Genomic DNA, 58,265 nt, shown 5'->3' on the forward strand with positions numbered 1-58,265 from the left:
CTTGGCTGCCCGACTTCCATTCAGATAAATCCTCTGCCGGATCTGGGCGTTATTCTGTCTATAAATTATTGTTGTAAATTATTGTTGTTCTAATCTTGGTTGTGCGAGGAAGTACGGTGCGTCCACCTATTCCTCCATCTTGCCAGAAGTCCTCTGCTTAGTATTTCTTAAATAAATTCTTTTGTTTTTGATACTAGAATAGCCTTCTTCCTTTTCTTCTCTAGTTTTTTAAAAGATAACTGATTTATAAATATATTACATGCTTATACTAGAAAGTTCAAAAATATTAAAAACTAGGAGAAAAAAACTTTATTCATGATTCTGTTTCCTAGTCACTGTGTGTGGAGAACACTGAATCTGGCCACACCCTTCATGCATTAGAAAGCACCAAGCACAGTAATGGATCTAAAAAGTCTTGCAATAACTCACTTGTTTAACTTTTTAACCCATCACGAAATCCACTCTTATGCCTTTTGCCTACATGATAGATAATAATTTCCCCAAAATCAATGTTGCAGGGCAAAAGAGACCCAACATAACCGGTAACACATTTGCAAATCCTTGAGTAGGGTGGTTTTCTCTGTCTTACGTGGCCGAGCCCTGGTGTGAGAGGGCCGGTTCACCTAGAACTACTGGCCGAGGGGGTCGCCAGGGCCCGCGGTCACACAGTAAGCTGATGTTGGAGGCAGGTGCGATGAGAAATGAGAGGGCCTCCTCCAAGGCTGTAGCCACCTTTTGATCTGCCCACACATCTGTTGCCTCTGAAACCTGGATGTGTCACTTCTGTCTCCTCATAACCTGAAAGAGAGGTGAGCCAGGGTCGAGGGTTGTGAGGAATTCCTGATTCATCCAGCTAGTCAACCCCTCATGGGAAGATAAGAAAAGGTCATCTTACCTATTCTCTAATGCTAGGCAGAAGTGGTGTGGTCCCAGACGGGTGGGTGTCTCAGCTTCTTAGAAAGTTTTCAGAAAAAAAGGGACTTCAGAGGCTCCTGTAGACAACCAGTCCTATGTACATGTAAGTTTCTCCTGTTTCAGTTTTAACCCTCTTCTTACTTTTCTGTTATCAATGACCAGAGTTAATGAACTCTTTCTTGTGCTTGTAGCAAAAAACTAAAAATAAAAACCTGGCCAAAATGATGGGTCAAAGGGAAAAAAATCTCATGAAATAATGGAAAGCATAACCCTGAGCTTCTTGAAAGGCCTACTGGTCACCTGGGCTTATTGACACTGTCCCTAGCTCCCTCAGAGGGAATGGACTATAGCATCTCTTCTTAGGCAGCAGAGAGAGGCCATCCTTTTACCCACACAGGACACCTAGACTCCCTTATCTGCTCATCTGTGGCTAGTGTCATCTCCATCACTCACCAATGACCCAAAGCCTTGTCCCCCGTGGGGTAAACACCTTGGTTGTTATTATGCTTTGTGATGGTTCAGTGGAGGCTGTGTCAGTCACTTACCCCCAGGCACATTCTGCCTCTGCTCTCCCCACCTCCCCTCCCCCTGCCAAGAGGACCTCACAGGAAGCCCAGGCTCTAGGGTACAACAGAGGGCAGAGCAATGAGCCTTTTCCTAAGCAGCAGTCTGTTTCACATTCATCCTGCATGTCCCTGGTGCCAACGCCTGGGCTGAGCACAGGAGGAGCAGGGGAGGGAAGGATGAATCCAGAGGGACCTGTTGATCTGATGTGGGAAGTGGGACACACGTAGGACTCAGACGGAAAAGTAGATTGATGAAGTAGAACCCCACCTGGGGCATTTCTAAGAAAAGAATGGAAGGCAACCTACTGATAAATTGGAGAAAAAGAGACTGGATTAGATCAAAGAAAGATACTCCTGGGCTTATGTGGAATGAAGTTCTAGAATATGGTTTTTAATCTTAGATCAGAAGAGTCTTCCTCAGTCCTTCTTGGCCTTGTTTCTAATAGGTGGTCACACATTGATCCAGAATCAGAGACTCCAGTAAATATCCTGATCAGAGGTTCCTTGGATTGGATAAATATTCTTCTTCTGTTATGAAAGTACTCCCCCCCCCCCAAAAAAAAACACACCTTAGGAAAGACCATTTTCCTAAGCTTTCCCTTGCCATCACCCCAGGCCATCTTCTTTTAGCCTTCCCAGCAAGTAACCCCCCTACTCTTATTCCAGAAATGCTTTTCTAAAGAAACATTTCAGTCCTGGCCCAAAGTTACCCCCCAGCACTGGGACCAGGGCTCTCAGTGACCTTAGGTCTGTCACTGTGTCCTGCTTCCTCCAACAGATGGAGAGTTCCTCATGGATAGGCCAGAAGACTTGACTCTCCCATCTTCCTTCCAGTACTCAGGAGAGAGCCATCCTCATCCAGAAGCCTAAGGAAGCAGCAGGGGACAGGCTACTGAAGACTCTGGAATATTCATGCTCCTGAAGCTGAACCAGCCTGGATATTTGCTTCTCTGTACCTCTCTTTCCCCCCACACACCCAGAGAGACCAGACCCACTGGAAGCTTCCACGTGAGATCTTGGCAGTGATAACCCCAGTAATTGGAGGGCAGCAAGCCGAGATAAGGCAACCAAATTATTATAATGCAGGAGGTAAGCAAAACAAATTCAGGGTTCTGGGCCAGTTTATAGGAGACTTATGGGGAGTTCCGGGAGGAAGAGACAAAAATCTCAGAGAGAGGATGGTAATTTCCTAAATGAAGAACCTAAGAGGCCCCATGTGGCCTAAATGAAGTTTCAGAACTACAAATTAGACTGACTCCAGCCCACCAGGCCCACACTATTTAAGGGGTGAGCAAGAGCAGAAGGTCCAGCTGCCCTCTGCTCCCTCTCTGTCTCCTGCAACAGCGTGCATCCTTGCCACCATGAGCCGCCAGCTGCACCCTTTCCCTGGTGGGGAACGCCTGGGCTTCAGCGGCTGCTCAGCAGTCATCTCAGGCCGGGTCAGCAGCAGTTCCACCTCGTTCAGGGCTGGCATCAAGGGTACGGCTGCCTTTGGGAGCAGAAGCCTCTTGAGTTTAGGTGGTGGCCGACGCCTGGCTCTGAGCGCCTCAGCCGGGCGAGGAGGTGCCTTTGCTCTGGGCCACTACACGGGCACCGGTGGCCGTATGGGGGGCTTCGTGGGCACTGTCTTTGGCAACACTGGGCTGGGGCCTGTATGTCCATCTGTGTGCCCACCAGGTGGCATCCCTCAGGTCACCGTCAACAAGAGCCTCCTGGCCCCACTCAATGTGGAACTGGACCCCGAGATCCAGAAAGTGCGTGCCCAGGAGCGGGAGCAGATCAAGGCGCTGAACAACAAGTTCGCCTCCTTCATTGACAAGGTGGGTATGCAGCATGTCCCTGCATTGGTAACCACTGTCCACAGGGACTCTTGCTCTGCTGCTAACAGCTGTGTGGGAATTTGGGGGAGTTAGTTATCCCTCTGAGCCTCTCTTTCTTTGTCTGTGAAATGGGCACAAGAGTGGCTCTTACCCCGTAGGCTTGTAATGAGGATAAGTTGGATGTGTATACAGTGTTTAGAACAGTGCCAGGCACATACTCCCCATGAATCAAAGCTTCATTCCTTCTTTGCAAGAGAAGCCCTGGGAAGGGGTTGGTGTCTGGGGCAGGATATGCATGTGATGGCCCCTCTGAGGGCTCTCAATGTCAGACTAGGAGGTAGGGACACACATCCAGGGCAGGGGCACCAGTGGGACCTAGGCCAGTGGGTGTCACAGGACATGATGCTTGGTGAATAGGGAAGAACTTGGAAGGAAAGAAGTAGGATAAAATTGTAAGCCAAGACAGTTTCTAGAGAAGGCGTTTGAAAAGGCCCAGAAAATTGGAAGGTGAGCCTGAAGGGAAAAGATTCAGAAGGAGGACATGTCAAGTTACATGTGTGTATGTGTTGTTGTGTATATGTGTGGAGAGTACCTACAAATTGGGGTAGCAAGGAAGATATCTCTGGAGATTTTGAGAAAGTGACTCCAATGAATGGGGAGGAAATAAGAAATGGGCTTCTCTTTTCTCCACCTGGAGCATAAGGTCTAGCTCATGAGTGATAGGGAACATAATATAACAATAGCTGACATTCCTCAGTGGCTGGAGCTGTCCCAAGTGCTCCTCATTTATCAACATGCAACCCATGATTCTGTTATCATTCTGCCATACAGATGAGGAAACTAAGACAGAAAGAGGCTAAGAAATGTGCCCCAGTTGAAAGAGTAGGTCAGAGCCTACCTCTGGGTCCCTCACTGCTATGCTTGGGAAGAAGAAAGGAGGGGTTGGAGGGGAGAAGACAGGAGTAGAAGAAACAGAGCTACTGTCCCAGAGGACAGGCATCATTCTCTTCCTCTACTTAAGTCTGTTCTTCCCTAGCATATTTCCTTCTCGTCCTCAAGCTAAAGGGATTAGTGAGAAGGGGAATGTTGTGAGTAGCAGAGTGTCTGGGTTTATTTAGTTCAAAATTGTGAAACCTTTGGTCAAGTAGGAAGGAACCTTATAAAGATGTGACAACCCACTTTGAAAACCAAAGAAACAAACCAACCAAGAGCCATATAGATTTAGACCACCGTGAGAAAGAACATGTTAACCACCAGAGTGACTTTCCAATGCCATTCCCCCATCATTGTTTCTCCCCTGCTTCCCATTTCCCTTCACTCTGAAAACACCAGCATTCATAGCACAAGAAGCTCCCTCAATCACATGATAACTCCTGGTGACAGCTATAGCATTGCTTAAGCCCACTTCCTGATTTCCTTTAGACTGGATCTTATTTCTTTTCCTGGAGACCCAAATAGGCATGTTCCCTTGGCTGAATCTACTCTCTATTGAGTCTTGCTCTTTCCTGCCCCACCCCCCACCTCAGGATGACTGCATCTGATTTCTGGGGCCCTCTCCCCACTCTTTAGAGGTAACAGCATGGGAATTCTGGGTTATGACTGCCTTTGGGTTCCAGGTGCGGTTCCTGGAGCAGCAGAACCAGGTGCTGGAGACCAAGTGGAGCCTCCTGCAGCAGTTGGATGTGAACAATTGCAAGAACAACCTGGAGCCCATGTACGAGGGCTACATCAGCACCCTGCGGAAGCAGCTGGAGACGCTGTCCGGGGACAGGGTGAGGCTGGACTCGGAGCTGAGGAACATGCAGGATTTGGTGGAGGACTACAAGAAGAGGTGAGTGGAGGGACAGAGAATATGCCCCCGGAAGGTCTTGATTACAGATAAGGTTTTGATTTGGAGCCAGCGTTTTTGCCGTCTTTGATCTTTTGCTGATCCCATTGCAATTTCCTTTCCCAGAGTGGAGGGAGAAAGATTCATATAGGATGAGGCTTAGGATAAGAAAAAAGCTACCCAAGAATGGTGCTTCAAATTGCCTAGGAAATGGTATGCACAATTAAAAAAGATTTTTAAAATTTTCACTCCAGGATATGTTGATTGATTTGAGAGAGAGAGGAAGGGGAGATGGGGGGGGGAGAGAGAGAGAGAAACATCAATGTGAGAGAAGCATTGATCAGTTGCCTCCTGAACAACCTAGGTATGTGCCCTGACTAGGGATTGAACCTTTTGGTGTACGAGACAATACTCCAACCAACTGAGCCACCCAGCGAGGGCAGTATGCTCAATTCTTAACATTGGAAATGGAGGGATGGGAGGAAGAAAATTGTCTCAAAACCAGATGGATAACTCAAGTGGATTTATAGCTCCTCCTGAGTGAGGTTTTCCATGGGAGAACATGAGTCACCCCACCAATCTTAGAATAAATCTTAAAGCTAAGCACGAATGAGTTTTTAAAACATTTTTCATGATGAAGCATATCTGTGCTGCTGAATCCCACCATTAAAGAGAATAATTGGGAATGTACTTGGAACCAGAGATCATTCCTACCGCCCTCCACCTGCCCAAGTTGAGACAATGAGGAGAGAGTGACACATCTGGGCTCAGTGTGAACTGATATTTGGGCAGTTTGCTCCCAGGTGCCAGGATTTCTGGAGATAGATGACTCTGCCACAATCCAAAGGTGGAGATGGTCTCTTGTTCCAGTTTGATTGGCCTGCTCATCCCTATTCTGAAGGCACAGGGCAGAACTCTGGCCTGAGCCCTGCATGGAGATCCTGACAGAGGAGGTGACATGGTCCCTCACCTCCGAAAGCATATAGATTGTGAGGACAGGCTTAAAGAACAACTTCAGGTGGCTCCCAGTCAGTGGAAATGAATTCAGTGTGAATTGAGATTGAGTGAAAGTAAGATGGGAATATTGGAGCCCTATGGAGGTTTGAGCAGGATTCTGGGAAGACGACAGTGTTGCCTGGCACAGCCCAGATGTCCAGGTAGGTCAGAGGCCTCAAGGGACTGCTCTCTGTGAGCCTTTCTGAGTGGAAAGGCCAGGGTTCCAGAATTACCACTCTCTAGTTGAGTGACCATGGGTGGGTCCCTTGATCCTCTGTGAACTTCAGTTTTAATACTTATGCAAATCAGATACAGATACATGCCTTACCACCTACAAGAGCAGTTGAGAAGGAACAGCCAGATGGTATGGTATTAACAGTCCTCAAAAGAACCCAAGAGCTGGACAAACTCAAAATGGATAAAGGACTTACATATATCCAAGTGATGATACCATAAAAGTTCTAATGGAAAACATAGTGAAATTTCAGACACCCCAGATGGCGACATTTTTGCCAATATATCTCCTAGGGCCAGGGAAATATACGAAAGCCTTTTTTAACTAGTGATGGGCACTTGGGCTGTTTCCAGATCATTCTGGGTTGAGTTATCCAAACAACACAATGTATTACTAATTTTCTTAAATAAACACTAAACATAAAAATGTAAAACATAATTTTTATATGAATTGAATGGGAGAGATATTTTCCCCAAGTGGTTTACCTATTTATATATGAATATTGAATTGGACAGGATTCTAGTCCTATATTTTTTAAATTCTTATCTAAGTACTAGGAAACTTTGTTCACTCAAGTAGATTTTAATGGAAGGAGTTTTGCAAGAGCAGTGTTACTCAGTTCTTCGAGTACCTTTGCAGTTTTTCTACTTTTCCCCTCTTCCGTTGTACTTAACATTTTCTAACATACTGTGTAATTTACTCCTTTGTTATATTTATTGTTTCTCTCTCTCTTTCCCATGAAGTCAGGGTATTGGTTTTGTTCACTGAGTTGTCCTCGGTCCCTGAAAAGCTGCCCACATTCAGTGACTGTGTGTCAGAATCCCACTAGGACTCCTTACTAGAGAGCTCCTCTTTAACACGCTGTCAGATGGCGATTCAGTTCCTTCTTGATCTTTGCTGAGAACAAAAATTGAAAAACACCTGGCTTGCAAAAACAGTTTGTTTCCTAGTCAGTAAAGTAAGCTACCTTCCAAATTTCTGGGAAGTTTTTCAATATCACAGTTTCTCTGAGACAGATCCAATGACTGCTGTTTATAATACAACACTTTCTGTCCCTTAGGGCATCACTTCTAATCCAATAGATTAGAAAGGACTGGGAACGTAAAAACATTGTTAGTGTTCATACACCTTGGCCAATTTTTTAAATTAAAAATAGTGTTTTAATCCACTTTTTATATATGTGTACACATACATACACACATTCCCCAAACTTCAGAGCTGCAGATTCAGCTTGTTCAGTTTACAGAAAACATCTACCATCTAGCTTAATGGGAAAACCAGATTTCTTTGTCAAACCCGAGAGTTGTTTTCTGTCAGAAAACATCTGATTTAATTTCCAAATTCAAATAAAAATGTAAGTGCACATTTTGGGAACTAGTATAAAATCCACTTGGCAAACAGCTAAGAAATACATCTTGTAAGTAGATTATTGAGAACATTCACAATTAAAATGATGTAGATTAATGTTTTATTGTTATTTTATTAAATAATCATCTATGTTCTAAAATAAGTCAATAGGTACTTTCTCATCGTTGAACTTTTAATTATGCATTATAATGTATTTTTAAAATTCTAAGTTATTTTATAAAGTCAATAATACTACAAAATTCATTGTTTTTCTTTGTGTGTATATGTGCATTGAACTCCAGTGTTCAATTTCTACAAGTAAATAATGAAAAATTATTTATAAAAAATGAATGCCTTTAATTTTGGTAGTCATGATGACCAAAATTTTTCTATGCATTTTATGAGTTAGGAAGGTGTAAACTCCTGAGAACTAAGTGGCCTACCACTAAATTCATATGCTTTTATTTCTATTAATAGGAGGAAGATAAGATGGAATGTTTTTAAAGATAATGAGATAAAGATTGAATGTAGTAGAAACAACTGTTTCTTAATATAATTTGATAAAAAGAAGTTTTCAATTACCTTTTGAATAACACACATGGAAGCTGAGATCAATCATATAATCTGTTTTCTGTATTTTATCCAGTGTTAACTAGAGAAATCTGGTAGTTTTCAGAAAATGTTTTGGTCTCATTCACTAACAGGTGCTACTTCAGCCATCTAACAAGGATTTTTGCTCACTTGGCAGTCAGTGACATACATGCCTTAGGAAGGAGTCGAAGCCGAAAGACTTGTTCACGTTAAAGTGTGTGGGGAAAAGACCATTTTCTGGCTTTTATTTCTTTCCAATGTTCTGTTTTGTTTGTCCTCACAAATGTCTGGTGATACATTCTTTGACAATAGTAGGGATGAGATAGTGAGATCTGTCAGTGAACTGGCCGATACTCTTACCTCCCCAGTTCACAACATGTTTTTGTTAATAGCATCACACCCCACCCAAACACCTGTGTCCAAGACCTTGCTCATACATGTGTATAGGAAACAGGTATATACAGCTCAAAGCTGGGATAGTGGTCTGCCTGGTGGCTGCGAGGATTTGCACGCTGGGCTAATGCACAGTGCTGAGATGACCGATGGAGGAGGGGTGCATCTCTCTGCTGTCTCAGGGACCGGGACGTTGTCAAAGGGAGGTGGGAGAGTGGAACCGGTGTGGTGTCTCCCTCGCAGATGAATTCCCAGGCTGGTCCATTTCAGGACAGTCTGCATATGACCTAAGGAGCTGGAAATGGATCGCTTTAAATCTGTTCTTTTCACATTCCCTTGAGGAAGGCTATGAATGCCCCAGGGGTACACGAACCCCAGTTTGTAGACCCCTGCTGTTGGCACAGAGGAGATCGCTAACTGCTTGGTGAGCATCTGCAGAACCGAATGACCCCAATGGCTGTGTTCTCTGCTTTCTCTTGCCCCACCAGGTACGAGGTGGAGATTAACAGACGCACAGCTGCTGAGAATGAGTTTGTGGTGCTCAAGAAGGTAAGGGAAGCAGGAAGGGCTGGAGGAACCCTGGAGGTTCCCTGAGTACTTGGCTGAGGAAATGGGCCCTCAGTCCCTTGGATAGGGGTGCCTGGGATTCTAATTTTCCAGCTTGTCTCTCCAAGTTCCTTGCATGATGCTCCCAGAATCTGTCAATTTAAAACCCAGGCATTTGCCACACTTCTAGTGCACCACTGCACTGCACACTCATTGGTTTGCTCTCAGGGATGGGGCCTTCTTGTGGAGCATGGGGCAAGGGGAGTGGAGACAATAGGGAACCTGAGACTCCTTGTGGTGGGGGTGGGGTGCAGAGGAAGGGAGGGCAGCTGGCCACTCTCTGTGTTTTCCAGGATGTGGATGCTGCCTACATGAACAAGGTTGAGCTCCAGGCCAAGGTGGACTCCTTGACAGATGAGATCAAATTCTTCAAGTGTCTCTATGAAGGAGTAAGAACCTCACTGACCTCCTTGTATGGTCTGCCCCTCTTACAAGTGGCTTCTGACCCTTGGCCCAGATGGTTGTATGGACCAAAGGCTGGCAGAGAAGCCTTTCAACCTTAGTGCATCTGAGGCCCTACTATGTGCTGAGTGATGAGGTGGGCTTTGAGGAAACCTCGATGGAGAAAAAATGATTCCTATCCACCTGGAATTCAGTCTCAGAGATCTGAATTGTGTTAAAGTGTGAGGGGCCCAGGGAAGGGGAAGGTCATTAGCAACTCCCTAGAGGGCTCTGAGTGCCACATAAGTTTAGACTTGATTGTATGGGTGAAGGGTGGTCGTTGCAGAGTGTGGAGTAGGGGTGGGAACAGTCCTGAGTGCATGGTGGAGAGAGTGGTCCCACACGGACCGAAAGCCCAGTGTGTGTATCTCACACTCAGCAGGCGCTGGCCCTGTTGGGCCCTGCTAAGGAAGGGTAGAAAGGGACAGCGAGGGTTTTACCAGGGAGGGTCAGGAGATGGTCTCCCCTCATGGGGCACCTCTCACTGTCTCCACTCCCTGAACTGTCCCCCAGGAGATTGCTCAGATCCAGTCCCACATCAGTGACACATCTGTCATCCTGTCCATGGACAACAACCGGAACCTGGACCTGGACAGCATCATCGATGAGGTCCGTGCCCAGTACGAGGAGATCGCCCTGAAGAGCAAGGCTGAGGCCGAGGCCCTGTACCAGAGCAAGGTGAGCTGCGTGCCAGGTGAGCTGAGGCCCAGTGACCCTAGCTGCTGCTCTCCTGTCATGTGGGCATGTGTGCATGTATTTGCATGCATGTGTATACGGAGGGCCGGAGACCTCCTTCATTCTGGAGTTGGGCCTTGTGGAGATGCCTCCCTGTGGACCAGGGAGGCCGACCACAGTCTTGGCCTGCATCAGGGACATGTATGGAGCTTAGGCCTCCCCCTGCCACGGCCCTTGCTGACAGCAGAAGCCACACCAGCCACAGCTCCGACACCATTTCTATGGTTAATCCAGATGTGTTACCTTTTCTTTTTGCTCCTGATTTTGTCAAAATAAGGACAAGGAATTTGAGCATGCAAGGATTCTGCTGAACTAGGTCAGGGCTTTTCTATCCAGAAGGAAAGAGTAATTTTCCTCCTTTTCCCTCTCCTTCCCTCCTGCCACCTCTTTCCCCTCCTCTCTCCTTCAATGTCTATGCTACTTTGAAAATGAGAACAGCATGTGCCCCCCACTCCACATCAAACACCCCTGAGACGTGAATGCTCAGCTGTCCTGTGCTCCCCTTCTCTTACCCCTCAACCCCAGATCCAGGAGCTGCAGGTCACAGCGGGCCAGCATGGGGACGACCTCAAACTCACCAAGGCTGAGATTTCAGAGATCAACCGGCTGATCCAGAGGATCCGCTCAGAGATAGGGAGTGTGAAGAAGCAGGTGGGTTCTATGCAATCAGTCAGCCAGCAGGGTTTATTGAGCACTAACCTGCATAGGACCAACTATGGAAAAGGGTCCCTGCTTTGGGTGTTTATAATTCATCAGCAGAGAACTGTCTGAGCTGGTATGGAAGGGTGAATCATCCACCCAGTGTGCAGCATGCCCCCTAATTGCTGTGGGAGTCCTGAGGGGCTGGAGCTGCCTGCTGGAGGTGGGATTATACTGGGATGGGAGGCAGAAAGGAGAGGGAGAGGGGCCCGGTGAGGGAGCCAGCAGGAGCAGTGGGCACGTGCACAGCATGTGTGCAGGGAGGAGAGGCCTGGACCCTGAGCAGAAGGTTCGTATGGGTGTGGTGGCAGGGATCAGGACAGCCCTGGGTAGAAAGAGGTGGATTATAGGTGCTTCAATCCAGGCAGTGGGTTTTGACCCAATGCAGTAGGTAAAAGGGAAGTACTGGGATGTTTCACGTGATGACGCCGTGCTGGAGGAAGCAGGGTCAGGCAGTGGGTTTTAGAGAAGAGGGAAGAGCCTCCCACCCCTGCCTTGGTCTAGGGCTCTGCTCTCTGTTTGCCGGTCCCAGTTCCAAGGATGGGACATTGTTTTTTTCTGGTTGGGCAGCTGGGTCATAGGTGTCTCTGCTGAGACTGAGAGCCATTCACCCAAAAAGCTGTGGGTGTTTGCATGGCTGGGGACCTGCTTGACGGAGTGACACCAGCTGGACAACAGTCCAGAATTCCATGCGGCCTCAAGATCAGTTGCTCTCCTTGGGGTGAAGCAAATGTGACTCCAGAGGAAGGGGAAAGGGTCACACCAGAAAGAGAAGCTAGATCCACATTTCCCACCAAAACCTCAGCCAGGTGACCAGAACACACACGGCCCCTGCCGCCCCCTCCACCTGCCCCCAGCATTCACACAGATGGACGCCACCTGCAGTTCCCTCCTGCACATGACATTCCTGCTCCACAGCAGGCGTTCGTCAGCTTGTGAAACCTGTCTGTTATCTTTCGAGGTTGTTGCTGTGTAGCAAGATTGTGAAATTTTGGAGGTCATACTCTCAGTGTGACAGATTTATTGGACAGACATTTTATTAATAGGAACTTTAGTAGTCATCAATTTTTTTCCCCAGGATTTACAGGATCTCCCAAGAGGACCTTTACATTGTGAGGCAAAATTAAGATCAGCTACCCAGAGACTTTTTGGAGTGGTCATTAGAATCTTATAGCCCATGATATAGACCAGGAGGGAGACGGCAGGGCCATGTGCCCAGGTGCCCACCTTCTCTGTGCCCTTCCCCCTCCCTCTCTCCTGGTGAGAATGCTCCACCCTCACATGCCACAGCACTGGTTAGGGTGAACCATTCCTGAACTCCGGGGAAGGACAGGTTCTCCTCTAGTGACATCCAAAGGTGGAGAAACCAGGAGGACCTCGAAGCGTTTATTATCAGTCAGAACGAAGTGAGGGGAGGTCATCTGAAAGGGATCTCAGAACTGGGCTCTGACTCAGAATGCTCAATTTGTCTGGCCCCCAGTGCTCCAACCTGGAGACGGCCATCGCTGATGCCGAGCAGCGGGGTGACTGTGCCCTGAAGGATGCCCGGGCCAAGCTGGACGAACTGGAGGGCGCCCTGCACCAGGCCAAGGAGGAGCTGGGCCGGATGCTGAGGGAGTACCAGGAGCTCATGAGCCTGAAGCTGTCCCTGGACGTGGAGATCGCCACCTACCGCAAGCTGCTGGAGGGCGAGGAGTGCCGGTGAGGGCCAGACATCTTTTGTCTGGAGCAGTTATCTCTCTGCGTTAGTAGGAAGACTGAAAGCAAACAGTGTGGTTTAGTTCAAGCCTTACCGAGGTAAAACCTTATAGTAAAAGGCTTGACATGGTGCAGTGGGAGAGACCAAAGTTAGACAGCAAAAAGGACTGAGTTATAAAAAACATCCCAAAGAGGTGGCAGGAGAGGAAGTATTGCCACCAGCAATGTCTGGGAAACAGAGCATCATGTGGCCCTTTGTGAGGCTTTCTTCAGGAGGAGGGGCAGGATGGCCTCTGAGAGTCATGCACTTTCACGGTCGCTCTGGCAACGCTGAGGCCTGCTGAGGGTGTGAGCTCATTCCTCTGAATACTCTAAGACCAAGGGCATAACTAGAGGGAAGCGGAGGCACAATCAGCTCACACATCAGATAATCCCAGAGCCCCTTTGATGGAGAGCTGACTCCTTGTAGCAGGGTTTTCATCTTGGTTCTCCTTTTGTCAAGAGGAGCTGCTGGGGCATACGGGAGGAACAGAGGCCGGAATGGGGTGGAAGGTGGGGTGTTCTGAGAGAAGAGGCCCATTCACAGGAGACTCCCTGGATAGACAGGGTGATGGTTTACTGAAGGCTCACCTCTTTTTCCTCTCCCTCTTCAGGATGTCTGGTGAATATCCGAATTCCGTGAGCATCTGTAAGTACCTGCAGGACCAGCTCTGCCTTTGGTCACCTACCATGAGTCTAAGTTCCTTTAACTCCATGACACCGAAAGATGTCAGAATACTAGAGTGGGTTCAGGGCAGACTTCAGGGCACAAAAAGGGAGCTGGCTTTAGTCACCAGGGGGAAGCAGTGGCTGGAGAAAAATAATAATATCATGAAATACAAAGTATAATCTGTAGAAAATCAAATGATACTCAATAGTGTATCATCTAAACAGTCTATTGTATTGAATAACACTTAATGGCTACATTTTATTTCTACTGAGGCCACAGCCAAATAAAGGCCCTGAATCACAATAACAGGTTATTGAGGGAAACCTGAAAGGGAAACAGTACACACGATGGCTGAAATTCCCTTCTCCAGACCTAAAGGCTAAATAGTGTGCAGGGAGGTGCTGTCTTACGAGAGGCAGGGACGCTCTGGCAGCCTCTGTCTTCAGTGGCAGTGGCACCTGAAGGCCCCAAGATGCCTTTCTTCATGTGGCCCTACTCGTGGGGAGTCACTGATAGAGCCTGCAGAAGCTTGAAGTCATAAAGTGAGAGACTGGCACAGACTAATCGGAAAAGGTCGAACATGTGGGGCCAAGCCCATCAGAAATGACTGGTGCCCAGCAGAGAGAATCCATCTGGATGTGAAGCCACCGCAGGGGAGAAAACTAAGGGAGTGGCAGGAGTGACGGGGCTGGGGTCTTCTCTCACCCATTCCAGCTGTCATCAGCAACACCGGAGCTGGGGCAGGAGGGGCTGGTTTCAGCGTTGGCTTTGGAGCCTCCAGCAGTTACAGCTACAAACCCGCGGCAGACCTCAAAACCAAAGGCAGCTGTGGCAGCGAGTTCAAGGACCCCCTTACCAAATCCTCGGGCAGCTGCTGTGCGACCAAAAAGAAGGCCTCCAGATGAAGGGCGGAAGGCTGCAGACACACCCATCTCCTCTCCTCCCCAGGGCCCCTTCCCAAGTCAGGAGGTGCTGCCCCTGTAATCACACTCCCAGTCCCCTCCCCTCTCGCTGTTGTCCTCAGCCGGGTGACAGTCCTGTGCAGGATGTTCGGTCAAGGGCGTGCTTGGTGACCTCCTCCTGGACCACCTGTCACTGGGCCGCTGCCCCAAATGCAGAGATAAACCTCACGCTCAGCGTGGTTCCCTGCGGTCAGGCGCCAGCCCCTCTGTCCCCACATGCCTTTCTTGGGCCTTCGCTGCTAAGGGGCTCTCCTTGTCCTCTGGTTGGGGTCTTGGTCAGTTCTCTGCTTCCCCCGCAATAAACACTCAATACTATTTGTTTCTCAGTGTCAGTCTGTTCCCCGAAATGTCAACATCTGCCCCGTCTAACTTCTACTGGTCTCACTCTTGCTTTCCTGTGAGCCCCTGGCCTGACACAGATCTTTGCCGCCTGCTTCTGGCCGGATAGACACAGGGTGACAGCTGCTCCTGTAAATGGCTGGGATTTGTTACTGACATGCATCTGGGCAGACTCAGAGCTCCCGTGTCCCGGGCCCTTATTCCCCACACTGGCCCCGTGAGAGGGGCGGTGTCAGCCCTGCAACAGAGAGGATCACACCCCCAGGAGCAAGGGACCCAGTCATGCCAGGACTATCAGACGGCCCAGCTTTGGCCTGGCTTCTCAGTCCGGTTCTCAGAAGCTCCCAGTATCCCCCAGTAACTGCCTCTCATGGCTAGAGTGGTCAGTCCGTCTTTTTCTTCACTCCTTCACTCTCTTGCCAACCCACCTGCCAATTGGTCCTGCTCCCCCACAATGGCCCTGCTTTCTTCTTCTTTCTGCCAATTCCTTTCCACCCTAAAGTTTGAGGCCTGCAGGTAAATATACTATGGACGCATCTGTATCTGTTATGTACATACAGTAGTGGCCCACTGAACAAATCCTGGGCGAGCTGGGCATTGCTCAGGCACCGGGATACCGCAGTACACAAACGGGTACAGACCCTGTCCTCAGGGAATGTATAGTCTGGCGGGGAATGTAAAAATAAGCAGCCAACAAAGGAATAAATGATACGCTGTCAGTAGTGGTAACGGCTATGAAGGAAAGAAAGCTAAGTGAGATAAGAAGAGTGCTCTTTTAGTGTGTATGTTTCTGCAACGGTGTTTGTTTTCTCAGAATCAGCGCAGTTTACTTGACTAAGGTGCTAAGGAGCAGAGCCCCCAAGGGTGAGACACCTTCTAAGGATAAGGTGGCATTCAAGGTGCCCAGGACCCCTTCTCCTCCCTCGTCACCCCCTGTCATTATTCTCCAGTCTTTCTCCAAGCAGGTCAGGACTTTTTACACTCACAGAACTTTGCAAATGCGGTTTTTCAATTGCAGGAATCATGCCCCATTGATTGACAACCTGCTCATCCTTTGTGGCCCAGCTGAAGTGCCACCTCCCATGTTCATGCATTTTTCTGGTCCCTCCAGGTGGGCTCTATTAAGTCATCAGGCATTAAACGAGAAGGTGCATTAGAGCTGCTGGCCCAGCAGCTCTTCCAGGCCCTTCACGTTATGGGGAGCAAATGGAGTGGATAAGTGCTCTGCCCACATTCACAGCCCTTCCTACCCACAGCACCGTTCTCAACTGCATCACGATTGATGCTTTATTCTCCCGGTGTCATGTGAGCTGCACACATGTCTGTCCCCTCTTACCCCGTCTTAGCCCCTTGTTCTGGGGTCCTCAAGCCTGGTGCACAGTCAGCACTCAGTAATTCGTGGCCTAGTCTAGCTCACCTTCACTGGGGAGAGAGAGCTCAAGGTACACGCATGTCCTGATGATTTGGCAGGCAAGATAAAACACATTTGGGTTAAAAAATTTATGTTTTCTATGCACCTGCATGTAGGGAGTTTATATAATTTATCGGCCAAGCTGGAGTGCTTTTGTTCTGGACACATGCTGCACTGGATCCCAGACAACAGGCAAAGCCAGGACCACCTCAGGCGGGTGCCCTGGGCCTAGCATGCCGGCTGAGCAGTCTTCGCCTGGCTTCGAATCCCGGCTCTTCTAACGGCTTGATGTGGCCTAGTGCAGGATTCTGCCCTTGTAAAATACGACTGATACAAGCTGGTCCTTACTGAGTGCTTCCTGTGTGCCACATACTGTTCTCAGCACTCATTCTTCTTTGTGCCTGACAACCCAATCAACTCACCTAGTAACCTGATAGGGATTTTTGCTATTATAATAATGCACATGTCACTAATGAGGATACTGAGGCTCAGAGGGCTTAAGTGACCCACTCCATGTTATGTGGCTAGTGAATGGCACAACTGGAAGTTGAACCGCTGTCCAAATCCACAGTGCACACTTCCAGTCACTATACCTCATTACCTATCAAAGTTCTCACCTTAGAGGAGAGTTGAGAATGTGAAAAGGGATAATACAAAGAATACAGTGCCTGGAATACAGTTTGCAGCCAATAGATGTTAGTTGCTATTATAATACTTGTTATTAATGCTTGTTTGTGAAGCCTTCTGTGCTTGCTGGCCATGTGCTGGTTCATGATCAGTGGATCCACAGCAGGTCTGTGCCAAGAGACCCTGCTGAGATGGGCCAAGTGCAGGGCAGAGGGCACTGGGTCTGTTCCTTGAGGCACATTCCCATCTAGTCACCAACAGCTTATTTACAAGCAGGTAAAATAACTTCGAGGTGTGTGTATTTTGTGCATACACTGCCCTCTGCCATCAGATCCAGGTACTGCACCTTCTGTCTGTGTGACCCGGGAGACTTGCCCAAAATAAAGTGTGGGATGATCTTGGACAGGCTCTGTGCCCACCACAGAGCTGCCAGGTAGAGGAGAAGCTGTTTCACTTCCTAGCATGCCCAGGCTAGTCCCAGCCTTCGTGTTGCCCAGGACCTGGTTCCCGTCTCCTCTCCCTCTCCTCTCTAACCCCCCCTCTCCCAGGAGGTGGGTAGGGGTGGGGGTGCTGGTGTTGCTGCTATCTGAACCTCCTTGCCTCTAGTTAGAGAACTCAGGGACTTCAGAAAGCTCTTCCTTAATGCGCACCCAAGAATGTTGCTCTTGGTGTTGATCTGGAGGTCCTGGGAATGAGAGCCTCCATCCTTCATTAATACCTAACCCCCCAGCCACACCTGCACCATGTGGAAAACCCTGCCCTGGCTGTAATGGGGTAGGAGGGCTCTAGCACCCCTCTCTCTCTCTCTCTCTCTCTCTCTCTCTCTCTCCCTCTCCCTCTCCCTCTCCCTCTCCCTCTCTCTCCAGATAATCCAGGACTGGAGGTGCTGACAAGGCACAGCCAAAGGGTTACAGAGAAAGGAAGAGATCAGAACTGAACACTGACAATCTGGGAAGACTTCCTGGAGGAGGTGAAAGGGACATGAAGTCACCCTGTTTAAGGAAACACACTTTGCACTCAGCCAGTGAAGAGTCTGAATCCCATTGTTGGTTTGTTTCTTTTGTACATTATAGCCATGACTTGGGCACCCAGTCTCCTTGTTCCTGCATTTCCTCACTTGTAAAGTGGAAAAATGAGTATTTTCCTCGCTCAATTGGTGTGAGAAGCAGTGAGTTAAAATGTACAAAGCAAGCTCTCAACAAATGATCACTTCATGTCTACACCTGAGGCTTGACTTCGGGCTCGACTCCTACTCGATTCCAACCCCAGGCAAGCAGCTCTTCCCCCGTGGCATTCTCCTTGGCCCTCGCAGCCCATGTCCATTTCTGGAAGTTCTCCCCCACGTCTGCTGGTCCTTCGCAGCCCTCTTCTTTGGCTCTCTGTTATCACATGCAGTGCCTGCCCTTGCTCCATGCTGCCCCGCTGTCCCTTTTCCTTCCTTGTTCACCAGTGTGCCCAGTCCCCTGTGTCCACCAGCTCACACCTGCAGACTGCTTGTGTCCCAGTGTGCGTCACTCTCCCCCACTCTCTGATTCACAGCCAAGTCTTCTGAACTGACAGCTGCATGTCACACCTTGTAGCCTGGCCACAAAGTTCCACTGGCCTCAGTGGGAGCCCATGACACTGGAGATGGGGACTTGGTCTGCAGGCCTCCTTCTCTGCAGGAAAGGTGGACAGGACTTTTCAAAGGGGCTGGACTATGGACTCAGCTCCGGGTGGAGGAGCTTTCACTCTGACCCCAGCCTCAGGTGCCAGCACTGAGCATCACCGAAGCCCCAACGGCCCAAGCCCATTCATCCTTGGCAGGCTTGCGCCCTGAGGGTGGTGCTCAGGGCCCCTCGGCACAACAGTGAGGAGGTTCCTTGAAGTCAGTAGGTAGCTCATTCCTTCCCTCCACACAGGCTGGGGTGGGACTGTGGCAGAGTCAGGGCTCCACCCAGAGCCCCTCCCTCCAGCCCCTGGGTGGGCTCATCCTCCACCCTTTCTGCATTTTAGCCCTTCCCCTGGGGACAAACCCATCCCTCCTCACTGACCCAGTCTTTTCTAGTTCCTTTTTCCTAAAATACTTATTTTTTAAATATATCTTTCTCCATGTCCTACTTTACATTTTTCCTCCCTTTTTACATTTCCTTTTTACATTTACAGTTTTTGCCTTGCCTGTGGTGATCCAGGCCCTTTAGTGCTTCTGCCCTGCCTGGATGTGTAAGTCCCCCTACCTACTCTGTCCCCAGGGTCTAGCAGGCTCAGTTACAATGTGGGCACAGGAAAGAGTGACGGCTGTTCCCTCATACCTGAGGCAGGTGCTCCCCACCCCATCCCAGGCCCAGCCCACCTCTGCAGCAGCTTCTTCCTAGGGGACAGGTGTGGGTGGGAATGACCTCCCTCCTATTTGGACACGGCTGTGCATGGTGCAGCGATGGGAGATAGAGAACGTGTCATTAGTGATGACTGGCTTAATTACCACCCGCTGCGTGGCCCGCTTGTTTGCTTTGGAAATGGGTAAAGGAAGAGGTGGATCAAGCTTCAGACTTCACAGGCACAATCAAAAGATTAAGGCACTTCCCCCAGCCTCTCTGTTCTCTTTAAAAAAAAAAAAAAAAAAAAAAGAAAAGAAAAGAAAAGAAAGGAAGGAAGGAAGGAAAGAAAAGAATCATGCAACAAAGGGACTTGGGGGTCAGAAAATAGTTACCAACTTCTTCCAGAAGTGATTGGGGGTGGAGGGGTCTAAAATAAGGAGCTGGATGAAATAATACAGAAATGGGGACCTGGTGGTGGTATTTTGAAACCCGCAGATGGAAGAAAACATGTCCTTCCTAGAACAAGACTGCACTTGCCCTATATGCCTCTGTGTATTCAAGCTCAGTGGAAAGCTCCCTGTGATGACCAGGCAGGTGCTGGGGGTGGGGATTGGAAAGAGTCCAGAAAGCTTGTCTTTTAAAAAAGAGGAAAGGAGAGAACTAAAGACTGCTTGATGGACACTAAAGGACTAGGGGTCTGTTCAGTCATAAAGCCCGAGGATCCGGGGGTGGAGGGAGGAGAGAGAGAAAGGAGTAAGGAGGAGGTTAGTGAGGCCCAGGCCAGGATGTGCGGTGGGCAACAGGACACTGAGGCTGGGGAAAACGGAAGAGTCTGCAGGTCCCTAAGCCAGAGGGAAGCAGGGCAGGCAGTTAACAGTGGACAGAGCCCAGAGAGGACAGAGAGGGGAACTGGGGGACCACCATGTTCCCTGAGGGCTCAGAGAGGAAAAGACCCAGGGGACTAGAAGACAGAGCTCAGCCAGCCTGGAGGAGCAGGGGAGAATGCAGGCAGAAGCCAGAGGACTCTGATGATCGTCATCCCCTGGGGGCACAAGAATTTCGGCTAAACGCTTCAGCTCATCTGTATAACTTGAGCTTATCCTTGAGATTCAGGAAAGCCACTCCGGGCAGCCCTGAGGGCCTTGCGGGTTGTACCAGGTGCTAGGGCCTGGTGAGGGGCAGTGGGGCCTGAAATTCAGCTGTGCACTAGGTGATGGGCTGCGTCCTTCTAACAGCACAAAGGCACCCGAAGGGCCTGGCAGCCACTTGGTTAAAGTGCTGTGACATTTCTTTCCTGAGGCTGGAAGGGCAGGGACATGCCCCTCCTGAGCTGGGCTACCCCCGACAGAAGGAAGGAGATGCCAATGCTGAGGAGGGGATGGGGAAGGCCCTAGGCTCAGAGAGGGGTGTTTGGCAGAGATGCCAAGGAGTGCCGCTACAAAGCCCTACAGCTGGCTGTGCTGAGGGAACCACCGCCAGGTGTCACATCACTGAACACCCTCTGATAAGTTTTACTAGATGGAGGCTCTCTGCACCACGTCTTCTACACTGATGTGGCACCAGTCGGGATCTGGAGCACACCAACTGCCTGTCTGGGCTTTCACTGAGTGCAGTGCCTGCATTTGATAAAGGTGAAACTGAATTGAGATTGATGTGATTCAGCTACCTGTGCTCTTAATGATCAGGAGGATTTGTGTTAATACACGTGTGTAGGGGTAGGGCAGAGGGAAGAGGGACTAAGAGGCATGGAGAGAGACCAGTGAATTGCTTGAATATTTAAGTTTTACACACTTGGAGAGATATAACTTCAGTGATCCCTACAAACTGCTGGGGGATCTGGTGTTCGGAATCCTTCAATAAAATGGGTGATAGTAGGGTGTCCGACCATCCAGGTTTTCCAGAACTGACCAGGTTGTAGGACTGGACAAACAAACCACCAGTCATGGGAAACTGGGACAGTTGTTCAGTCTGGAGTCCAGACTGCCCCACGGGCTGCATGCATATCTATCTCATTTGCCGTGGGACTCGGTATGCCAGCACCCAGAGAATTCTGTGTCAGAAAGGTAAAGGGTGTTGGGAGGGGAAGGGGAGGAAGGGGAGAGAAGCAAATGAATCTATTGTTTGAGTCAGCCAACTTTGGACGAGGACGGAAAAACAGGCTCCTTTCAAACTGGTTCAGGCAGGCAAAAAGCATCAGGTTTCTACACTGGGCTCATTTTCAGAAAATCAGAGAACTGAAGTTCTTTTCAATTCTAAGGTGCTGTGGTTTGTCCCCAGATCTCATGCCCCCAAAGTTAGGTTAAAAACCCTTCAAGCTCCTTCCTCTTCTCACTAATGACGTTATCTACAGAATGCTGGTTTTCTCGACTGTGCCCAAGGGTAGTCAAGAAACCCATGGACTAGAGAAAAATGACCTTCAGGATCCATTCTCCAAACAAGCAGATGACTTGATATACATCCATTTGGGACTATTCATGGCACTGTTTTCTATTTACATCCAGTGTGGCATGCTCGGTGGAGTGGGACTTTTACCCTTCAGGAATATCCTTGACCTAGGTGGTAGGGGATTATGGCGGAACTGGACTCAGCTCCTTCAGGGCTCTCTGGGGTCCTGGTCTCTCCCATAATTCTCTTTGTGTAACATGGGAGCCTGTTCTTTAACCTAAAGCCTCATGACCCTCATATGATTCCACACTGTCTGCAGGGAGAAGGAAACTGTCTTAGCCACTATCTTTCTCCCATTAACCTCTGCTTCCCAAGTCAGGCCTTCCCCTCCGGTTCACCGGGGCTGCTCACGGCACTGTGCACAGGTCCAGTCTGGGCCACCTTCCAGTTCGACTCTCACCTCACAGAGCCCAATGTATTGTATTCTTATTTTTTTCAAAGAATCAGAATTTCAATAATAACTTACCTGAGCCACTCATTTAAGCACATAATTGAACACAGGCACGTGCAATTAATGACAGCAATACAATGTTCATGGGCTTATATTTTTGTCTCCTCCAGGTCAGTGTCAATTTCTTAGAGGGGAAGGAGAAGGTCTTAGAATATTTCTCTTTCTCAGTGTCCAGCACTGAGTGGTCCACACAGGAGGCCCTTGATTTTATACTTACTGAATAAACCAACCTGTTCAGGCCTTGGGACACTTATTAGTCCAGTGAACACAAGACTGGGGAGTGGAGTGTATGGCTAATTAAAGCCAATATGGTGAAAACTGGGACTGTCAGAGGCCTTACTGTGTAGGTCAAAGACAATTCCCTACAATTACAATCCCTAGGAATCAGTGGAGAGGGGCCGATGGGCACCTGCGTGTGGTCACAGTCATAGCACTGTTGTTTGGGAATCCCACTCTGCCTCCCCCTCTTCCTTCTTCACAGCTACCACTGCCACCATCATCATCACCACCATCACCACAACTAGACCCTTACTCACCAGCCCCTGGCACAGGGCCTGGCACAGAGAGGCACTTGTTGAGTGTGTGTAGAATGTACACAAAAAGGTGCTGGGACCCCAGCCCTAGTCCTGACTCTCCCCAACCAATCACTTTGGAATGTGGATGGGCTTGCTTCATTCTGCAGCATTTTCCCAGGCACCTGAAACTCTGCCTTTTCTTCACCCCAAATCTTCTCCAGCCTTGAAGATCTAGCTTTGCACCTTTCCTACGTTCTAAGTTTTCTTTTGTTAAGGTTCTTGGTAAGAGGTCTAGCTTTCCTAGGAGATAGGGCTCACACTTGGCCAGACAGTAGTGGGGCAAAGTGGACCCAGAAAGTTCAGGAGCCTCAGCTCACCCAAACCACGTGTGTTTCCCATTGAGAGCCCCTCAGGGAAGGCTACTGGGAGAGGGGTCTAGAGTGAAATAGCCCTACATGAAAGCGAGTCTTTTCCTCCCTCTGCGCATTCCCATTTTCACTGACCCCGTCTTTGAACCTTAGAGTGATGTCTAATCTGTAGCAACTGCCTAACATAAGCCAGTTGCCCCAGTTCAGGGGAAACCTCTCCTCCTGTCATCAACTCATCTCACCATAAAACAAAACAAAACAAAACAAAAATCCATCAACATGAGGAACTCAGAAGGTTATGGCTGTCATGCCTGTCTCATGTGTCAGAAAGTCTTTGCATCTTTGGCTCTTACTCATCTCTATGACATTATGTGGTGATGATGGTTAGGAACAGGGACTTTGAAACCAGGCACACTTGAATTCCAGTCCCAGCTCTGGCTTCCTAGCTGAGTGACCTGGGGCAAGTTCATGAATATCTCTAAGCTTCAGTTTCTTCAACTGCAAAGTGAAGTCAGTAACAGGAGGGTTAGATAAGAAATCCTGGGGAACTTCCGGCCAAGATGGAGGTATAGGTAGACACACTGTGCCTCCTTGCACAACCAAGATAGGAACAACAATAATTTAGAAACAGAATAACAACCAGAACTGACAGAAAATTGAACTGTATGGAAGTTGGACAACCAAGGAGTTAAAATAGACACGTTCATCCAGACCGGTAGGAGGGGCGGAGTCGGGCAGCTGGGCCGGAGAGGGGTTTCCACACAAAGAGTGGTGGGAATGGGTGCATAAGGCATCCTAGGTGCACAAGACTGCAGTGGGCAGACCCCAGGCATCCAGGCGGCGGCTGGCAGACCCCAGGTGCAGGGTGGCAAGGGGCAGATCCAGCAAAGCAGCGATTGTGAAGCAAGGCACTGTGTGCAACCCAGCATTTCAGCGCTGGGAAATAGAGCCTTGGGGCACTGATTGAAAATACCTGTGGGGGTTGAGGCACAGGGAGATACTTCCAGCCTCACAGGAGAGTTCATTGGAGAGACCCATGGGGTCCTAGAACGTGTACAAGCCCACCCACATGGGAATTAGCACCAGAAAGGCCCAGTTTGCTTGAGAGAAGTGGCAGAAGGGACTGAAGTCAGAGGGAGAGCCAACCAAGTGCCTATTGTTCCTTCTCGGACCCTGCCCCCACATACAGCATCACAACCCAGCAACTGGGTTGCCCTGCCCTGGTGAACACCTAAGGCTCTGTCCCTCATATGTAACAGGTGTGACAAGACAAATAAAAAAAAAGGCCTAAACAGAAGAACAGCTCAAAGCTCCACAGCAAATACAACTAAGTGACCAAGAGATAGCCAAACTATGAGATGCACAGTTCAAAGCACTGGTGATCAGGATGCTCACAGAATTGGCTGAATTTGGTTGCAAATTAGATGAAAAATTTAAGGCTATGCTAAATGAAATAAAGGAAAATGTACAGGGAACCAACAGTGACAGGAAGGAAACTGGGACTCAGATCAATGGTATGGACCAGAAGGAAGAAAGAAACAACCAAACAGAAAAGAATGAAGAAACAAGAATTCAAAAAAATGAGGAGAGGTTTAGGAACCTCCGGGACATCTTGAAATGTTCCAACATCCAAATTATAGGGGTACCAGAAGGGGAATAGAAAGAGCAAAAAGTGGAAAAGTTATATGAACAAATAATAAAGGAGAACTTCCCCAATCTGGCAAAAAAAAAAAAAGACTTTTCTAAGTTCAGGAAGCTCAGAGAGTCCCAAAGAAGTTGGACCCAAAGAGGAACACACCAAGGCACATCATAATTACATTAGCCAAGGTAAAAATGAAGGAGAGAATCCTAGAAACAGCAAGAGATAAGGAGACGGTAATCTACAAAGGAGTTCCCATCAGACTGTCAGCTGATTTCTCAAAAGAGACCTTGCAGACAAGAAAGGACTGGAAAGAAGTATTCCAAATCATGATAGGCAAGGACCTACATCCAAGATTGCTGTATTCAGCAAAGCTTTCATTTAGAATAGAAGGGCAGATAAAGTGCTTCTCAGATAAGGTCAAGTTCAAGGAGTTCATCATTATCAAGCCCTTATTGTATGAAATGTTAAAGGGACTTATCTAAGAAAAAAAAGATAAAAAACATATATAGTAAAATGACAGCAAACTCACAATTATTAACAACCACACCTAAAACAAAAACAAAAAGAAACTAAGCAAACAAGTAGAACAGGAACAGAACCACAGAAATGGAGATCACATGGAGGGTTAAGAACAGGGGAGTGGGAGGAGGAGAGAAAGGGAAAAGGTACAGAGAATAAGTAGCATAGATGGTAGGTAGAAAAAAGGGGGAGGGCAAGAATAGTATGGGAAAGGTAGAAGCTAAAGAACTTATGACACATGGACATGAACTAAAGGGGGGGATGTGGGTGGGAGAGGGTGTGCACGGTGGAGGGGACTATGGGGGTGGGGTAATGGGACAACTGTAATAACCTAATCAATAACATATAGTGAAAAAAAAAGAAACCCTTGCAGTGCCTGGTGCAATGTCTGGCCCATGCAAAGTGAACAGTCTGTGTTAACTCTTGTTGTTACTACTGTCGCTATGGCCTCCAACTGATTTTATTGCTGCTACCATTGCTCCTACTATTGCAAGTCATACTTCAATCCTGCTGCCTGGGAGTGCCTACTCTGAGACAGCCCCTGTGACGAGTGCTATTGGGAGCCTACATCTGGCCTTCTGGATACCCCTAAAACTCAAATCACAATAAGCCCCTCCTCCCCAGTGCACCTCTGATCCCTGTTCACAGTGGTCTTCTGTTATTCCAGAGCATTGGCCCTGATTAAGGTCTTTGTGTGGATTCCTCTCCTTGGTCTTCAGGCTCCCTGGGGGCTACATCCATACATTAGTCATCCCCAGTCATGGTCAGATGTCAGCACTCATACACAAGAACTCACTCCAGTTATGCCCTCTCCTGCCCTAGGGCTAAACTCTGCTAGGAAGGTTGGGAGGCAGGGTCCCTGCAGAAGGAGCTTCCACTGCTGCCTCTGGGCTGTGAGGAGAACACTGAAGGGAGAACCCTCAGAGACAGCATGCCCGGCCCACACTCACTTGCTGCTTAGCTCACTGTCTCTCCCTTTTCCTTCTCCAGCAGCCAGGGCAGTTGTCTACTACCCTCTGGATGATCCAAATGGGTCAAGGCACCCCAATTTAGTTACAGGAGTGGTCAGAGTCCTGCATTAGGGCAGCTATCAGGTGCCCGTTTTTGAAATATTTTTTAAACAATCCCCCACCCCCTTCCCAGTACTACATGAGCTATAAAGGGCTGGTCTCTTCTGTTCCAAGAATGAGTGGCTTCCAGAAGTGATCAAGAAATGCAGAACAGCCCACCTTGAACCTGGGGGTGAGCCTCAGGGTCTTCTGTACCTTGGTCACTGGGCATGGAGTGTTTCCCCAGGGATAGAGGAGCTAATGTCCCAGCTCCTGAGGCTGTTCCATGGCATGACCTCTTAGGATGGATCAGATCACCTTGTCCAGGAGAAAAAATTCAGCTGCAAGAACTGCCAGCTCCTGAAAAGGTTCACACTGTTGAAAAGGCAAAGTCAAGGTCACCACTCAGCAGGCCCTGCTCGGTACAGAAAGCCCCAGACAGTGCCACTCCTGGGAGGCCATGCAGACCCTTCCACTGTCTTCCTGGGGTCAGTTCCATTGCTGGACAGCTGTGGTTCTTAGGGTGACCCAGAGAGTGGCTCCTGGAACTTCTTTCTTGAGTCCAGATCTTTAAAGACATCCATCATGTCATTTTCAAGTCTCCTCTTCTCCAGCATGAACACCCCAGCTCCTCAATAAGACCAGGCAATAGGGAGATGGGGCCTCTGGGGGGACCCTGGGGTTTTTGGAGCCCTCTTGGATAAAGCCAGGCATTTCCCCTGCTCCTTTGTGGTAGATAAGCTAGAAGGAGTCAGCCCTGGAAAAACAAAGGTAGAAGATCTCTGAAGGGGATAACTTCCCAGGTCCCTAATTAGAAGCACAGAGAAACACCCGATTAGACCCCTCTAGTCTGCAAGGACAGCATATTCTGCTCGCTATCAGAGGTGCTTTGTTGCTGCAAAGGGCGTGGAGATATCTGTTCCGAAAATTGCCTTTGGCCCCTGGCCCTTTAGCAGGAGGAGAAGATAGAGTGGAGAGACACCCTTTTCCGGTGTCCAGGGCTTGACAGGATAAAAGGAGCCAGTGTGGTGGATGTCCCATCAGTGTTCTCTTTGTTGGAGACTGCTTTTCTCCAGCTCTGTCAACTCCCTCTTTCCCACCATGAGTCGGCAACTGAACATCAAGTCTGGTGGTGACAAGGGTGGTGACAAAGGTGGCTACAGTGGCTGCTCAGCAGTGGTGCTGAGGAGGGCCATGGGCAGTGTAGCTTCTCACCGTGGGGTTGGCAAAGGAGCTGGGGCTAGCTTCAGCAGTCGGAGCCTCTACAGTCTTGGAGGGAATCGGTGTGTTTCCCTCAATGTGGCTGCTGGTGGTGTTCGGACAGGAGGTTATGGCTTCTGGCCTGGTTCTGGGTATGGAAGAAGCTGGGCCCCTGGCTTTGCTGGCAGCATGTTTGGCAGTATTGCCCGGGGGCCTGTGTGCCCATCCATGTCTCTACCTGGGGGCATCCATCAGGTCACTGTCAACAAGAACCTCCTGGCCCCCCTCAATGTGGAGTTGGACCCCAGGATCCAGCAAGTGCGCACACAGGAGAGGGAGCAGATCAAGGTGCTGAACAACAAATTTGCCTCCTTCATTGACAAGGTGAGTCTCACAGGAGGAGGATAAGGCAGTCCAGTGAGATGTGAGTGATGTTGGCTGCCTGGGAGTGCACAGGGCATTGTGGATGGAAAGGCTGTTGGACCTCAAGAAGGTCTCTCTGATCATAATGCAGAGAACAGACCTGTAAGCTGGGCAGCAATAAGGAATAAATGAATGTGTTGCTCACTCTGGGTAACAGGGAAAGGTGGGAAATTGGGCAAAGATGAGTTATTCAGAAACTTTGAGAGAGAAGTGATGGGTTTCTAGAGGATGGTTGGATGAACATTCAGCCCTTTAAATGAGATGAGGGGTTAATAGAATTCACACTATTTACAGGGACAGGCTAATGGTACAGAAGAAACATGCACAGACACAAGGCAGAACATCTCCTGGGTGCTGAGTCAGGTGTCAGAGGAAAGCTGTGGACTCTTTATCAGTGATGGATTTTGCCTAGAAGGCTATGGAATGAGCACTTGCAAAGGATCTTATTTATATGGAATTCCATGAGGAGAGTCAAGACTTGAGTCAAATAAGTTTAGGACAAATCTATATAACCTGGGGAGTCAATGGTACATGTCTAGTAGACATGACAGCATCCATTGTGGTTCCAGGTGCGGTTCCTGGAGCAGCAGAACCAGGTGCTGGAGACCAAGTGGGAGCTGCTACAGCAGCTGGACCTGAACAACTGCAAGAACAGCCTGGAGCCTGTGTATGAGGGCTACATCAGCACCCTGCGGAAGCAGCTGGAGACACTGTCTGGGGACAGGGTGAGGCTGGACTCGGAGCTGAAGGGCATGCGGGACCTGGTGGAAGACTACAAGAAAAGGTGAGCAGGGACCACCAAACTTCATGGGTCATGTTCCCAGAGGCTCCTGAGCTCACCCAATTTATGAGCCACTTTAGGAGGGGTGGGAGCAAACACCAGGATCAGGGGCTCACATTTCTTTTCTGGTTGGGGGGGGGGAAACCTACTTTGTTTGATAACTTCCTATCTGGTTGATAGAAAGAAGTTCCTATGCTCATTAATCCACTGACTGCTTCACTGGCCAATTTGGGTAGCATAATAGACACCTGAATATTTTCCTATGATCCAGCAAGTAGAATGTAAATGATGTAACTCAGGGACATAGTAATGCTACCCCAAGTATCTGCAGTGCTCGCCTCTAGGAGATCTTGTGGGGACTCTGTATCCTGAGCACTTGTCTGATCAGAGGGAAGACAAGGTTACTTGGCTATTGGGACTGAGGCCTCTGCTGTCTTCTTTCCTGGTCCACAGGTATGAGATGGAGATTAATCAGCGTACAGCAGCTGAGAATGAGTTTGTGGTGCTCAAGAAGGTAAGGGAGAGAAAAGCCTAAGGACTCTGGTCTCTTGTGTACCCCCATCCTAACCAACTCTGCTCAGGACTTCTACTCAGGCCTTCTGAAGAAAGACTGCTGCCTGAATGGGGATGGACTCATAGTTCTGGCCTCCAGCAAGTAGAAGAGGCAGGGTATACACCCAGGAAACTGACAGGACAGATAGGAGGGAATTCTGGTCTGGCAATTGGGAAACTCTGGTTCAGCTCAGCCTTCCTGTGTGACTTGAGGAAACTCACTCTGCCTCTCTGAGCTTTGTTTTCTTTAGGTGTAACAGACAAAGAGCAGTCCACATTCTTTGTTCCCTATTCCCAAAGGTTCAGTGGGTCTGAGAGAAATGCAATGTTGAATAATTTTGTTCATCAATATGCTTCCCTTTGTGGGCAAAACAGAAAAGTCAGATGGCTTTGGGGCAATGACAGGACAGCTGACAGAATGAGGGTTGTATGGACCAACGGCTTTGAGTGTCTTGTGGCAGGATGCTGATGCAGCCTACGAGGTCAAGGTGGAGCTCCAGGCCAAAGTGGACTCTCTGGAGAAAGACATCAAGTTCCTCAAGTGTCTGTATGATGCGGTGAGGACACTCCTCCCCCTCCCCATCCCACCTCTTTCCAGCTGAGAACTTCACCTGGCTCTTCCAGGGAGATGCTGATAGGAGAGACTTGGGATAAAAAGTACAAAGGCTGTTTTGACATCAAGGTGCAAAACCCTGCACTGGGAGACCATGGAAGTGTAGGATCCTGGTCTCCAGAGACCATAGACACAGGAGACAATCTCATCTGAGCCACGCCAGTGACCTTGCTCATAGGCAGGAAAAAAAAGACCCCATGAAGTCCTACTAAAGCACAAATTCTTGAGGCTGTAAATTGTAGGAAATGCCTTCCACTGCCTATCGCCTGTGTGGGGTGTGTCTTGCTGCTGTGAGCCTTCTCCCTGGGCTCCAACAGACAGAACTCCAGTAAGCACTTCCTGCCTCCACTTTCACTCATTCTGCCTGTGGCTGCAGGCCCAGAAGATTGATGGGAACAGGAGGGAAGCTGGGAGACCCTGACTCAGTTCTCACTTCCCATCTCAGGAGATGGCCCAGATCCAGACTCACACCAGTGAGACCTCCGTCATCCTATCCATGGACAACAACCGGGACCTGAATTTGGACAGCATCATCACTGAGGTCCGCGCCCAGTATGAAAAGATTGCCCTGAAGAGCAAGGCTGAAGCTGAGGCCCTGTACCAGAGCAAGGTGGGCACTGGGGTGGGGGGTCCCCCTCCTCCACCAGTCCTTCCTCTTTTGGGAAGAGGACACCTCCACCAGTGAATGGGAGAGATACTTTTGTAGATGTGCTGAATGAAAAAGTGGTTATAATCAATGGTTTAATGATATTTTGCCCAAAAAGAATCCTCAGCAGAGGCCGTTATCAAAGATAAATCATAAAACTGGTATGAATGGGCATATCCAACAGAAAAGGACAGGCACACCTCTGGTGGGGTCAAAAAACATTAGGTGTTCTTGTTATAAAACAAAAGTATTTCCAGGGGTTGGAGCCATTGCCATGGGGCTGAAGGAGAGGAACAGACATGAAGGACAGTGGCGGTGGGTGAGCTGGTGCGGACCAAGGGTGAAGAAGAGGAAGCCAAGAACTCTTTTCTTTTTAAAATCACAAATAGGATTTTTATTTGTCATCATTAAAAGTATGTTGAAATAGATTCTTGGACTGGGGGCTCATACCTATCAGCTCATTCAGTTTTAGCCCCTGTCTCTTCCTCTCTTCCCCAATAGCTTTTCCATAACCGCTACCTTTACCACAAAGCTCCTTGAGTTTTCCCAATTCAAACCTGGGCTTCTAACAAGGACATCATGGAGCAGAAAAATAGACTGGCAAGCTTTTCTGTGTCTTTTCCAATGCTATCTGGAATCAATTTATTGACCACTTCTTTCAAGACTTTTGTCTGCACCTCTCAGATCATGATTTCCATCATCTTCTTCCAGGTTTGGCTCACCTGTTGAGGCTGAGCATAAGAGGTCTTCCTAATCTGATTGCTGCACTTTTTAGTAAAACCAATACAGAATAGATAAAGCAAATAACCCTCAGTAGTCTTGACATCAACATGTGCCTCAATCATGGGCTGCCATTTTTGACCATGGAGCACAGTTTGTCATGGGTAAGATCCATGCCATGGAAATTAGTCAGGCAGTTTTTGCCATGCATGTCCTCAATAATTAGCTTGAATTTTCTAAATGTGACTTCTTTACTTCAAAACCATGACCCTTGAGACCATCAGATGTAATTTTCATTCCTTGAGTTCTTGTGACTAATGTTTTTCCGATATTTCTTACATCGAACGTGGCTACTACTTTCACATTACACCCATCTTTCTTAGAAAATGGATCAAATACTTTCTTCTTGGCTTCCTTTTTGCCGCCTTTTGTAAGGCACTTGTCCTTGCCCATCACCATGGTGCTGCTCAGAGAGCCAAAAGGCCAGGACCTCTTTTGCAATCAGTGTGGGAGGACTTCCAAGAGGAGAAAGGAGAGTTCTAGGGGCCTTCTGGGTAAGACGAGTTATGCTTTGGAGTAAAAGTCTTTCGGGCTGTCATTGAGAAGACCCTTTACCTGGGCTCTCAGGACTCCACTCCTGCCAATTCTAGCACTTCTTTTCATAGTCACTAAAGCCCAAGGACAGCAAGGACACAGGTTCCTTGTCTCCATGTACAGCCATGTGAGCCCCTCTTCTCTGGAGGACTGGCAAAGGGGAGAGGGGAAGATTTGAGCTACAAGTCCTGAGCCCAGAATTCCACTACCCTGAGGATATGCGCCGCCCTCAGCTTCCTCTGCCCTCTGCCTGTTCATACGAAAGGGCTGCAAGACAATGTACATTTCACGGGGGCAGGAACCTCACCTATCCTGTTCACAGCTGTGTCCCCAGGACTGAACAGAACCTGGCCTTTAAAGGAAGCCCCTACAAAGAAGTACTAAATAAATGGAAAGGGTCAGAGCTCTTCTTCTATTTTGGAAGTGCTTCATAAATGCAAACTGTCTCTTTCCTTTATGCAACCCAGGAAAGAATAAGCAGAGTGGTGAGAAAAGAGGATAGGCCCAGCAAACAAGTTCTGCTTAGACAAGCAGGTAGATTTCTTGGTCAGAACGACCACCAAACAGCTGGAAGTATGCCCAGGTCCTGACTCCATCAACTTCTGCTCCAGAGCCACCTCCGCATTTCAGAGGTGGGAGAAGTGCTTGTTCAGGACACTTCCCTTACCTTGAAAGGGATTGGACAGTCCTATCTCATCACTGACTTCCTATCTCTGGGAAACCAGATCCAGGAGCTGCAGCTGGCAGCCAGCCGGCATGGTGATGACCTTAAGAAGACCAAGAGTGAGATGTCAGAGCTGAATCGGCTCATTCAGAGGATCCAGTGTGAGATTGCCAGTGTGAAGAAGCAGGTGAGCAGCGACTCCACAGACAGCACCAGGGTCAATTTCACCCTCTGTGGTGGAGAAATTGGAGCTCACTCTTTAGTAAAAAGCAAATCTCCCCCACCTGGGTTTGGGAGCCCCTCAGCCATCCATAGTTCCTTCTCCCCACCTTGCCTCAGTGCCCTCACCCTGCTTGGAATTGGGAGGGGCCTGGAGCTTATTTCACCTGACTCCACAGTCTAGATAAGGAAAGTGGGCTGGGGAAGGGAAGTGACTTGCCCAGTGTCCCTAGCTGGTTATTAACAGAACCAGGATTAAAGCCCAGGATTCCTTTTCCTTTTTCCTTCTTTCTCGGATTTTTTTGTGTGTGCAATGAACCGGCCCCATGTCCTCTTCAGGTGTGACCCTCTAAGGGCAGGCCCCATGCCTCCTCCTCCCACTGGGCACTCAGTACATGTGCAGTGTGTGTGTGCATCTAGGGCTCCTCAGGGTGATCGAGTGAGCATGACAGTAGGCAAAGCCCTCTGGGCACGCTGCCATGTGTTGCAGTACCATTTCTATTTTACGTGAGGGGTCCTGTCTTACCTGGACACAGCAAACTTTAAACACTGTGTCAGTGGGGAGATGATTTTAAGGGGTGGAGAATCCTCCCTTTGTTCTCCCCAAAGAAACAGGTCAATTCAGCCAGTGACAGCACTGCCAAACTGAAAGATCTGAGCCCACTCTCCTCCCTGCACCTTACAAGCTTCCACACAGCCAATGTTGGGAACATGGGGACAGCTTCCTGACTCTGCATGCAGACTGCTCATCCTCTGTCAGTGCCTGTCATCACAGGGCTGCTAGATGTTCATCAGAGCCCAGTTTCTGAAGCCATGGGTCTGATTTCTGGCCCATAACCCCCTGCTCTAAGGAAAGACTTGACCCATTCATGCCAGACTTGGAGACCATCTAGACAGACCATCCTCACAGAGTGCTGGAATAGTCCAGAAGCACTCACTCTTGGTGCTGTTGGGTAGGAAGAGTTCCTGCTGGGAGATGTCCTACAGGCAGAAATTCCATCACAGTAGCACTTGGCATGCTATCTGATCTTTAGGGGCTGGGGTCTCAGCATGATTCTTTTGGACCTGACATACTTGGAACCTACAGCCATTGATGGCTTCCAGATAGCTTTCAAACATCAAAGTTTCTTCTTGCACTCCTGAAATGCAACTGCCCAGACAGCTTTTCACAGCAGCTTTTAAGTATCCATCTGCAACAGAAAATAGAGGAGACCCAGGTTCTGGTGCTGGCCCTGTGGCTATTACCTGCTATCACCTTGAGTCTTATCTGTAAAGGGTGGGGGTTATGCTACCTAACCTTTAAGATCTAAAAATTATTTTGTGTTTTGATGATCTTCCTGTGCTTTGCCTTTTAGTGTATCAACCTGGAGACGGCCATTGCTGATGCTGAGCAGCGGGGAGACAATGCCCTGAAGGATGCCCAGGCCAAGCTGGACGAGATGGAGGCCGCCCTGCACCAGGCCAAGGAGGAGCTGGCCCGGATGCTGCGGGAGTACCAGGAGCTCATGAGCCTGAAGCTGGCCCTGGACATGGAGATCGCCACCTACCGCAAGCTGCTGGAAAGTGAGGAGTGCAGGTAAGAGGGTGGGGGTGGGGGAATGCCATGGTGTCAAGGGAAAAGGGGTTGTGGATGGCTCCCCACTGGGATGAGGAGCTATTTGGGAGCTTCCTGCAAGAGGCGGTCCGATGTGAGCCATGAAGCACAGATGATTGGTGGTGCTGTGGAAAGAGCCAGTGGGGCCAGACAAACCTGGGTTTAATACTGGCTTTGCCACATACTAGCTGTTTGGTTCTGGTAAATTATTTAATGTCCCTGTGTCTCTATTTTCTCATCTACAAAGTTAGGTTCATAAGCTCCATCTCATGGGTTTATAAGGATGAATTAAAACTATATACACATAAAAGCAGGAGCCCATCAAAGCTTAGCTGAATCTGAACACATTCCTGAGGTTTTCTCCCCTAACTTTCTGTTTTTCAGGATGTCTGGTGAGAATACATCCTCTGTGAGCATCTGTGAGTATCCCTGAGAGATAGGTTAGGTGGGGATTCTGGCAAGATGGGAAAGCTGGGGACCCCAGAATAAGGTGATGATGCTACCTCCATTCAATGCCTCCCCAGAGCTGGGAGTTTCTGGTACTGTTGTGAAGGTTCTCAGGTTTTGCAGGAAACCTAGTTCCCTTTTGTCCCATGGAAACAGTGACTGAAGCCCATACCAAGTCCTTTCTAGCTTTTTCCTGGGACATCATCATTGAGAAAAAGGATTGAGATTATGGCCTTGGGAGCCAAATGATCCTAGAATCTCCAGAAGGGAGCATGTTGGTCCTGTCCTATGTGGTCCTTACCTCACACAAAGCCAGGCTCACAATAGGGTCTCGGTTCATCTTTGTGCTGTTTCTCGATGCTGAGGGCTGCTGTGGGATTTAGGGGGTTGGCTCACTCTCTGACTGACCCCACTGCCCTCCTTCCCGGCTCTTGGTTCTTTCTCCTCAGCTGTTATTAGCAATGCAAGCAGCTACCACCCCAGCTTCTCCACCAGCAGCAACCTCGGTGCCAGCAGTGCAGAGGGAAGCTCCAGCAGCACTCGGAGTGAGGAGACAAGGACCAAAGGGGCACGAGGGGGAGACCCCAAGGACTCCCAAGGAAAGAGCATCCCAGTCAATGCCCCAGCCAAGAAAGCCACCCGATAAGTCCCATGACCCCACTCACTTCAGCATCGCAGAGAAGAGAAGCCCTGGCTGATTCCCTGCACACAGATACCTCCACACCCGATCTCCCACCCTGAGTCCTAAAGCCCCCGGCCACCCATGCCATGCCTTATCTTACTGTCAATTCTGATTAGAACTGTCATCTCCCTGTTTCAGCAGGTCCCATGTGGACTTTGTGACTTCTTGTTGTCCCTGTTGCTTTCAACTGACAGAGGTCTTAGGAGAACAAGCTATAATTATCTTCTAAACCCTGGGTAGCTATGGTTATCCCTGCAGAGAGAAGAGGAGGGCCAGGGAGTGAAGGAGGGAGAGTGGGCAGGGAAGGGGGAAAGGTCTTTACAGAACCACTCCATCATTCAGGAGAAAATGTGTATACTCTCAGACATCATCTGTGCCCATGTTCACAGGCCAACTGAATGAGAACTGGGAGTCTTCTGCCACCTGTGCCACCCACCCACTACCTTCCTTATCAGCAATAGCTACTACCAAGTGGGAAGAACCTACTATGTGCCAAGCTCCCTACCTGCATGGCCTTTAATTCTCATCCATCCTGCAAGGTACAGTCAGCATCCCTGTGACAGATGAGAAGCCCCATCCTCTAAGAGGCTGCAGAACTTATTCCTGTTGCCCACTGAGTGCCAGGGTCAGCAGATGAGCCAAGTTTAGCTGATCCCAGGGTCTGTGTTCTTTCCATGGTGTGATACTGCCTCTCTAACAAAGAGAATATCAAATTCATGATTCTTTTTATGAAGACAGTATAGTTACTCTGCCTTTTTGTCAAGGACTATGGGTATGTGTGTTATGTATCTTGAGTTTTTCTCTCTGGGGCTGTGTCTTGCAGTGGTTTCTGACTCAATCCCTGTTGCCATGAGCTGTGTTCAGTGAGAGGAAGTTGATCTGTTTCTGGTGGTAACTCCCAGCCCAGAAGTCATGGCTCTTAATGTAAATATTTCTAAGAATGGCAACACCCACTTCCTCCTTTGCTTGAGCCAAGGACTTTGAATTTCTGCTGTATATTCAATAAACTGCCTTTGAGTAATCTCAGAGGTTCCCTCCTGCCAGTGTGTCAATCTCTCCAAATTGCCCCTAACAATAATGTGCCCCACCTCACACACATGCACAAATCTTTTGGGAGGCTAGAGGCAGACCAGAGCATCCTGCTCTGGGGGTGATCTCAGGCTGATGGGAGAGATGGACACAACTGCAAAGCCACGCACTCATGCAAATTAGGGAAGCACAGCCTGGTGCAGCAATGCTGAGAAGTGACCCAAATGGAGAAACTAGGCAAGGAAGACTTCCTGGAAGAGGAAGGGAGTTTTGTCAAATAACTGCAAAGATGAGTGGCATAGAATACTGGGGAGAGAACTTAAATCACACCATCACAGTAGGTTTGGGTGCAGGTGTTGTGTGCCTGTTTTGGTGATGGATGGGAGGTCTCAGATTTTCTGAAATCAATAGTGGACTTCCATGTCCTTCAGCTTTGGCTGGGAGAATTCAGTCCTTTAGTCATATTTCTGATTGGTTTTGTGTTACAAGTGTGCATGAAGATGTTCCTGCTGTAGACCTCAGGACAGCAGGGTTGGTACCTAGTGAGGTCAGGGCCTCTGGTCCCAAGCTGCCACCTCCATTGACCTCACTGTGCCTTTCCTGTAGCAAGGAGGTCCTCTTCTGTGTGTGCCAGGATGCAATAAACCTCAGGAAGGACAAGATCCCAGGAGTCTGGTGGGCTTTCTGAGAAGTGCACTGGGGTGACTGTCCTTTCTTTAGGACTCCATTTGGAGATTTCTCTGAAGTCCAAAAGGGGAAAGCATGGAGTCAGGACCAGTGGTGACTGACTTCAGTTCCGGAGGTCAGGCTTCAGTATGCAGGACAACATTTACTGCTCCTTTGAGATTCTGCTCAAGCACCCACTCCTCCTGGAAGTCTTCCTGGACCCCTGGCTGGGCTGAGAGCCCACTGTCTAGGATGTTGCAGTGCCCAATGCTCACTTTCACTGTGATATCTCCACATGAGATTGAGATGATCTCTCTCTGTGGCTGAGTCCATCACCACCAGACCTGGGGTCTCCTGGGGTCTCTAAGGACAAGGACTGGCCTTATTCTTTGTTGGGCTTAGTAATTAGTAGACACTTAAGGGAGCTTCGCCCCAACAGAGACACCAAGAGAATAATTTTCTTAAGATCTTTCTATCCAGCACAGTGTGTATAAAAGATTTTGTGGGGCAAAACCAATATATCTAGGACCATTTTGATAAGGGTGCCAAGACCATTCAATGGAGGAAAGAATAGTCTCTTCAACAAATGATGCCAGGACAGTTAGATGCCCTCATGCAAAAGAATGAAGCTGGACCCCTACTTCAGACCATATATAAAAATTAACTAAGAAATGGATCGGCAACCTAAATATAAGAGCTAAAACCATAATAAACTTAAAATAAAACATGAGGATAAGTCTTCATGACCTTGGATTGGTAAAGAATTCTTAGATATGACACCAAAAGCACAAGCAACAAAAGAGAAAATAGATAAATTGGGCATCATCAAAATTAAAAACTTCTGCACCTCAAAGGACATTATTAAGAAAGTTTAAAGACAACCTATAGAATGAGAAAATATTTGCCAATCACATCTCTGATAGAGGTCTATTACCTAAAATACATAAAGAACTTTTATGACTCAACAACAAAAAGACAAACAACCCAACTAAAAAATGAGCAAAGGACTTTAAAGGTCTTTGTTCAGAGAAAACATACAAATGGCCAACAAGCACATGAAAAAGTGTTCAACATGATTAGTCATCAAGGTAATGCAAATCCAAACCACAATGAGGTACCATTTCACACCCACTAGAATAGCTGTAATAAAAAATAATGGAAAATAAAGTATTCGTGAGGATATGGAGAAATTAGAACTTTTATACGTTGCTTGTGGGACTATAAAATGGTTTAGCCACTGTGGAAAACACTTGGGCATTTCCTCATAAAATTAAACATTGGATTGTCATATGACTGAGCAATTCCACTCCTAAGCATACATATCCAAAAGAACTGAAAACAAGTGCTTAAACCAATACATGTACATGCATGTTCATAGCAGCACTGTTCACAACAGCCAAAGGTGTAAGCAGTCTGCTATGGTCTGAATGTTTATGTCTCCCTTAAATTCATATGTTGAAAATCTAACCCCTAAAGATGATGGTATTAGGAGGTGGGGCCTTTGGGAGGTGCTTGGGTTATGAGAGTGGAAGCCTTGTTAACGAGATTAGTGCTCTAATAAAAGAGACCCCCAGAGCTCCCTAGCCTTTTCCACCAGCGAGGACATAGCAAGAAGCCACTGGTTGTGAACCAGGAAGAGGGCTCTCTCCAGAATTCGACTATGCTGGCACCTTGACTTTGGACTTCCAAGACTCCAGAATTTCCATTGTTCATAAGCCACCAGCCTATGGGATTTGTTATAGGACCCTGAAAGGACTAAGACATAGCCCAAATGTACATCAGTGAATGAATAGATAAAAAAGTTGTGGCACATTAATACTATAGAATATTATTCAGCCATAAAAAGGACTAACATACTGATACACGCCACAGTATATATAAACCTTGAGAACATTAAGCTAAATGAAAGAAACCGACCACAAAAGGTCACATATTATATGATTCCATTCATCTGAAATGTCTGGAATAAGTAATTCCAGAGAGATTTGGTAGTTTCAGGGATCAGGGTAGAAAGAATGGGAAGTGCCTGCTGGATACCGGGTTTCTTTTTGGGATGAATAAGTTTGGAACTAGGTAGAGGTGGTGGCTGCACAACACTGTGAATATACTGTATGCTACTGAAGAGTTCACTTTAAAATGGTTAATTTCATGTTATGTGAATCTTGCCCAAATAAGAAATAAAATTCCTCTTTGGGGGAGAGAGTTAGCAGAGAAGACGCCAGAGAAACTGTGTTCCTGGACCCTGCTCTTTGCCTTTTCTACCATATGGGAAATAGCAACCTTAAATAAATAAATAGCAACCTTAAAAAAGGGAGAGTAGTGGAGGCCAGTAGGAGGATGGAGATAACTTAACCTCCATTTGATTGATCAAGGGCAAACCTGGAGGATTTGGGGACCTCTCTGTTCCTTCACCCCCATAGGAGAGCACAGAGAGGTAGCTCAGTAACTGGTAAATGAATTACTGATTGCAAAAGAAGATGGCAGTCATGATGTGTGTGCCCTCTCCCCTGGAACCTCATCCACTCTTTCTTGCCTCTCCTGCCTGTGCCTTTCCCTCTGCCTCTGTCCTTCTCATTTCCTGATCTTTACAAATGTTCTCCCTAGGTTCCAAACTTGGTGTAGCTTGAAACTTTAACTGATTTATCCATGTTCATTGGTAGAGGAAGTGTCATTGGAATGGATACTCTGTGACCTTGAGAAACCACCTTGCCCATCTTCCAGCCCGTTGAAAGGATGTTCTTATAGGCCAACTAGTCAGAACCTCTCCTGCTTTTATGGTCTCAAGGATGCTGAATGAATGAATGAGTGAATTTGATTCCCTTACTTAGTCATCAGCTGTGTGTCACCACATCCCCTCATGGCTATTATTAAAAAAGAATATAGTGAAAATTAGACAATCAACTCTTGCTTGTGTGCCACTAGTGGAGAAGAATGGAAGAAAGGAGGTCTACAAGCATTAACTAATTCAAGATGGGGCCCATTTTCAGGCAACTGGTCATCAAAAACCCATGTACACATGTGTAGACATGTGCTCATTTGCACACAGGTTCATGTCTATGGAAGATATGGAAAATATTTAACAATTGGTACAATCTGGCACTGATCCATCACAGTTAATGTCAGCTACAGACAACCAGAACAGCCATGCCAGTCCTTAGTGGCTGGACACACATTCTGCTCATGTCCATGTTCATGTCCATCCACATACAGATGTGCACCCACACGAGTCCTCTGACATGTTGGAACACACCTGTCAGCTGGCAAGAAGCACTCACAGTTCATACTACAAGCACTGGAGCCTGTGGCTGCAGGAGCCAACAGTATTGCCCAGCCATGGAGAGACCTGTTAGATCATTTTAGGCTGGAGAAATGCACATAACACATAAGCAACAGGGTTGTGTGCAGAAAGGTGCAGTGGGCCCTGTGAAGGAGGGTGTGGAAATCTAAGAAAGTTGAGGAAGGCTTGGGGGGGTTTCCTGGAGGTGTGTCTTGGTTTGTCTTCAAGGATAGGACAAGCCTGCCTTGGTAGGTGGGAGGCTAGGAGAGTAGCCCAGAGCATGACATCAGGGAAAAGCATGATGGGTATGAGAAACATGTAATTGTCTCATAAGCACCCCCTACTCCGTCTTCACCCAAGTACTGAAATTACATGAATTTTCTTCAGAAGAGTGAAGAAGTTTGAGAAGGGGAGTGAGGGGACAGATCTGGATGGCCAGGGTGTGGGAGAAATCAGAAGTGGACTTGCAGGATAGGTTGAAGGAGTCAGATGGGCAGACAAGGGAGGACTGCCCAAGAGGCTACTGTGGGAAATCCAGAGGGAGAGAGGATAGGGTGTAGCCTGGGCCATGGCAATGGTCATAATAGATACAGAAGAGCTGGGGCAAGAGAGGGCAGGTGACTTCCTGAGGGCAAGGAGCACCTGGGAGGATGGAACCATGGGCACTCATTGCACAGCAGAGCCCATGTGGGATAGGAAGTGTGAGCTCAGTTTTTCACACAGTGGTGCAGCTGTAGGAGGAACAGCAGGAAATAGGACCCCAAGCTTGTGGGAGGCTAGAGTTGGGCATGTGCATTCACACTCGGCATTTGTGCATGAGAAAGCCAGGATGGTGTAGAGGTTGAGAGTACATACTACAGCCAATCCTGGCTCAAATCCTGGCTCACACACTAGCCGTATGATGTTGAGTCAAGTACTTAACTTCCTGTGCCTCAGTGTCTTCATCTTTAAAATGGGGATAATAATGGTACCTGCCTCACAGGGCTGTTGTGAGAATTAAATGAGTTAATGTAGGTGAAGCGCTCAGAGCAGTGCCTGGCAGAGCTCATACTGTGTGTTAGTTATCATCATCATCATCATCACCATCATCGTCATCATCATTATCATTATTTACAAGTTGTCTGCCATCCAACTTGGGGAGTAGGTATTAGTATCCTGCTTTTTAGAGATGTGGAAACAGAGGTTTAGAAAGCTGGGAGACCTGCCCATGGTCACATGGCAGGACCAGGACCTGGGTCATCAGAGCCCCAAGGCTCTGCCACAGGCTTGGCAGAGGCTTGGGGTGAGCCTGGAGGAAGGAGTTAGCCAGCAAAACTCAAAGGAGGTGCTTCTAGCCACAGAGCTGAACAAGGGGGTGGGACTGCCTTGGAAGGCACCTCTCTGGCAGTCAACTGTAGGAGGGGAGAGGAGCTGAGTGCCTGGCAGGATACCCCTCTTCCGACCTTTATATCCAGCTCCTCTGGGGTGAGCTCACCTTTGGTCTTGTCAGCTATAAACCAGCTGAACAGTCATACTGCCCCCAGATGAGTGGCTCTGATTGTGGCCAAGTCCCCCAGGGACTGTGCTCCATCCATCTGGCATGGGGCTGAGCACCCTTGCCTGCCTGAAACTACAGGAGGATGCGGGGGTGTGAGGGGGAGGGGGACTTGTGGGGGTTCACAGACAACATGCTCATTTCCTGGGTCTGCTGAGGAGGGCTGGCAGGACCTGAGCTGATGTCATCCAAATAGCTCAGCTTATTCTCTCTAATTCTGGAGACAATTATTTGCTTAGAGAACCACCTGCCTCTCTCAGCACCTCCAGCCTCTCCCGACCCCCACTACTCCTCCCCACCACAGTAGCTAAGTTCTGCTTCCCAGAGAATGTATGGCCCAGACTCTGCCTGGCTCATGAGCCTGGCCACTTGCCTTATCCCTTCTGCTGCTTGGGACCTGGGGTCCCTCCCCCATGGCTACCCTTCACTCTCATGATTGCTTCAGCCTGGAGGACCCTTTCCTCAATGTGCTTCCTCCTGCCAGCCTGGGCTGTTCTCACATTTCCTCACTGCCAGTCCACCCAAGCCTTCTTCTTGTAGCGTACTCGAATTCAGACCCCCTCCTTTAGGCGGCCCTGTGGTGCTAGTGTGCCTAGATCTTACCTCTCCACTGGGCATTCCCTATTCTTCCCACTTAGCAAGTACCATCTTGGATTGTACTAGATTTTCTCACCCTTTTTTTTCTGAGACCTTCTCTGGGGGCTTATCAGACCCCAGAACACTGAGTCAGGGTCAAGGGGGTTCCAAATGGGACCAAGGGGTTGAAACAAACATGTCAAAGTGATCATCATCATAAACATAGGGACAAAAAAACAACAAAGAAATCCACAAATTCATGTGAACCAAATAAAAACTTTTGGCTATAAAACCAAAATGTTTATTTATTTAATATACAATTTAAATTTTTTCTTGAACGTCCAAGCTAGATGTTCCTGGGAGCTTGGGGGTTTGACACTCTGATCTGACGCACTTCCTTCTACTGTTTCACAAATGGGTAAAACTGAGGCTCAGATTTCCATGCCTGGCCAAGCATCGCTTAGACTCTCATTCCTGCTAGAGAGCTGGGAGATCCATGGAAAGGCACGAAGGGAAAATGAAGCTGAGATTTGGTAGAGCACATCCCGTCTCCCCAACCAGCATGCGAGCCCTCTCAAAGCAAGCGGCCCTGCCTCTTTCTGCCCTCAGTCTCCCCAAATCTCAGTTAAGGCCGGGGAAAGGTCTTCGCAACCTTGGTGAACTGTGGCCCTGCCCTGGTTTCCTTCAGCCCCTCCCTCTTGCCCTCTAGCAAAAAACACAACCACCCCAGGAGCCCCACCTGGCCCACCCTTCCTGTGGGTGGCCTAGAACTCTCCTCCTTTCTGCTCTATCATCATCCTCATCAACAACATTGGGTGTTTCATACCTAATGGCCAGTATCTGATGAACTAATTCATGTTAAGGCATTAATGACTTGTTAATAACTTGATGAGGTGTTTTTTTTCCCAGGGACACTGTATTTGGAGGGATCCAGAAACTCTGAGGGCAGGACACTTTGCATTGCCCCCCTCTCAGCACTTGGTAAGTGCCCAGGAAATAATTGATGAATGGATCAAACCAAGAGACTCAATGCTTGAAAAGTGCTTCCTACTGAGTTTTGTACTTGGCAAACATTTGTTAGACAGTGGCTCTACTATTGTTATTCTTAACAGAGAATTTTTCATGATCAGTAATGGTCTGAATGGAGAGATTCCTTGAGTTTGGGACCTCTGGGAAGAACACTGGTCTTTGTCCTCTATCAGCAGATGGCACTTCATGGGAATGGGCTGATCTAGACACACTCCCCTGGGGAGAGAAAGCAGAGAGGAGGAGGAGACAGGCTGACTCCTAAATTCTACTTTCCCCTCCACTTTTAGTCGTTGATAATATTTATTGAACACTGAATATGTACCAGGCCCTTACCAAATACTTTACATGGATTAACACATGTAATCATCACAACTACCCTACGAGGACTTTATTATCCCATTTATGGTTGGGGAAGGTGAGGCTTAGAGAGGTTAAGCAAAGTAACACTGTTGGGTGGTGGAGTGGAATTCAGACCCCAGGGGCAGTTCCTGGAGCCTGTGCTCCTACCTGGTGCCATTCTAGGTGGGTGCTGGCCCAGCAGTTCCTTGAAGATGCACTCTCTCTGCTGTTTGTTTGTTGGACATCCCACACCTGGGGAGGGGGTGTCCAGAGACTGGTCCTGGGATCTGAGTAGATGCAGAGAGGGAGGAGTCTTCTGGGGGACACAAAATGCTCACCCAGGCCCAGGCCCTACAGAACATGCAGCCTACACACAGGTGTCGATGGACAGAGAAGTCCAGGGCATGGAGGAGAGGAGATGGGGCTAAATCAGGGTTTTAAACAAGATTTTCAAAGAGCAGAAGGATTGGATCAGAAGAGATGGGGAGAGAAGGTGTTCCAGGTTGGGTAGGAATAGTTTGGCAAAATTTTGGAGGTATTTGAAGAGGAGGCCTGTGGGTGAGATATCTTTGGCAGGAGCAGGGGCAAGGGCAGGGCAGCAGCTGCAGACATTCAAGGTTGGGCTGGGGAGCTGTCATGCAGGCCAAGGAGACGTACAGCTAGCAGGGGGATCCTGTGTGAGGACTGGGTTCCGAGAGCTATGGAACACCTTTAGTGTTATACCACATGCTCCTTGTCGACAGTATGGGGCACCATGCCTGGCACATAGTTGATGCTCAACAGAGGTTTACTAAAGGGAGAACCAAGAGAGGGAGGGGGGAGTATACCAGGTGGTCTCTGATCTTGAGAACCTTTTACTTTATTTACAAAGAAAAACTAAAATGACATGTGACACAGCCTTCAGAGGAACCTCGTGGGAGCTGGCCACAGAATCACTGCCCTTCCAGCACATTCTGATAACATGCTAAGGGATGAGAGGAGCTCAGACTTGGGCTGTGCTGACCCAGGAAGACTCCTGGGAAGAGAGCAGGTGGTGGAGCAATAGGTAAAGAGGTGGCAAAAGAAAAGGGGAAGGATTGATGGAAGATGGAGAGGAGGAATGAGAAGGGATGGAGAGAGAAGGTAGGAAAGAGAAATTCTGGTGGTTTCAATAAGAACCATGAAGACAAAATGGCAGGGAAAAAGGAGAGGAGGGCAGCTGGGACAGGGAGGGAATGGATTCTGGGTCAACCCCTAAATGAAGTGACAGAAGGCCCTACCCAAGCTTGGCTCCAAATTCTCCTCCCTCCTGTGGCTATAGCCAGCCCAGAGTCACAGCACACCATAGGGCCCCAGCGGGGGTTTTGGGGCAGGGGCGATCCCCAGGGATAGCTTTAGCCATGGGAGAAAAGGGGGCCACAGCAGCAATGGCTGTCATGTGGGAGGACCAGGACCCATCCCCAGAGCCAGGGACACAGGATGGAGGGGACAGCAGGCTGAATCTGGGCAGGGATTGCAGGGACCACGGGACCGTTTCGAGCAGGACAGCACCATGCTCACTGAGCCACCTTCTTGGAGAGGCCTGCACTCCTGGGGGCAACAGAAATTCGGTCTCACCTTGACAGCAGCTTCTTCTATTTGAACTCTAAACAGATGGCTCCTGTCCTCAAGTTGCCCCTAGTTTTACTGGCAGATGTACTCATACACTAGAAGAAAGAAATGATGAAATGGGATCCCCTCTCCAGAGTCTTTCCTTGAAACCACTAGGCCCTGAGCAAGCCTCTCTTTGTCATCCCATCCCTCCTCCCTGTTGACTCCCTGAATTTCTCAGTCACCTGCCTCAACTCCATCCTCCTTTTCTCTTCCTCTTTCTGTCCAGTGCTTGAAGGACTGGACATCACTTGTCCCTTGCCTTATTACGGGAGTTGGAGAGAAGTGAAGTTTGGAGACCCCTTTCCCTGGGGAACTTGCAGAAGCCTGTGGCACTCCCAACCATGGTGTCCATGGTTGACTCTGGCCAAAGTTGCTCATGTCCCATGCCAGGGGGAAGGTCACTCCACCCCTTATAGCCAAGCAGACAGAGCTACTGTCTTCCGTGGGTTAGGAGAAAAGGCCATCGTTGGATTATGCCTCCAGGAGGAGAGGGGTAGGGGTGAATGCCTGAATAATCTGCCCCTTCCTGGGACGAAGGAGGACACAGCTATGGTTGGAGTCCCCAGGTACTCTACCCTTTGGTTCATTCTGTCGAGAGCAGTCCACCTCCTCCCACCCTCCTGAGCCCCCAGGAAGAAGTCCACAGCCCAGAGAAGATGAATCAGGATAGGGATGGTGAAGGGCCAATGACACCCCCCTGGAGAGGCTGGGCCTGGGGCAAATTACCCTATAACAGCAGGTTAATTAGATAAGACCCAAATTAGATGAGCAAGGCTTGCAAGCCCAGCACTTTGAAGGTTTCATGTTGTTTCAGAGGTGGGGAGGGCTCAGTCTTTAGCTCAGCATAGAGAAAATGACTTCTTGCTCCCAGGCAAGCCAAACCCATGAATTAAGCTCTCGACTGCCCATCCACAAGCCCCAGTTCCAAGCAAATATAAGGAAGGGCACCTGTCAGTTCTCACAGCAACCTGTGGAACCTGTGTGGGATTTTGCCTTTGCTCCTCCCGTGACTGAGTTCCACCTGCACTGCAGCATGAGCCGCCAATTCACCTGCAAGTCAGGAGCTGCCACCAAAGGGGGCTTCAGCGGCTGCTCGGCTGTGCTCTCTGGGAGCAGCACGTCCTCCTACCGGGCCGGGGGCAAAGGGCTCAGTGGGGGCTTCAGCAGTCGGAGTCTTTATAGCCTGGGGGGTGCCCGGAGCATCTCTTTCAATGTGGCCAGTGGCAGCGGAAAGAGCGGAGGTTATGGATTTGGCCGGGGCCGGGCCAGCGGTTTTGCTGGCAGCATGTTTGGCAGTGTGACCCTGGGACCTGTGTGCCCAACCGTGTGCCCACCTGGAGGCATCCACCAGGTCACCGTCAATGAGAGCCTCCTGGCCCCCCTCAATGTGGAGCTGGACCCAGAGATCCAGAAAGTGCGTGCCCAGGAGCGGGAGCAGATCAAGGCGCTGAACAACAAGTTCGCCTCCTTCATTGACAAGGTGGGTCTGTTAGGACCTGTGGAACCTGTGAAGAGCGTGATTTCTTGGAATGTGAGCCTTTATTATAGCATGAGGGATGGAGATTAGATATGGAGAGGCATGTACTATGGATAAGACAGGTATTTTCTATCATTAGGATAACTTGTGTAAGAGTCTTTGTGTAGCCTTTCCCCAGAAAAGACAGAGGCAGGTCAGCCTCTATTGGTAGAGGATTATCAGGAGGGTTAGTGAGTGGCAGGAGCACCTAAGGAAGAGCCCTGCTTCTTACTTTCAAGGGCCAGATTGGTACCATTGCTAAGCCTGGGCCCACGCAGACTGTGTGCAGAAAAGCCAGTGAGAGGGAATCTTCCCCAGGGTGACCAGGGAAGCTGTCCTCCCACCCATGGCCAGCCAATCTTGTCCACTGGTCACTTGACTGATGGCTCAGGGCATCAGTGCATAGTCATTCCTGGGTGGCCCTGCCAAAGGCACTGGTTTCGGTCTGCTAAGGGCTTTCTTGAGAGGCAGAATAGTGCAGTGGGAAGTTAGACCTGACTTCTACCCTGGCCCATCATGTACCATCTGTGCTCTTGCAGGGAGTTATTTATCCTCTCTGTGCCTCTGTTTTCTCATCTCCACAATGGCGATAATAACCTACCTCTTGGGATTGTTGTCAGGCTTTTGAAAATGCCAGTGAAGATCTTGTCACAATGCCAGACATATACTAAATACTCTCCAAAGGTGGTTATTGTTACTATCATGTTAATCTCCAGAGAGCTAAGGGAAGAGTGTGAGAAAAAGAGCATCAAAGGTCTGGAACAGACCTCAAGGGACCATCCAGTCCAGACAGGCCATTGACTCTCAGTAGATAAGAAATTATTGCTCCCATTGTATGAGTCAGCAAAAGCATGGAGGTGAAGACCATGCCCAAGGTCATCTGGGGAAGAGAAGGTGAAGTTGGATGTTCAGCCTCCTGCTTCCAAACCCAGTACTGGGGACTGGAGGGCTATGTTGGCTACATGATGGTGAGGCATCAAGGACAGGTCAACCCAAGACAAAGCTGATGTTTGAGATAGTCAGCAGCCATCAGAGAGGCTGCACCCCCCACCCCAACTCCCTGCAATTCTCAAGTCTTGCTCAGAGGAGAATTCCCTCCTACCCCTGCTCACCTCAGGGGCAACAACATCTCTGTGGATTTTTACTTCTCTAAGTCATTTCACATCTGGAAGATCAAGGTGTTTTGAGGTTTGGGGCTGGGGGATAAGAGTGGACTGCCCTTTGACTGGGCTGGCCAAACCCCATTAAAGGATGAAGTCTGGAGACATGGAAAGAAAGATGAACACAAGGCAGTTACTTCTATGAAGTAGGGTGGTCTGTCTGGGGTGAGGGGGAAGCAGGCTCAAAGGTGTGCAGAGTTCCCAAACAATTTTAGACTCTAGAAGAATAAAATCCCATACACCAGGCAGCCAGAGAAGGTTGTGTGATGAGCACATGCTATCAGCAATCTAGATGTGTCTAGTGGTATAGTCCAGATACGTATTGTGGTGTTCTGGGTGCAGGATTTACTCTGTGGTTAATGCTCAGCCTTGCAGATATACATGAAAAAAGTCAGGACAGGTTACACCAAATCAAATGCTGGCTAATCTGCTGGAGGTAAGCTATTTGGTGTCTAACCCATCCCAATAATTTCCAAAGCTATCCCAGACAGTTTTCCAATATCCTGTGTTTCCGACTTTAGGGAATCAACCATGTTTAAACAGTAGTGCCCCACCCAAACTAAACAAGAGAGGTATATACAGATTCCCCCCAGGGGTCAGTTTCCTGGCCCCTGTGAGGCCACAGTGACATGGGGGGCTCCATCTGTCCCCAGTGAAGACAGTTTTGGGGAGCAGGATGAGGGGAGGAGGAAGAGGTCACCAGCAAAGTGGAGTTGGGGCTTTACAGATATTTAGAATAGCCGAAGCTCTTGGCCCACTGAGCCTCGTTGAGCTGGACGTGCTGTAAAATGAACAGCATACCCATTCTTTGGAAAGGTCAACCTTCCCAAAGATGGACCCAGCTTGACTCTGTCCTGGCACCTTCAGGCACTGTGCTGGTTTGGTCATGGTGGGTGCTGAATGATTGGACACATGACTGATGCAGACCCATATCTGGGTTCAGTCCTGGGCTCCACCACTTACTAAACCATCATATCTTGGAGAAAAGCTAAACTCTATACCTCAGTTTCTTCTCCATTAAATAGGGTTAAGGACTTGCCCACCTAATGTACCTCTTGTGAGGGGTAGAGAGCTTTGCACAGTGCCCTCTGAGTGACAGGTGTGACCATTTCTGTGGGGGTTCTACAGTTTCTGGGATTCTGGTTTCAGGTGCGGTTCCTGGAGCAGCAGAACCAGGTGCTGGAGACCAAGTGGGAGCTGCTGCAGCAGCTGGACCTGAACAACTGCAAGAACAACCTGGAGCCTGTGTATGAGGGCTACATCACCACCCTGCGGAAGCAGCTGGAGACGCTGTCTGGGGACAGGGTGAGGCTGGACTCGGAGCTGAGGAATGTGCGGGACGTAGTAGAGGACTACAAGAAGAGGTGAGTGAGACGGGGACTCCTATAGCTCGACCACTTCCCTGTACCTCTGGATTCCTCCTTCCCTTGGGGCCCTGGCAGCTACCCCAGCTTAAAGTTTTGGGGGGCAGTGTTTCTCATGATATGAAGCAGAATTACCCCAGCAAATTTCTGGAACTTGCTCTCTGCCCTTCTAGCCTCTGGCCTGGCACTTAGGACAAATGTCCAGTTCAGTTAGTTGGACTGTGGCCAGAGGATTAACTCCAGCTTTGGGGTGGGGGAAACCTTGGGTAACCACCAAGTTTTCCCAAGCTTCTGTGTCCTCATTGGTAAAGAGGGGCTTAAATCCATCTGCCTCCCAGAACTGCTATGAGGAGTAACTCAAGAAATGCCCCCATTCATTTGTAAGGCTTATTTCAATTTTTGAGGGAGGAGATTGCTTCTTGCTTCCTCTGAATTTTACCATAGTACATTCACTCTACTTGCTCTCTCCTCATTTTTGAAGCTGGATCTTCAATAATCTCCTTCCAAACTTGGTTAGCATGTCCCTTCCCTCAGGAAGCCTTCCTTGCCTGGCTGGCCTTGCCCGCCCAGTACTCCACAGGCTTTCATCACCTGTGCCCTCTGATGGGCACACTACCCCTCACTCAGAGTCTTCCTTGGGCACATGAGGCTTCTCAGTGAGACATATTAATCAACCAAGCACTGGCCTTCCCACAGGTATGAGGAAGAAATCAACAGGCGGACAGCTGCAGAGAATGAGTTTGTGCTGCTCAAGAAGGTGAGGGGAAGGCAGGCTCTGACTCTGGGTCTAGCTGGGAACCAGGAGATGCTGAGCCTGCAGTGTGCTCTGCTCTCAGAGAAAGTGAGCTGATTCAGAGCTAGTGAGGTAAAGGCAGGGAACCATGATGAAAAACTATTCAGAAAAGACCATACAATGGCAGGGAGGACGATGGCCTTCCTGATGTTCAGTGTGGATGGGTTTGTCCACAGTGAAGGACAGCAGAGGATGACACACCAGGGGATCCCCTGCAGCCTCAGGGTCTGCTTAGACATCATAGAGATGACTGACAATAGCCGGGCTGGGGTTTCCTTCCTTTGAGGGGCCACCATCCCTGATGATGGAGCAGAGTCTCAGGATGCCCCTTTGTCTCCTTTTCCATGGGCCCCTCAAAAGAAGGTGGCCACACACCTGCGCAGGGCACCCAGGCTGGGGTAGCTATTGTCTCCTTGGCTGCGCTGGCAGTGACCAAGGTGTGGCTGGGGAATCTTTCAGGATGTGGATGCAGCTTATGCCAATAAGGTGGAGCTTCAGGCCAAGGTGGACTCCATGGACCAGGAGATCAAGTTCTTCAAGTGTCTCTTTGAAGCCGTAAGTCTGTCTTTCCACTGCACCCCTCTGAGGGCAGCCAGTGGGTAAAACTCTATTCTGGGGGCTGGGAGGGGCATGGAGGACCTTGCCCTCAAGGAGGCCCCCCAGATTAGTCATTCATCTCCCACCTCAGTCCCAAGAGGCTCCTCAGTCTCCACCTTCTGGGTGGGAAGGAAATGCACCAGGCTCTGGCCCCATGGTGGCGGGAATCTGTCCTGTGCCCAGTGGGAACTTGCCATGCTCAGGGAGCAACACTCTTGGTTTGAAGCCTCAAAATTGACATCACCAAGATCTGTTTACGTTCCTTGGGGAAAGTTTTTAGCCTTCGATAGTCAAATCCTAAGACTATCCTTGTTTCTGTGAAGGAAATCAATCAGATTCAGTCCCACATCAGCGACACATCTGTCATCCTGTCCATGGACAACAACCGTGACCTGAACCTGGACAGCATCATTGATGAGGTCCGGGCCCAGTATGAGGAGATTGCCCTGAAGAGCAAGGCTGAGGCTGAGGCCCTGTACCAGACCAAGGTGAGCTGGGCCAGAGGAGGGAACCCCAGCCAGTATGAGGGCTGGGCCTGATTGTTCCCAGGACAGACACAATGTTCATTGAAGAGTCCAATGTGCCCTGCCCCCATGACATCACCAACCCAAAACATCATGTATCCCCATGACATGTTCATCATACTCATCCATGGCTCTGTGCTCTGGGATCACCAGTTCCAGGAACTGCAGCTGGCAGCTGGCCGCCATGGGGACGACCTCAAAAACACCAAGAATGAAATCTCAGAGCTTACCCGGCTCATCCAGAGAATCCGCTCAGAGATTGAAAATGTGAAGAAGCAGGTAAAGGGCCTGGTTGCCTGTGACCTGGAGCATGTGGGGACAATTGAAGGGGAGATGAGTTGGCCAAGGATGGCAACCTCCCAATCTCTGCCCATGAGAGCAGAGGGGCCTCAAACATTTAGATTAGACCTCCCTGAAGTGCCCCGAAGCCTCCTCAGAACAAAGAATTCTGGGTTGGAGGCACCTCCCCTAGCATGCCTTCTCTCAACCTCCCCTGCTAGGCTCAGACCACAGTTCTCTGTCCCTCAGTTGCAATCAGTGTGTTTTCTGGGCACCTGTGCTTTTCCTGTACTTGTCACACTTCTATAATTGCGTTTGCCTGTCCCTTTTTCCACTGGACTGGAAGGAGGCAGGGAGCTGGCTGCTTGGTTCCCCATTGTTTTTCCAGCATCTAGTGTAATGCCTGGCACCTGGTAGCAGCTTAACAAACTTTCTTCACTAAGTGGTTGAGGAGAAGTGGGCTCAGAGAGCACCCATTAAAGTGCTTTCTGTGTTAAACTATTATAGACTTATACAGAGTCAGTCCTCAGCCTCAGTAGGTGGCAAGATAAGATGCATGTATATAATACAAGAGCCATGGTTTCTATCATTGTATCATATTAAATCCTCACAAAGACTCTGAGGCAAGTGTCACCCATTGTTACAGATAGGGAAACTGAGGCCCAGAGAGGTTATGTGGGCTGCACAGCTGGTGAGCGGCAGAGCTACGATCTGATCCAGGGTCTCCTGACTCCTGGCCCAGTGCTCTTTCTACTCTCACATAAGCTTTACACTTAGTAGCTCTGTGATGTTAGGAAAGTCACTTGTCCTAACTATACAGGATGTTGTCAGGACTAGATAAGCTAAGGTAGGCAAAAGGCAGGTAAAGGGCCAAGTGTCTCTCAGGTGGGCAGTAAGCACCTGGGAAATAAGAGTTGGTCCTGTGGTCCATGCACCTGGTTAGCCACTGTCATTGTACCTGTAACACCATATTCCAGTGATCTCTCTTTCCTGACTTTAAACAACTCCAGAGCAGAAAGCCAATCTGACTTACTCATTTTGTATCCTTGGCACAGGAAGGCCAAGTAAATGTCTTTGTGGTAACTGAAGTGATGGTGAATTGGCCATCACCTCAGGAGGGCAGGATGCACTATTTGTTCTCACCACCAATGTCTAAACACAAGGGAGTGGAGATAGAGCTAAGGAAAGACTTGGCAGTGCCAGAACAGGCCCCAGACTAGAAGAGGACCAAGGAGTGTGAAGGGCAGAGGTGGGCTACTCTTCTCAGAATGTCAGACTGAGTGGTATTTGGACATAAATGTCTCCAATGACCCCTTCAAGTTTTCCAACTTCTCCAATTCCCCATTTAGGCTTCCAACCTGGAGACGGCCATCGCCGATGCTGAGCAGCGGGGAGACAATGCCCTGAAGGATGCCCGGGCCAAGCTGGACGAGCTGGAGGGTGCCCTGCACCAGGCCAAGGAGGAGCTGGCTCGGATGCTGCGAGAGTACCAGGAGCTCATGAGCCTGAAGCTGGCCCTGGACATGGAGATCGCCACCTACCGCAAGCTGCTGGAGAGCGAGGAGTGCCGGTGAGGGGGGATGTGCTCTGGCAGAAAAGTCCCAAGGGTTTGGGGAGGACCTCAGGAGAAAGCCTAACACATCCTTATCCAGAAAAGATGAGTTTTGGGGGAGTGAAGAGGTGGTGATGACAGGAATAATAATAGCTATGAACAATTCCTACACAGGCACGAGTTCTTACTTCATGCTGGGCACTGTGCTATGTGGACTAACTCATCCAGTCTTCACACCTTCCCTGGGAATACCTAGGCACACTCCCCCCACCCCACAAAAAACCCATTACCATGTCAGGGCTTCTTGTTTCATCTTCCTTACCTGACTGGGTATAAGATGAGCTTGTCGAAAATGTTCCATTTTGGCTTCCCCAGTGTTCTTGGGAGACAGAGAGGCTCATGCCTAGGCCTGACTCTTGGGACGTGTTTATACCACCCCCAAATGTGCACCTCACACGAACTGCTTTTTGACTTAGGTTGCTGTCTGATTACCAACAATTTCAGGGGTAGCCCCCCAACTTCTCAGGCTCTGCCTGTGCCAAAGAAGAGTTGGAATTTCCAAAAGTTCCCGTTGGGTTTAGAAGCCCACACCAGGCCAGAGGTGGCACTAGATCTGAGGTTCACAAATTGTGGGTTGCATGATTTCTTGCTCTTATTTTATTTCTCTCCCTAACAGGATGTCAGGAGAGTATCCTTCCCCTGTCAGCATCTGTAAGTATTTGTATGTTTAGACCTAAAGCTGTAGAATCTGCAGACCAGAAAGGGTCTTTGTCACACTCTGTGTGTGTTGATGAGCAATCTAAGAAGCAGAGAGGGAAAAACTCTGTCTGAGACCACAGAGCCAGATAGCAAGGCCAGAAAGCAGGCCTCCTGACTCCTAGCCCAGGGTTCCTCGCTCCTTACCACTCTGTCTCCCTGTTCCCAAGGGCTGGCAGCTAGGAACAGGGAGACAAGCTGTGGGGAAACAAAGGACATGTTCCAAGAAAGTGAGTACGGGTGTATGTGAGGCTTGAGGAACCCTGTCTACAAGTTGTGATCAGGCCTGGCCTTTGGACTTAGAGGGGGCTGGAGTCAGTGAACAGGGGACCTTGATCATAGAGCTGACAGTGGTGGATCTTTGCGTTTCTCAGTGGGGCTAAGAGAATTAAACCAGAACTTCTGAAAGATGTTATCTGTGGGGCTATTAGCAGGAGGGAGAGGTTGAAGGATGGGAATTTTTACCAAAAAAAGTTAATAGAAAGGGCAGGGGTAGGTGTCAAGAATGACAGGTGGATACATTGTGCTTGAACCAAAAAGACGGGCCTTTGAGAGTTAAGAATCAGCCAGATTGGGTGTAAGCTGAACAAGCCAGGGGCAGGGCACGCCCAAAACTGTCTCAAGAATACTTCCCCCCACCCCGGGGCAGGGTCATCTGTGACTAGAGCCCCCACTCAACTTACTGCTCCAAGAAGCTCCCCAGCTCTGGCTGAGGGGTGCTGACCCATCCTTCCTCTGCAGCCATCATCAGTAGCACCAGCGGCAGCAGTGGCTACGGCTTCCGGCCCAGCTCGGTCAGTGGCGGCTACGTGGCCAACAGCAGCAGCTGCATCTCTGGAGTGTGCAGCGTCCGTGGCGGGGAAGGCCGGAGCCGAGGCAGTGCCAGCGACTACAGGGATTCCTTGGGGAAGGGCTCCAGCCTGGGTGCTCCCTCCAAGAAAGCTAGTCGGTAGAGAGGGTGACCTGGTGCCCTCCTGCCACCCCTGTGTCCCAGCAGGGGCTCTGGCTCCCACATATGTTCTCCCCAGTCGACCGTCAGCCCCATCCCACAGGCCCTGATGTTGTACTTCAGGCTCTGGCCTTGGCCACCTCACTTCTCCCAACCTGTGTCTTCCTGAGCCTGGGCAGGTGTGGACAACTAAACCTGGTGAAATTTCTCCCTGCACACACCCAGTATTTACCTCCTTGGCTGTGGTTCACCAGCTATGGCACCAGCTCAGCCCCTGGCTCCAGCCCCTGGCTCAGCTGCTAACTACTCTGTCTAGCCCCTGGATCTCGGACCAAGGCCCCCTCTCACATAAGGCCTTTGTCCTGATTCCTGACTACGCTAGGAGCTGGCTCTCTGTCCAAGAAAAGGACTGAAAGACAAACAACCAAGAGAGGCCTAGTCCGCACCCCACCCTGGCTCAGACTCACCACTTATTCTGAGTGAAACCAAGCATGACTCAGGGTCTCTTTTTTCACTCTCTGCACCCAGAAGCAGAGAAGAGAAGGCCCATTCACTTCTCCTTTCTTCTTGCATCCTCAATAAACAGCAAAGACTGATGGCTTGGTCTCTATGAGTGGTCAAGGTGTATACACAGACTCCATTAAGATGCTCACAAGAGCAGGCACAACACACTACACAGACACACACGGTCATGTAGAGCACACCACTGCATATTGCCAGGGTGGTCCATATTTGTAGGTTAATTTTCCCTGAAGAGCAGAAACAGAAGAAGCTCTCAGAAAGACATGGCAAAGGGGCTTAGAACACCACTGGGGCATCAGGGAGATGAGTATGGAGCAGAGTTTGGGAGGAGAAAGGGGGAAGGGCTGAGAGAGAAGAAGGGAGAAACTCTGGAAGGTGTGAGTGTAGCCTGGTTTGTGTCCAGTGTCAGCACTGGTCCTGCTCCCAGCAGGGATCTTTCTGAGAATGGGGCCTTTCCTAGAGGGAAGATGGGGGCTTGGCAGACAGGTATCTGTGTTGGTTCAACTCTTTCCTCTCTGATCAGAGACCTGGCCTCCTGGGGTGGGTGGGGGGTGGGGGTTGCCCAGGAGGAGTAGAGCTAGTGGGACCCCACACTCTGAGCCTCTCTGCTGGAAAGCTAAGACAAGGAACACATTTTTGAAACCTATGGCTCAGCTGGAGTGGAGTGAGTTGGGAGTCAGAACACACTGAGAATTCCAGTGACTGTAGTTCACTCTGAAATCATTGCAGTGGTGGCCAGTCCTGCCTTGTGGTGAGGAGGAAGGTAAGCAGGACAGGTGGGATGATTCTTGGTGACCAGCATGAGCCTACAAACCTCAGCCAGGAAGTCCTTGGGGCCCTAGGGGTCTTCCAAAGATGGAGGGGGAGAGACTGGAGGAAAGGATGGATGGGCTGGTTTGGTGGATAGAACTTCAGAGTAAGTGACCAGGGCTTAAGACAACGTCTCATAGCCAGGCTTCAACCCCCACCAGCCAGAAGGTGACCATCAGCCAGAGCCCCCTGGCTGCCCTCAACCTGGAAGTCAACACTACCCTTTAGCAGGTGTGGGTAGAAAAGGAGGGCAGATCAAGACTCAGCAACAAGTTTGTTTTCCTGGTTGACAAGGGGAGGCGTGTGTGTGTGTGTGTGTGTGTGTGTGTGTTTTCAGAACTAGTAGAGGCATTGCCATTTCTTTAGCAAAGGATCCACACACACGTGTTGCCTTTCTGTTGCCCTGCAGCCTTTGCAGCAGTAAGGACTAAGGTGGGATAGCAGAACAAACTTTTCAGGCAAAGGCTTAGAAGCAATGCTAGATTCTCATGTGTGGGGATGAAGACTGCTTCTCTGGAGACTGCTAGTTCATCACCAGACCTGGGGAGGGAGTGGAGAACTCTCCCATGTCCTTTTGTGCTCGAGGATCTCAGAGGTCTGTGAGGTGGACAGGGTTTTCCTGAGTTCTGAGTCTGTTTTCTTGAGCAGTGGACCAAGGTGCTGGAGACAGAGTAGAACTTCCTGCAGGAGAGAGGACCTGAGTTGTCACCTTGGCAGGTCCCAGAGTGACAGGGCTGGATGTGGATTACAGACCAGGCAGGACTTGGTGGATGATTTAGGGAACACATGCAGAGGCTGGATATCTCAAGCCCAATTCCCACTCACCTGTGCTGAAACCAGTCCTCAGAAAGGGTCAGTGAAGGAGCATGGCCCAGGCCTCTGACTCCAAATCCATTGCTGTTTGCATTTTACTACTTGTCATAACAATTCCTGCTGGATTCCCACACCCAGCTCGCATCAGGACTGAAAGGGCAAAGCCTTGCTCCTGTGCATCCGAAGCATGAAGTGCCACCTAAACTCAGGGAGCTCCTCACGCTGCTGTGTCAGGAAAGCCACCTGTTGGCCTGGGGCTGAGCTTCCCATCGTGTTGCAGGAAGGGACAAATGGCAAACCTGGGCCTAAGACACGTCCATGTTCCTGTTCATGGGTGACAAATACTCCTGGATCTGGCTGCACCATCGTGAGCTGCACACCCAGGAGGAGAGCATGGCCCAGAGGTGGGAGGCCCAGGCCCAGACCCAGATACTGGGAGATCCAGGTCCTGGGAGCAGTGCTCCTGGGCTAGCCCCCCTCTGCTTTCTGACAGCCTGGGATGGAAGTCTATAGTGCTGAAATCCAGGCTTAAAAGACACCAGGCAGGAAGATTAACAATATCTGGGAGGAAAATTCACAGGAATGGGATTGACCCATGACCTTCTGAGTGAGTTTCTCAGGAATTTGGGGATGGGGTGCTGACCAAAGGTACTAAGTCCTATAACCATGGTTGGGTGAAAATAAGAGATGAAGAGTGAGAAAGCTGAGCACAAAGGTGAAGTAGAGGACCTTACACTGCAGGACTGTTTTAGGAGACAGGATGCCCACCATTACTGGAGGTGTTCAAGAACACACTTGACAGGTGTTACAGGGGACTCAAGAGTTGCACAGATGGTTTGACTAGACCATCAAATTAAAATCAAATTTTAATTTGCATATCACTCTTCTGGGGATCTTATTATCAGGCACCTTATGCTTCAGTAGGTCCACATAGGCACCTGGGTGTCCACTAGAGCAGACTGAGGCCTCTTGGCCTTGACCAAGGCTCTACTCCTTTCCCCATCTGTGAAGCTTCATCTCTATGACCCTGTCCTACACTCCAGGCCCAGAGTACCCTATGGGTGTCTGAGGGGAGGGAACAGAAACTGATGTTTATGGAGTGCCTACTGTGGACCAGAACCTCCTTGGGCTGGGCATGTCACCACTCTGAGGTGGATGTTGTTATTCCTAAGACAGAAACATGCTAAACCCAGGACCAAAGAGCCAGTA

At 49.1% G+C, this 58,265-nt stretch overlaps 3 protein-coding genes across 5 annotated transcripts; all 3 read left to right on the top strand.

Moving 5' to 3' along the window:
* Positions 1-2,842: 2,842 nt before the first annotated feature.
* On the top strand, positions 2,843-14,726 carry KRT72 (keratin 72). Of its 2 annotated transcripts, XM_028532322.2 has the most exons (9): positions 2,843-3,301; positions 4,918-5,132; positions 9,180-9,240; positions 9,591-9,686; positions 10,252-10,416; positions 10,999-11,124; positions 12,653-12,873; positions 13,524-13,558; positions 14,294-14,726. In XM_028532322.2, the coding sequence occupies exons 1-9, from the start codon at positions 2,843-2,845 to the stop codon at positions 14,482-14,484; spliced, it is 1,569 nt and encodes a 522-aa protein (XP_028388123.1). In that variant the 3' UTR covers positions 14,485-14,726. The 2 variants fall into 2 exon arrangements, with proteins under 2 accessions (XP_028388123.1, XP_028388124.1); XM_028532323.2 differs by lacking the exon at positions 10,999-11,124 and having other exon boundaries at positions 14,294-14,721.
* A 12,564-nt stretch (positions 14,727-27,290) lies between these two features.
* On the top strand, positions 27,291-35,624 carry KRT74 (keratin 74). Its single transcript, XM_028532421.2, has 9 exons — positions 27,291-27,788; positions 28,397-28,611; positions 29,062-29,122; positions 29,622-29,717; positions 30,219-30,383; positions 32,459-32,584; positions 33,972-34,192; positions 34,595-34,629; positions 35,107-35,624. The coding sequence occupies exons 1-9, from the start codon at positions 27,306-27,308 to the stop codon at positions 35,301-35,303; spliced, it is 1,599 nt and encodes a 532-aa protein (XP_028388222.1). The 5' UTR covers positions 27,291-27,305; the 3' UTR covers positions 35,304-35,624.
* A 7,670-nt stretch (positions 35,625-43,294) lies between these two features.
* KRT71 (keratin 71) lies at positions 43,295-55,493 on the top strand. 2 transcript variants are annotated; one of them, XM_028532353.2, is made up of 10 exons: positions 43,318-43,402; positions 46,293-46,901; positions 49,247-49,461; positions 50,158-50,218; positions 50,714-50,809; positions 51,175-51,339; positions 51,529-51,654; positions 53,004-53,224; positions 53,883-53,917; positions 54,704-55,493. In XM_028532353.2, exons 2-10 carry the CDS (start codon positions 46,455-46,457, stop codon positions 54,913-54,915), a joined length of 1,578 nt encoding a protein of 525 aa, XP_028388154.1. In that variant the 5' UTR covers positions 43,318-43,402; positions 46,293-46,454; the 3' UTR covers positions 54,916-55,493. The 2 variants fall into 2 exon arrangements, with proteins under 2 accessions (XP_035874862.1, XP_028388154.1); XM_036018969.1 differs by lacking the exon at positions 46,293-46,901 and having other exon boundaries at positions 43,295-43,402.
* Positions 55,494-58,265: the final 2,772 nt, after the last annotated feature.

The sequence above is a fragment of the Phyllostomus discolor genome, chromosome 2 (assembly GCF_004126475.2).
Source record: "Phyllostomus discolor isolate MPI-MPIP mPhyDis1 chromosome 2, mPhyDis1.pri.v3, whole genome shotgun sequence".
NCBI lineage: Eukaryota > Metazoa > Chordata > Mammalia > Chiroptera > Phyllostomidae > Phyllostomus > Phyllostomus discolor.

Coding starts and splice junctions, on each gene's coding strand:
- KRT74 (XM_028532421.2), top strand. CDS start 27,306: ATGAGTCGGCAACTGAACATCAAGTCTGGTGGTGACAAGGGTGGTGAC. Junction 29,123..29,621: donor AGTTTGTGGTGCTCAAGAAG/GTAAGGGAGAGA, acceptor GTCTTGTGGCAG/GATGCTGATGCAGCCTACGA. Junction 29,718..30,218: donor TCAAGTGTCTGTATGATGCG/GTGAGGACACTC, acceptor TTCCCATCTCAG/GAGATGGCCCAGATCCAGAC.
- KRT71 (XM_028532353.2), top strand. CDS start 46,455: ATGAGCCGCCAATTCACCTGCAAGTCAGGAGCTGCCACCAAAGGGGGC. Junction 49,462..50,157: donor GTAGAGGACTACAAGAAGAG/GTGAGTGAGACG, acceptor GCCTTCCCACAG/GTATGAGGAAGAAATCAACA. Junction 53,918..54,703: donor TCCTTCCCCTGTCAGCATCT/GTAAGTATTTGT, acceptor CTTCCTCTGCAG/CCATCATCAGTAGCACCAGC.
- KRT72 (XM_028532322.2), top strand. CDS start 2,843: ATGAGCCGCCAGCTGCACCCTTTCCCTGGTGGGGAACGCCTGGGCTTC. Junction 3,302..4,917: donor TCGCCTCCTTCATTGACAAG/GTGGGTATGCAG, acceptor TTTGGGTTCCAG/GTGCGGTTCCTGGAGCAGCA. Junction 11,125..12,652: donor TAGGGAGTGTGAAGAAGCAG/GTGGGTTCTATG, acceptor TCTGGCCCCCAG/TGCTCCAACCTGGAGACGGC.